Source organism: Aristolochia californica, unplaced genomic scaffold (assembly GCF_029961685.1).
Source record: "Aristolochia californica isolate CCGP_79_NKW_82.1479 unplaced genomic scaffold, dmAriCali1.0.hap1 SCAF_12, whole genome shotgun sequence".
NCBI classification, from domain to species: Eukaryota; Viridiplantae; Streptophyta; class Magnoliopsida; order Piperales; family Aristolochiaceae; genus Aristolochia; species Aristolochia californica.
In genome coordinates, this window is record NW_027181793.1 from 851530 (window position 1) to 923618 (window position 72089).

A 72089-nucleotide genomic window follows, 5' to 3' on the forward strand; every position below is an offset into this window, starting at 1 on the left:
GCTTGTTCTGCTAGATCACCATTTAAGACCTTTCCACGAATAAAATGTTGATCAAACTCTATATGCTTTTTATGAGCATGGAAAACAGGAGTAGTTACCAAATATATTCCAAAAATATTATCAAAGTAGACTGTTACTAGACTAGGTAGATGAAACCGTAGATTTTGAAGAAGCTTTTTGATTTAGATAGTCAGCAATAGAAGCAGCCACTGTTTCTTGCTTGTTTCTTGCACTGTTTCTTGCTTGACCAATTCAATAGATTAGAACCAAGAAAAATGCAAAAACCAGATATAGATTAATGAGTGCCCGAAATAGAGGCAGCCACTAAGGAAGAAAGAACAGGATAGGCGAGCCTTGCTTGTGAACAAGTAAAGCATAGGATGAAGTTGAGTAGAAGAAGAGATGGAATTGACCTTGTGGTTTGACTTGGGCCGACTGTGAACATCTTTGGCTGGACCAACCCCTTTCAAATACAACGAGCCTTGTGGTTTGACTTGGGCCGACTGTGAACATCTTTAGCTGGACCAACCCCTTTCAAATACAAAGAGCCTTGTTAGGTGGACAAGATAAAGATGACGGAACCAAATGTTGTTACTAAGAAGTTTCTGGCAGAGAGTTGCACAAGATCAGCAGAATGAACTTTTGAATTTGGAACAATAACCATCTCATCTTGGAAATTGATAGTTGCCTGATTCTCCTTGAAAGAAGGAGATAAAATAGTTGCTGCTGAACCTGGAATCAATTGACGAGATACGCCAAGATCTGGTTGTTGTTGATTCCCTCGCTGTAGTCATCGTTGTAGAGAAAACAATTTCAAGAATTTGTGGACAAAGTAACTGTTTTTTTAAATACTGGTACTTCATTAAAGAAAGGCTCAAATCCCTGAGGAGGTATATTTTTGCATCCAGGATCCATATTATGGATTTGGAGTTTCTGACTCGGCAATAAGGAGATTCTAAGAGAGGGACAAATAGAAGTTACATCGGCATGATATGGGCATTAAAAGTTATCAGAACAGGTAAAAAAATGAATTTCCAAACAGGATAATTGATGTGGTAGAGTTCCACTAGAACCTAAGATTTTATGTTGACTAGGAGATGGAAGAAAGAGAGGAAGAAGTAATTCTGGACATGACAATATGTGAGTATAATGTATTTATAACAGATTGAAGCTGGAGGTTACAATTATTTACACCAACAGAATTACTTCAACTACAGTTGCTGGACTTCAGTAACAGATTGAAGATAGGGTTACAAGTAGTTACACCAGCAGAATTGCAAGAAGTCGAATAGTTGAACTTCAGTACAACAGTAAAAATACAAAATAGTAAAACAGAAATATAAGACACTTGTGTATTCTACCTGTTTGGAATCGAAATGAGTGCAAAATTTGTGCTTTTGTAGTAGAATAAGCATATTTTAATAGGAGAAACGGGCCAATTCACATTTTCATCTGTCTGTGGAGTGTGAATTCACCTGTTGCAGAAACTAATAGCCTTAAAAATGGAATGTGAGCTGGATTGCCAAAGAATAAAAGAGAGAAAAATACAGAGATAAAAACCACTGGCGCTTTTTTGTTTATTTTATTTTCCTAAGGTTGTCGAGAATTTCATTAAGTGAACAGAAGAAAGTACTATCCCACTACCGGGAGAAACAAAATTACAGAAAGAATAAAATCCATGAACATCAAGGGGGAATTTGTTCCTCACTAACCTTTCATGCCAAAAAAAACCCTTGTCTAGATAATGAGTCTGGTACATAAGTAGCCTCTCACGCAAGTTGGATCCATTGAGCTTGAAAACTTCTGACAATCATATGAATGTCACCATATATGTGTAGTAGCTGCCAAGATGGATATTTTTTCCGGAAGAGAACCATGGAATAACAACCAAAACAATCCTCTTCAATCACTAGGGGGAAGTAAAGTTTCGACAATAAACTCAAAGTCCACAAAGAAGGGGGCATAGTTCAGCTTCAGAAGAGTTGCATTCTCCTCTCATAATCTGGCCTGAATGATCTGCAATAACTCCCTCCTCCAGCGTGTCCATGATGATTACCTCTCAAGCTTCCAATTTAAGCCAACCTTTTGGAAGTGGCATCCGTGGAAGATTTTTTTTTATGAAGGATGTAAAAACTTTTAAAAAGAGGGAGGCATCCATGAAAGATTTAGAACTCTAATAATCAAAAGAGGTTACTATATCCTTCCAATGCATCCATAGAATTGTTTTTGTGAAGTAATTAGATGATGAAAACTACCTAATCCAAAAATGAGTGAAATGGATAATTCTTTCAAAAATGCTTCCTCTAGTTCTATTTTTTCCATGAGAAGTTCTCCTATTCCTTTCTTCCAAGCCCAAATGATAGCTGAAAAATAGGGTTGCCATTGGAGTTTTCCATGTCTTGGCAAAGACTGGTGGAGAATTTTATTTTATTTTTTGATTTTTTTTATACACTTGCACTTAACCTCTTAAACCCTGTGAGACTTGAACCCAAGACCTCACACTATAAAACCCCCATGCGGCCACTGAGCCAAATCCGTAGTCACAACTAATAGAAATTTGAAACATCAAAGGAAACAAACCAAGAAATCTAAGTTAAAAAAATGAACATTGAACCAAATGCCCTAGTCACAACCAGTGGAGAATTTGAAGCATCAAATCTAGAAACATCAAAGGAAACAAATCGAGAAGGTAAGTGAAAAAAAAATCTTGGAAGGATGTACTAAACGGGCAATGGATGAAAAGATATTCTGTTTCTAAAGCAGAAGTGCAAAAGTTACAATTGAAATTATCTACAAGTTGGCCCCTTTCTGCAAGCTTGTCAGCTGTGAGAATTTTCATTTTGGAAGCACACCAAAGAAAAAACTTGACCTTAGGGGTGCAGGAATATGCCAGACTGGGTTTGATTACTTTTTTGCTGAATTAGGTTGTCCGACTTGTCTTGCTCATTGAAAGATCAATGCTTCCACATCTTTTCATCTGTCCCATTACTTGGATGAAATCAAAGTTGAATTATGTACAGTTGGACTAATCTACTTTTAAACCACATTGGTGAAGTTGTGAATTGTCTAGCATCAATTGGAACTAGAACTGAGACTTGGTATGGTGGAACTCACTAATTGAAAGTGGACAGGGAAAACTGTGAGGGCTTTTTTTTTTTTTTTTGTTGAGATTTTCATTTATTTCATCTTTTGTGTTTGAAGAACTTGGTTCACTGATGAAGTCTGTGCAGTTTGCATATGAAGCATTTATGCATTATTTCTTTGCTCTGGCTGGGGTGAAATTTCAGATGTCATTAGCCATATCAGTTGATGTTGTTGCATAAAAAGAATTTTTCTTAATCTTTGAATAGAATGCCTGTAGAAAATGAAATGTAAATTGAAAGATAGGAAATAACAAGAGAGAAGCCAATTAAAGTTTAAAATGTTAGAAAACTGCTCATCTTTGTCCTATAGCAGTTTTGAAATGACTTTCAGTTTCTACCCAATGATTTATTGACTGATAAGTTATTCTTGCAGCAAGTTTTGGTGGAGCTTGCAAATGACCCAAAGCTAGTCTATCACTGTGGGTTGACTCCACGAAAGCTGCCTGTATGTCCACTGAATAATCTGGCCCTTAGATTCATTGTGTGTCACTTAAAAATAATATTTTGTTTGCCTCCCAGCCTGATAAGTTAAGAGTTTTGATTTTGTTTTTCAGGAATTGGTGGAACACAATCCACTTATTGCAGTTGAGATTCTCATCAAGTTGATGAATTCTGCAGAAATTTCAGAGTCCGTTTGTCTCTCTCTCCCCCCTTTTTGTTGTGATGGTAAACCCTTATTTCAGTTACTAATCGATTGCTTTGGATGACAGATACTTAACAGTCCTCGTGAATATGGATATGAGCCTACACTCGATGGAAGTAGTTAACAGGCTTACGACAGCAGTTGATCTGCCAACGGAGTTTGTCCATATGTATATTACAAATTGCATATCATCTTGTGAAAATATTAAGGTGAATTGTCTCATGGAATTTCCATGCTCATTGTTCAGAGTTATTCTTAGAAGTCAATCAAACTATAAGTAATTACTTCACTTTCTTTTTCAGGATAAATACATGCAAAACCGGCTTGTCAGGCTTGTTTGTGTTTTCCTGCAGAGCCTTATCCGAAATAAAATCATCAATGGTATGTGTACTCTCCATTCTTAAGTACAGATAAGATATATCCCTCGTACTCTTTGAAAACATTGGGAGAAAAAATGAATGTGATGTCTTTGCTAGAAAGAATGAGTATATGGGTGTCATTCTATTGAAGCATTTTGGTTTGCAAAATGGGTTTCCTGTGTCATAAGCACATTGTTGCAATACTTTTTAACAATCAAGGGTGGATAAATTTGGCGACATGTCATTGACACATTTTGTTTGTATTTGGTAATTGCAGTTCATGATCTTTTCATAGAAGTCCAAGCATTTTGTATTGAATTCTCTCGAATTCGCGAAGCAGCTGGATTATTCAGGCTCCTCAAATCATTGGAACAACAATAAATATCCGAATATGGATGTGGTATCCCACAAATGGCTGCACATAGCTTCGAACTGTGGCACTCCAGGTAGGTCTAGCTGGAGCTGCAGAAATGTACACAAAAACAGGTCTTTGGGTCGTGTTCAATGTGGAGGAATTTAATCGCAGAAAACCAAAATAATTTCATTGCTAACCCCAGCAAGTAATTCTGAGGCGTTTATTTCTACATATTGGAATTCAGATACAGGGTTCATTCACATATTGACCGATGTTGCTTCATGGCCACTTAGTGCTTTGAAATTTGTCCCCGATATCATCCAACTCATCCCATGCTCTACGAACTGACTGGCTTAGGATCTTTAAGCTTTCCACGTATACTGATTTACATTTTATTTTCTTTATTGAACGTATCTGCTCATTTTGGAGTAAACATCTGAGTTTTAACAGAGTCGTTGCATTGGATGAACAAGAAACTGGCAAAAAGGTGAAATACGCCATTATTATTTGGGAACGTCCCACGGTTTAATTTGGTCAGACTCGGTCAAACTTGCCCGAGTTAACTAGGATCGTTTTGAGTATATTTTGGTTTTACACGGCAAGAGAGAAAAGAAAAGAAATGAAAAGTGGGGAGAATATTTTATTGGGGTGATTTGGGATCTTGGACATTTCGTTTGCCCCCTTTCTTTGTTGCCCAATATCCTCCACAGCTGAGTTCCTTCCTCCCCTCCGACGAGCGAGAGAAACCTCCGACGATCAAGAGAATGCTATTTCCTTTTCTTTGCTGTGTTAATACACTGGGCGATCTGCAGGTATCTACCTCTCCTTCTCTCCCCTTCTCTAGCCTCTCTTCTCTCATCTTTCGGAGCATATTTCATCAATCTATCGCTGTAACATCGACGAGAACACTCCATGTCACGGAAAAGCTCTTTCTATGACATTTCAAATCACCCTCCCAAATCAAACCAAATCGAGCAGATTTACTCCCTCGATCGTTGTAACTGTTTTTCCCAACGAATGTCCTATCCCCTTCAACGGTGTTCGCCGATCTGAAACAAAGCTTAAATTATAGTTTAGGGCTTAAACTAGTTAATTAAATTAATTGCAAACTCGAACGAAGCTTACCAGGTCGACGTTCCTTTCTCCTGGCTCGTTTGTTAACATGCCAGAAGAAAGGGCAAAGTTTGTAGAGTTTATGTAAGTACCAAATTAGCATTGCAGATAGAGACCTCGTCGCACCCATTTCTCATAATTTATGACCTTCCAGTAATTGTGAATGGCTTTTATGCAAGTCTCTGCAACTCTGAGAAACCGTCTCATGTTGTTGCCAACAAGTTTTTCTCCTTGGGGCTGTGTACCATTTTCTGTAATGCCTTTGACTACATTATTTTTGTGAAATGTTCTGTACTGTTTCTAGTATGAGCAATTTGAACCTACTGAAATTTGTTCTTATCTTTGTTATTGTTGTTCTTTTGGACAACGAAAATTTATTGAGAGTTGTAGGTTGTGTTCCAAACACAACCTAAGGGCATGTTTGGAAACCATATACAAGAAAAGAAAAAAAGGTTTCAGTGTTTTGTAGTATAGATTTTTGAAGAAAAAGAAAATATGAGAGAATCTTAATTTTTCTTTTAGTTAATTTAGGGTTTAGGGTTTAGGAATTTGGAAAGAAAAGAAAATAAAAAGACAGTAGAGATAAAATTTTATAGATAATAAACATTATTAAAATGAAAATAAAAGTATATGAATAATAATTTAATACTTATATATATTTTAGTTCTTGTAGTAAAAATTTTTAATTTTTTTTAAAATTATTAAATTTTATTTTCTTTTCATTTTCAACCCAAAAATTTTGAAGACATGAGCAACTTGACCATGAATACAAATTGCACAAAGCTTTATATGGGTTAGAGTAAGCTCTTAGAGCCTGGCATGAAAGACTGCGAATTCTTACAAAAACAAAAAAGATATAAGAGAGGTATTGTGGACAAAACTTTATTTACCATGAACCATGATGAAAATTTGTTAATTATCCAAATTTATGTGGATGATATCATTTTTGGTTCTACAAATCTCTCACTATGTCAAGAATCTACTAATGTAATGAAGATTGAATTTGAAATGAGTTGAAGGGGTGGATTCACATTTTTTTCCTTGGACTTCAATTTATGCAAACAGAAAATGGAACTTTCATAAATCAGGCCAGGTATACTAAAGGATTTCTCATACGATTCAACATTGAAAATTTTAAATCAATTACCACACCCATGAGTTCATTCTTAAAGCTTGATTCAGACAACTCAGGTAGGGCCATTGATCAAAAAACTTTATAGAAGTATGATTGGTTCCCTACTCTATTTATAGGCTAGTAGATTGGACATCATGTTTTTGGTATGCCTATGTGCTAGATTTCAAACCGATCCTAGATAATCTTACTTGATGGTTGTGAAAAAAAAAATTGATATCTACAGGGAACACAACCCTTGGAACATTGGTACTCCAACTCATCTATCATAGACATTGTAGGTTACTCTAATGTTGATTTCACCAAATGCAAAATCGATAGAAAGAGTACAAGCCATGACAGCCAATTACTTGGAACCATGTTTGTTTCTTGGTTATCCAGTTACATTATCTACCACCGAAGTTGAGTACATAGTTGTTGAAATTGTTTTGCACAACTTCTATGGATGAGACAACAACTTGAGAACTATTATTTAGAGCAAAATGAAATTCCAGTTCATTGTGACAATATGAGTGTCATGAGCCAAGATAAGAACTTGCTTCACCACTTTCAACCAAAACAAATCAAAATTAGACCACTTCATATGATAGTTGGTCAAAATTAAGGTAATTAAAGTTGAATTCGTTCCAACCAAAGACCAATTAGCAGATATTTTCACAAATTCGTTAGGACTTGATCTGTTCTCTAAGCTTCGAGGAGAGCTAGGCATGTGCTACCCACCATAGTCTAAATAGCTACATAAATATCATGCTATACATAACATTTCGTATAATTCATGTTGTGTTGAAGAAGAATAAGTGGTATCTTATTTTGTTCACAGTACATATGGCATGATCAATCATTACCTGGCAATAATTGATCAACTTAAATGACATGATTGATCAATGCACTAGCATGATTGATAAACCTAAAACAATTGATCAATCAATTGAATTAGATTGATCGATCAACCACAACAGACACTAAAACTATGAAGGGTTTAAGCAACTTTTTGTTGAATTTAGGATCACCTGGTTGAAAACTTAAGCAAGATGAGAGAGAGAGAATAAAAAGATCAAAGAGAGAGGGAGAGAGAGAGAGAGAGATGAGAGAGGAGAGAAGAGAAAAGAGAAAAAAAAACTTTAGGCTAGAGAGAGATTCTTCCACGAGTTGAGAAGTGGAGAGCTTGATTCAACCCTTCAACCAAGACCCCTATTTATACTATTTCCATTACATATTTAGGGAAAGTTCAGAGATAAGTTAGGATCCCTAGTATCCTTAATTACATCAATTATAATTATCCAAATCTACATAAATCAAGGGAAGATAAATTAATTACATTAGTCAAAGAAGATAGCCAAATCTTCCAACTCATGTGATAAGGATTCTAGCTCGTGTCATAACTCATCATGCCTCCTCACGTGGTGACTCATCATGCCAGCTCGTGTGGGCATGGTGGGTTTGGTCCCACCTTGTAACACTCCCCCTCAAGTTGGGGGTGAGAAACCATCATAAATGCCCGACTTGTTGTAGAAGGTGGACAAGATTTTATGAGTGATTGGTTTGGTGAGAATGTCTGCAACTTGCCCTTGTGAGGAGATATATTTGAGAGATAATATGCCGGCTTGGAATTTCTCTCATATGAAATGGCAGTCCACCATCTCTCAGAGAATTTTTTTCCTTGTATCATATTACATCAAGCTCCAAAATCATTCTCAATTGTGCTTCAAAATTGGATGCTTGGATATCTTTAAGGAGAATGTTTTCTCTCAATCAAATTCAAGGGTGTAAGATTTTCTTCTTTCGTATTTTTACTCTTTACGTCATAGGTTGATCTAGAACATTTAATTCTAGATAAAATAGCTTGCTAGAGGTAGAGTCTAGCCAATTAATCTTGAGGGAGATTTTTGTAAGTCATGTATTTTAGCACACACGTGGCTTAAAAGAGAATCAAAATCTCTTTTATAAAATTCCAATTAATAAAGCTAATTCGTGGAATTTCCCAAGAAAAGGTTCTTGGGTGGTGAATATTACTAGAGGAATATCAATAACAAAACATCATTGTGTTAAATTTGTGGTGTATGCGTTTTTTTTAGTTTATATCGGCTTTATTTTTAATTTGGCGCACTACGTTTTAATATTATATAACTCAACTCACCCCCTCTTGAGAAGCAACATGGGCCAATAGATCTCTCCTCGTAGTCCTCTTTATAAGTACTAACGTTGATTTAATGGATGGAGGCCCCAAACCAAAATGGGATGCTCTCGGAGTGTAGTCCAAGGGCAAAATAGGTATTTTTGGAGTCTCCAGGTGGAGGCATGAACAAATTTGAGTGAAACTGGAAAAAAATGGTTTGAATCGAATGGTGGATAGAAGTAGAGAAGTCTTGGGAGCTTTGGTAGCTAAAATGGGGTTTTGAAATGTTTTGAAATGATATGTGAATCCTATTTTAAAAAGGGTTTTTGTTGTGGTTGATCGATCAATCGAATCAAGTTGATTAATCAATTCATTTAAGTTGAGTGATTAATCTGTTTAAGTCGATGGATCATGCCTTATACATTAATCAATCATACAGTGTAAGTTGATCAATCATGCCTTCAATGGATGAATCATGTCATATGCAAAACGTTTGAAATGATTTCATCTTTTCAATTTTCTCTTCTACCATGAATCTTATGGGATATGATTCTTAGTTATATGATTTTCGGGCTTATTAGACACGAGTGGGTTGCACTTGCCTAATAATTTACACATGCAGTGAATGCGTACTGTTAATCAATCAAATTCTAATGGCTTTTTAAAAATATTCGCTAGTTGATTTTCTATATGAACAAATTTCACTTTTATCACTTTGGTTTGAACCAGCTCTCGTCTGAAATGATGCTTGATTTTAATATGATTTGATCAAGAGTGGTGAACTGACTTCATACTTAGTTTATAACACTCATGTTGTCACATAGACATGCACTTCATTTTACTCTAAATTCCAACCCTCTAATTGTTGTTTCATCCATAGAAGTTGTCAAAACAATTTGCAGTAACCATGTACTCAACTTCGGTTGTAGATAACACAACCAATATTGTTTCTTGGAAAACCAAGAAACAAGCATGTTTTGAAGTGATTAGCAGCTATCACTTATACTCTTCCTATCAATTTTGTAATTGGCAAAATCAGCATCAAAGTACCGAAGTACCGTACTAGATCAATTGTAGAGGAGTTTAAGTTCCAAAGTCCCAAGTTAGTTGTTCAAAGTGGATATTAGAAAATCCTTTTCATGGGCATACTAAAAAACATACTAGAAAATCCTTCTCTAGGGTCTGACTTAAATCTGGTGCATAGGCATACTAAAAACATAATGTTTGGTCTACTAGCTAAAAGGTAGCGTAGAAACCCTATCTTGTTTCTATACAATTTCTTATCTATGGGTCGACTCTAGTTGTCTACATCCAATTTGAAGGACAAATTCATAAGTGTGCTAATTGATTTGAGATTTTTTGTGTTGAACTATTTAGAAATCCATTTGTATACTTGGACTTATTTGTGAATGTTTCATTTTCAGTTTGCATGACTTAAAGTCCAAGGAAGAATATGAGTTCACCCATCAAACTCATTTCAAATTCATTCTTCATTACTTCTATGAATTCCTCGCATAGTGAGGTGTTGGTAGAACTTAAAATGATATCATTCACATAGATTTGGGCAACAACCAAATTTTGATCATGGCTCTTGGTGAATAAGGTCTTATCCAAATTTTGATCATTGTACCTCATTTATATGCATTTCTATGCAAGAATTCACTAAGTTTTTCATATCATGCTCTAGGACCTTGCTTCAACTCTTATATACTTTATGTAATTTATATAGATGGCTTTGCTCGTTCATATCTTCAAACCCTTCAGGTTGTTCTACATGTACTTTGTCTTGAATGTACCCATTTAGAAATACACTTTTAGGGGGGGTTAGTCCACAATGAAGTGGAATGAATTCCCCCCGCATTACTTAGTTCATCCTATTTATGGCGTTAGTCCAGAATGACTTGAATTGAAGTGAGATAACACCATTTCATTCGCTCAGGAAAAAACGGGGGAAAGCTGTTTCCTACCTATTTTGCGAATCATCAGCTTTCCGCGCGCGACGCGCGTTGTTTTCCTCCCCCCCCCCCGGGTATTCTGTTCTCCCTCTCGTCAGCCTCTCCAGACGCAGAGCCCCCTCGGCCTCCCTCTCTTCCCCCCTCCGCGCGATTTTTTTTCCTCCCTCTGCCCCCACCCCGGTCGGTCGTCCTCCCTCTGCCCCCACCTCCGTCGCAGAGCACGGGAGGCTCTGTCGCAGAGCCCCTTGGCCTCCCTCTCTTTCCGCCCCACAATCCCCCCCCCCCCTCGTCGGCCTCCCTATTTTCTCCCTCTCGGCGCACCGTCGGAGCGTCGCCTCCGTCGCCATCGTCGTTGCCCGCTGCTGTCGCCGTTGCCAAGATCGCCGCAGAGGAAGACGAAGACGATATTTAATTTTTCCTAAGTTAGGAAAAATTAAACATCGTCATTGGTTTAATTATCCAATTAATTAAACCATTAGTTTTTCTGTTAATATATTATTAATTAATAATATTTAAAATGTATATTATGTTATTGATAAATTAATATATTTATTTATTTATTATGTATTTATTTATTTTTATTAAAATAATGAGTTTTAATGTTAAACTATATCTTATGTTATTACAGAATAATTTATTTATTTATTATATTCACTTATGTTATATTTAACTTTTTTATTTATTTTAAATAATTTATTCTAGTCACACGTAATTAGTATATTAATTTATAATAAACTATAATCATTAATTGGTTTAATTATCCAATTGTTATAATTAATTAAACCATAATTATTGTTTTAATTTATAATAAATTATAATCATTAAGTAATATAATATATTTTTTTATTAATTAAGATATTAATATATTCTAATACTACACATTAAATCACTTATAAGTGTAGTAACCACGTTTATTTTTGTTAATTATATGTTTAGGTATATGTTCTATTTAAGTATATTATAAAATGTTACTTATTCTCTTTTTTATATCATATTTTTCATTTGGGGGCACTAACACTGGAATTTGTTTTCCAGCCACTTGAACTCGTCTATACTAACACCCAAACATGAGTTGAAGTGGAAGCAATTCATCTCACTTCAATTCAATTTTCCACTTCATTTCCACTTCATTGTGGACTAACCCCCCCTTAACATCCATTTGGTACTACTATTTGAATTTCTTGTGACAAGCATAGGCCTCTATTCTTGTCATGGGTACATATATTTCCTCAAATTATATTCCTTCTTGGTTTCATCCTTTGGCAACTAACCTAGTTTTGTTACTCGCAATCTTGTACTCTTCATTTACTTTTTCCTAAAACCCCATTTATTTCCTATCACTTATTGATCTTGGGATCAAGATACTAGAGTCTAAACTTAGTTTCTTTCAATTTGATGTAGTTCCTCTTGCACTGCCATTATCTAGAAATCATCTTTTTCAGCTTTGACAAAGCATTTGGCCTCTAATTGAGAAATGAATGCACTATTTTTCATAACTTCATGCAGTGTCCTTCTAGTTGTAATTTTTTCTTGGGGTCACAATTTTTTTATCTAAAGGGTGATCAGCCATGAACCTATAACTCTTTGGCTCGGTAGGAGGTTCCTCTTGATCATTCATTTTTTTTTGGGTGCACTTAGAGATTTTGGTATTGAGGCAGGGAACCCATTGATAGAGAAAGAGGGGGTTTCCTCTTCATCATTAGAAATTGGAGTTGGTGTTGTAATTGAGGATTTGACTTATCAAATTTAACGTGTATCAACTCCATGACTCTCATAAATTATATGTTATAAAATCTATAAGTTTTTCTATGAGATGAATAACCTAGGAATATTCCTATGTCAATTCTAAAGTCAAAATTCCTGAATTTCTCCTTTCGTTCTCTTAATACATATACTTTTGCATGCATAGGTTCTAAAGTGGGTTATCTTGGGCAAGGTACCCATATACAACTCATATGGAATTTTGTTGAGAATGGGTCTAATACTTGCACAATTTACAAAGTAGAGAGTCCTATTTACAGCTTTAGCCAAAAATTTATGAGGCAAGTCCTATGCATGTAACATAGATATTGCCATTTCAATTATTGTTCTATTCTTCCTCTCAACAACACCATTTTTCTAAGGAGTTCGATGAGCTGAAGATATATGGTAAGTACCATGTTGAGTACAATAGTCCTTGAAGTTAGAATTCTCAAATTCTCCTCCATTGTCACACCTAATTTTGACAAAGCTACAACCATGTTCCTTTTGGACTTTTTGACATAATATGAAAAAGGATAAAAATGCATTGTCCTTGTTTGCTAGGAAATATACCCATGTAAACCTAGTAGAGCCATCTCCAACCACTAGGGTGAGACTCTTTCTGTTTAAGCTTAAGGTATTGGTAGGTCCAACTAAATCCATGTGGATTAGTTGAAGAGATTGAGCAGTAGAGACTACATTTTTGGATTGAAATGAAGTTTTGTGTTACTTTCAAGTTTGCAAGTATCACAAGGTTTTTCCCTAATAAATGTCTAATTTGGTTGTCCCTTCATTAGATTTTTCTTTGCTAATTTGTTCAATAAATTTATTCCTATATGTCCCAACCTCTTAGGTCATAACCAAGATGCATCTATGTTTGCACCCAAACATATTGCACTAGTAGAGGTTAAATCAAAGATATTTACCACATTGAGATTTTTATTTCTATGACCTTCAAGTAGAATTTCATCATTTTCACCCTTAACTATGCATTTTTTCCTTTTCAAATTGATGGTACCTTTACTATTGTCTCCAAATGTGACATGACCTTCATCTTTCGGTGTAAACTCTAAAAATTTATTCTTATCACCAGTCATGGGTGGTGAGCACCCACTATCCAAAATCCATATGTTCTTTGTTGCTTTGGCTTGGAGATAAACTTATAAAAATAAAAGACCATCCCTTAGATATCCCAATTAAATTTTGTCCCTTTGAGAAATCATTTTCTCTTATTTCTTTGGGCATCCAAATTTGTTTGCTCAATGATTTTTGGGTTGTCACAACATTCTTAGATGATTTTGTCATCCAATCTTGTTTGATACCATTTGCATTCTTGATCTTACAAATGTAGGCATAGTGACCCAATTTGTTGTAATTGTGGTATCAAATATGAGGTATGGGAGAGAATTTTTCTTCTTGTTTCTTCTAGTTTCTCCCATATTTCATCCTTGTTGTGTTCTTGTGATAAGATGAAATTTTGAGCTTTTCTTCAACATGGATACATTTCTTTTCAAAATCTAACCTATCACAAGATAGTTTATCTATTAGACCATGTTGCCTTGAAGCATTTGCCATGAGGCTTTCATTTTCTTCCTTTAAGGCAGCCAACTCAATTTTTAGTTTGGCAATTTCGTACCTTTGGATATCACATTTTTCTTTATATCTAGTTAAGATGATAACAAAATTTTCAATTCATTTTCATAATCATAATCACTTACCTCTTACGAAGTGGTGGAGTCCTCATTTTCAATTGCCATAAGACCCGCATCACTTTGTTCTTCTTAAGAGTGGTTCCATTCTTCCTCAATTGCATCCCAAGTTGAGGTCAAGAGTTTCTTCTTCTCGTTCTTGGGATCCTTGCTTGAGGAAGAGGTTCTTCCTTCTAGATTTGGGCATTTGTTTCTTCTATACCTTACCTTTCCACACTTGGGATGCAATTGGACTTTTAATTGATTTTTCATTGTTAGCTTTGAATTGGCCTCTTCTAAAGTTTTTCTTCTTCCTATACATCTTTTGAAGATGTGATGAAGCCCACTTCACCAAAAGCTATCTTCACTAGTGCCATCAATCACACTAGATTTAGCCTTGAGAGCAATGTTTCTCTTCTAGGTTGATCTTATGCATTTTCTTCATGTTCCATCTCATAGATAAGGAGAACTGCAAATAGCTCTTCTGAGCTTATAGGTCTAAAGTTAGTATTCTCACAAGGTTGTCCTCTTGTCCCATGAGTTTGGAAGTGTCTTGAGAAGCTTGTCATCTCACCTATATAGGAAGATCTCCCCTCCAAGTATATTCAACTCATTTTATGATATGTGTGAACGTAGAGTTCATATCAACAATGGATTCACCCATTTTGATTTTGAATTCATCATATTGGGCAACCAAAAGGTTGACCCTATAGTCCTTGACTCATGTGGTTCCTACATGAATGACTTCCAACTTGTCTCAAATCTCTTTTGCGGTTTTAAAAGTTGAGACTTCATTAAACTCATTAGGACCTAAGGCACATAATAGAAGGTTAATTGCCTTAGTGAATTTGTTCTAAATTGCTTTTGTTTTCCCTAATAAGCTCATTATATTCCTTAATTGATCAACTGGCTATCAATATGTTTTTTCAGCCTCAAATGGCTCGTTTTGTATCATATGCCAAATGTCTCAATCAATGGTTTGGAGGAAGAATTTAATTCTTACCTTCCAATACACATAATTTACATTGTTAAGCATTGGGGGGCGGTTAGCGGACTGTCCTTTGGGAAGAAGCATTTTGTCTTGACACGCCATTGACATCTAATGAGTGAAATCAAATAAAATTTGGATTTCAAATGTTTTTAGCCTGCTCTGATACCAATTGTTGGATTAGGTGGCTTCTCAAGAGGGAGGAGATTTGAGATATAAATTAAAATTTTGATGCTTAATTAAAAAATTGAGTAATTATAAGAATAGACAAGCACACAAAGAATTTTCATTCTTGATGTTCCCCTATTGGTAATCACTGCCCAAAACCCTTGCTCAGGAAAATTCTACTACTAAGCTCTATAAACTGAAATCTAAAATTCCAAAGAGATTTTAACTCTCTTTAAGCTAAGTTTAATACTCAATTACACTATGACAAATCTCTCATATAGAGATTATACAACTAGATTATAGTTCTTTTGGGTCTTTCCTTTCTATATTGAGGTTCTAAAAAACTCTACAAGAAACCAATAAGAAATACTAAAGAAAAGGAAAAACTTACATCTTTGTAACTGGGAGAAACAATCTTCTCATAGTGACATCCAAGTCTTTAATTCTTTGAGCACAAGAGAATAAATTTGGGAGCTTGAGAAAGCTAGGATGTTGAATAACTTTGAGAGAGATTGAAGAAAATAGCTCTTTTTCTCTCAAAAGTGGGTTTGTATGGAAATTTCAAGTAAAAGCCTCTTCCATTGCTTGGGGTTTAAAATGAATGCTCAGTTAATGTTGTAAAGGACGTTTGGTACCTTACTGATAAGATTTTCAACCAAACTAGTCATTATATGCCCTACCAAAAAGCAGGCAGATATGTCGATCAATCACGAAAAGGTATGATCGATCAACCATGTGTAACCACAATACTTGTTTGGTTCCTTGAGCTTTTTTTTTTATATAAATCATAGCATTGATCAACATGTTTTCAAAGTTTCAAAAAACCTGATTAATCGACCAACCCTATTTGGTTGATTGATCATGCTTTATACTACAGGTTGTGCAAAATTCTTGATGATCGATCATACTTTATAAGCTTATCTGGTAGAATTATGTATGATTGATCATGCTTTATATTGTTTTTCCAATTGTATTTTCGATAATCGATCAATCACATTTTGATGATCAATCATCCCAACTACCAGTTTTTGAAATAGTTTCTAAACATGATGAAAACTATCCTATGGGAATGTAGCAAGGTCAAAATAAGGTTATGGATGAATTGGGCATGATTTTGAAAATATTTTTTCCCTAAAGCTCCAAAGCTCTTGTGTACCTTAGGATTTAAATTTGGGTGAATATCCTTGTATATTGCTAGAGTGCTTGAGATGAATCCAATTGACTCGACTCTAGTCTTCAAGTCTTCAATCTTCTTGTAGGTGCCTCTTCAAGATGACTTGAGACTTCTTGTGGCTTGAGGTCTTGTGATGGATTTCTCGATTCTTTTGCAAAGACCATGAATACGTGTCCATTAAATCTGAAATGTTTAATTTACAATCATTAGCACATTATTTTAAGTTTTGTTATCATCAAAATATGAATGAGGCTCAATACAAGACAATAAATTTAATCAGACAACATGACAAAAGGAGTCAAAAGTTGATACATCACACATAGAGGGTAAATTTGCATTAAAGTTTTTAAATGTTTGTCATCATAAAAAAATGGAGAGAATAAGGAAGTTGAGACTAGAGATTCCTCTAAGTACCTATATTTTTATGATAACAAAACCTAGGAATTTGATCATTTGCTTTTATGTGATTATTGTAGAGAGAACAAAATGCTTTTGTTAATTAATTTGAAAAAGGAGTCAAATCCATACCCTTTGTTAATTAATTTGAAAAAGGAGTCAAATCCATACCCTTAGAGTCGAGCACATATGCAAGAGGCAAAACAAGAATTCAAAACTTCATTGATGACAAGTTCTAAAAGAAGAAATAAAGGAATCAAGTACATGCGCATAGAGTTGAGTATAAAATCAAAGGAGTTGAGGCCTTCTTTTGAGAGTCAAGCCAAATTCCATAAGAAATCTTAGGAGTCAAGCCCTTTAGGAAAGATTTGACCCCATAGAGGAAGAACAATGAAGCAAGGAATTAAACCCTACTTATTATATGGTTTTTGAAATAAAAATGATACATCCCCTTCAAGAAAGACCAATGTATAAGAGTCGATCACGCAAGAAGGATTCAACCCCAACTAAATAAAAGGAATACATGGGATTCGACCCTAGAATTGTGGAGTCAACGCCTATTGAAAGCATAAAACAAAGGATCCGAGTTAGGAAATAAGGATTCAATTGAAAGAGCCATTACATACAGACAAGGATTCTACCCCATGCTGCACATATGGAAGCTTATGACTATCCATATGCCATTATAGAAGCTATAGGTCTTCAAATTTTGTAAGACCTTCCAAAATGTTCCTCAACACATAGAGAATTAAAAATAATAATTAATTTTTGGTATATTTTTAATGATGTTTTGCTGAGGCTGGGTTCATGGCTAATCTTATGCAATGGATAGTTTTTTGAAATGGGACTTTGTACTATCAATACCCAAGTCTTCTCCAGCTTAAAGAAGCAATTGTCTGCATGAATTTTCAAAGCTCTTTAGTCATTCTCATGCCCATCAAGTTTTTTTTTTTTCAAATTCCAAGAAGGTGGTTTATTTCCAATCTTTTTCCTCAAAGAGCTAAGTATTCTTGTTTCATATTTTCATATACTTATAATATTTGTCATCTGAAAGAAGTTTTTATATATTTTATATTCAACCTCTTGTTGTAAATTTCAAAACTTCTTTCAACTAGTTAAAATTTATAATCACAATTTAGTCCTACTAATATCTTGATAGTTACACCTTGGTATAAGGTGTAACTAAATTGTTTTGTAGGTATGTCTTTCAAGAGGTTTCTTTTGTGCTTAAAATTGTAAAGCAAGTAACCCTTGCAAAAACTATAGATTTTTTGAGTCTAGGTAGTTGTACCTAGAGCTATTGGCTATAAGTTCCAAAGTGTTAGAATAGGTATTGTAATTTGAACCTTTGTGGTTTTATACTGTGAATATTGTTTGGCAAACCATATTGGATATTTTAACTCCAGGGCAAGGGTTCCCTAGGAGTGGAGTAACAATCTGAAATAGTGATTGTAACTTACTATAAAATTTCTTCTATAGTAGATGTTCAAACTGAGTCTAAATTTTAGATAAACCTATCCAACCCCAACCCCCCTAGGTATATTCTTACAAAACCTTTCATCTTTGACTTCAAGTTCTATCATTGGACTTATTGAATCTCCTAAAGACACCTAATGACCTCAATTCTTCCTTTCTTTTGTCTACCTTTCTTGGCCAATATGGCTTCTCTCTAGGTACACTAGCTGGGGCTCTTAATAGTCATGTGATTTGGAGTGATCAAGGATGCCTTAGGAGTTGAAAAATATTTTTATTTAGGGTGAAAATAACTTAAATAGATGAGTTCTTAACATTGAAAAAATAGAGTCATTGATCTCAGAAAAGGGACCTTTTTTCTTTTGAAAATATTGGTGAAATTTCAACTAAAAATCCTGAATAAATGCTCCATATTTTAGTAATGAGCTGCTAATCACATAGATAAGTTACTTCTAAAATTTGGAGACCTATCTTGGTAAAATTGAAGCCTTCAATCTTGTTTTGTAACTTTTCTAGAACTCTTGTTTGGACAACTATGAACCAGTCGAATGGCTAATGGCTAAAATACACTTATATGAAATATAGAAATCCTAATATTGTAGAATATTTGTAACAAAAAATCTATTAGCCAAATTATCATGTGATTACTACTAAGAAATAACAGTATAAGTATGTACATCTAATTTTTAATAATTAACTATTATTTTTATAATCACATATTATCATAAATTTGTGAGTAATTTAAATTTAAAAACTTTTATTTGAAATGAGGTGAAACCTTAGATTATAGCTTATCTTTTTTTTAATCAAAGGTATTTAAATACCTAAGTATTTATTCGATATAAGAATTGTATAATTGTTTTTTAGATATTTTAATAAGGTCGGTATTTTCTGATCAAGCAAATGATGTCAGTGGATTTAGTTAAAGAAGGGGTTAAAATAAATAGTTTTCTCATATCGTGCATTTTATTGAAATGAAATTCAATCAATAGACTTGTTATATATAAAATTTTATAAATGTTCATTTCAAAAAAATTCTTATTCTAATATTAGAGAGTATAATGTAGGCAAATTCAACAATTGAGAAGAGAAGAATTTTCCTCTTGTCTCTTAATTAAGTATGTGGAGAAGAGAGAAACTAAGGAGAAGTTGTCTTTACACTAAATGAGTAAGTTGTCACTAATTATCCATGGGAGTCATATAATAGTGCTCCATATAGTCATAATAATGGGTGTTTCATACTAGGTAGAAATATGTGTCCATTTGGGAAAAACTAAGATGAGGTTGATATGCATGGGACTACATGAGGTTACATGAATGTGTCTTTTCTCTCTCTCCTTTTACATCTTTGACTTCTCTTTTTCAAGGAAGGTGAGGGGTTCTTAACTCTCCTTGACTCTCCAGTTCAAAATTTTGACTTTATTTTCATTTAATTACAATTTTTTAGTTTTTTTTAATTGAACCTGTCGACTTGATCGAGTCAATGAGCAGTTGGTCTTATCCATCATGCTCTTGGTTAAATCATATAACTAAATCGTTAGCAAGTGGGGAATGGAATATGAACATCTTACTTTTATAAAGGGCTCAATACCATTTAGAACTTATAAGATTATGGAGCAATACTTAGCCACTTGTCCTTAGAATATGTTCTAAACAAAAGGATAACAAGCTTTTTGGGAGAATGTTCTTAACTTTTCTTAGCTACCTTGTCCTCTTGTTTATTTAGAATTTTAATTAGAATATATCACCGTATTTCATCGAGCAAAAAACCATACAATATCCATGTTTCTAGGACGGATATCTTATGTTTAATCGAGGTATATTTGCCCAAATCGAGCATCCGCTCAAAAGTGAGTATATGCATTCAAAGTTAGATATATAAGCATAAAAATAAGGTAAGAACTACGATTTTAACGACGCTTTTGGAATTGTAATCGATCAACAACGCCTATATGTTTTGACAACTCAAAAGCATGGAGTGTATGATGAAACTAAATCTAAATTGAAGAAAATGAACTTAGGGCATGTTTAAATGAGAGGGAAGTAGTTCAATAGAAATGAAAGTTATAAGCAACTTCCAATTGGGATGGCTTCATATTGGGTTTTTAAAGACCTATCCTCACCCCATGAAACTATTTGTCCTAGGAACCTGATCTATGCTAAACTCGGGTCAGGTTCCCGGTTCAACTCAATCCGTGGCGACCATTTCATGCGGCCTACTCATCGGACCAGGGACACTCGATCCTCTCTATTTTTCAACATTTTGTTGTCGTTGATGTCTTTGGATATACGAATGACATGAGATGGTGTAGGATAATAAGTAACGCGCCTTTGCTCTCCTCCCTCAGTCTCTGCTCAGCCACCTCGTGTAGGGTTTCCTCGAAGCGCCTATACTCGACGATGCCGGGGCTTGAACCGGAGACGGTGGAGTGGCCCGCCAGCAAGGTAAGGGAGACCTTCATTCGCTTCTTCGAGGGAAAGGACCATGTCAATTGGAAGTCAAGTGCCGTCGTGCCAATCAATGATCCTACTCTTCTCTTTGCAAATGCTGGTAAGGTCTACCTGTTTACTCTGCTTCAGCTCTAATTCATTTGAGTGTTTGTTGTTATTATTACTATTATTATTATTAATTTTTTGTTTTTGTTTTTTTTATTGACTAAGCATAGAATTTTTGAAAGTTTGGTACTTAGTGGCTTGGTTTCGGATTCTAGTTACTTCGCTATTTCGTCACCACTTTTACTATTTATTGGTTGCATATGCTTTTTTCCGGCTTTTTTTTTTTTTTTGCCGACTTCGTAGAAATGTCGAGATTAGTAGTAATACGTTTGTTCTTTATTAAGGGCAATAAGGTTTGCTATCCATCATTTAGGTATTTGGTTGGGTTGGAACTCTCTCTTGTTGTTTCAAATTAGATTGTGCTGAATTTGGCTTCTGTTCTCTTTATTGGTTTGGGCCAACCGCCATATGGGGGGTTTTTAGTGTGAGGTCTCAGGTTTGAGTTTCACTGGGGTATTCAACATTAAAGAAAAACAAGTTTGAGTTCTGTTTTCCTCTATTCATGATAATGAATATCTAGTATTGCTATTGGATGGCTCTTTTGTTATTCGTGCTAGCAGAAACAGCAAATCAATTTTCGAAAGATTCATTGAGATAATCAGAGAGGGGCTACAAAGTGGATGTATGCTTTGGGTACAAGAAGAAAGATCTCAGAAGGCAATCAAGTTGGGAGGACATTTGAACTTTTAAAAAATAAATAAATCAAACCCTAGATAAAGGATGCATGATTCTGAAGCTTTGTGATGATGATACAGGGATTGATTAAGAACAGTCAATCCCCCAAAGAGAACAACAAAGAATAAATTGAGGGTGTGACCCAGCTCATTGTCGTTACTCAGAATGTGAAGGAACTCGTGCTGTAATGATCTTTTTTCTTTCGAATAGTTGCTGTGATGATCTTGAGTTAAGGTTCATCTCCATGGTGAATGAAAGTTCTTCTCCCTGCCAATTTTGAGAAAGATGCAAAATCCAGCTTTTGGTGCTCACATGCCAAGTGAGGATAAAGTAACTAGTTTTATTCACTTTTATGAGGAAACATCAGCTGATGCCCAGCCAATTTGATCTCTAGGTTAGGACTTGCATAATGGGTGTTGGCGTACATCAGCAGTAGTCAAAATCAAATTTGGACCTGAAACTCCTATGGGAAAAACTGCACTTTGATTTTGTATTTTTTCATGGACAACAAGAAATGTTTTTTTTTTATGAAGATGAGGCATTCATTAAGGGGAGAGAACGTTTAAAAGAAGTGGGACTAACCTCTAATATACAAATAAATAATGAAACCCAAGAAACTTTATTTTCATGGAAAAAAAACTAATGTACATCAAATGGAAAGGAACCTGCCACTCTCTATTTCTACATCCAAATTAACCTGCAAGTGCAGAAGCTTATTTCTGCATCCAGGGAGCAGTTTAAGGTCCTGACACTTTCTATTTGGCTGTTCATAAAAAAACTCTGCATTTTTTTGTTAAGAGTGTCCAAACAGCCCTTCAACTAAGAAGGAAGACTGAGTGGTCAAACAGCATAAAGCAATCCATCAAATATTTGGAAAATTGATTTGATTGGCCTCGGTAACTAGAAACTGTATCTATTTTTTCTCTTCTTCTCCTTGTGGGATCTGGCTATAAGCAGTTGTTGTGTTTGTAAAAGACCATTTTATCACTGAACATTTCAGTAACTGCCTAACTCAAAGAAACTAAAGATTTGTTGGGCTGTCAATAAACTAGTTATTTGTAGAAGATAAAGATAGCTAATTTTTTCTTTTATTTTCTTAATTTCGATGAAAAATAACTAAAAATTTATGACCTTAAATGTTATGAAGTAGAGAGACTGAAGAGATCACTAGAGGATCTGCAAATGCAGGTCTTGAATTTCAATGCTGGTACTGCTTTCATTGGCAAAATGGTCCTTGAGAATATTTTCATAGTAGACTTGGAGTTGTGAATCTTCTTTCAGCAGTTGCTTTTAACTTTTAACTCTTCATTCTTTCATTTTTCATATACTTCTATGCTTCTCCCTTAAAATACGATTTGTTGGAGGGCTGGTTACACTCTCTGCCCTTGAATGCACACAGTGCCTTGGTTTTAAAGTTTCGTTAAACTAGCTCCTCTCTATCTGTTTCTATTAGTTAATCAGTGTTTGGAAGAATGCAGCCTTCTATCTAATATGGGCCTTAGTGACGCTGAACCTAGTCCTCTTATTCTCATGGAGGACTAATCTTACAAGCCTATTTTTTAATATGAGCATGATAATTTCAATGGAAATTAGTGACCTCCCTCTCTCTTCAAGCTCCAGTTCAGCAGCATGTATGGACTATCCCTCAAGCTAACCTTCTTCTGACTTTTTGGGTCCCATTGACCCTTGCGATTCTGCTGAAACTCAAATCAGGGCCCTGCTCCTAGGATCAAAACTATATGTGCAGTATTTCTCAGCCTTGGTGGTGATTGATGGGGACTTTTTTGAGTGTGATAAGCTGGATAAAAAAAGAAGGCTCCACCTCTGCTTGTCAGTTCACTTATGTTTATGATGAAATTAAAGACTTATGCACCTTATTAGCTATATCCTGGCAGCACATTCCTGGGCTGCCAATAATGAGTCAGATGAATGGGCTAAGAAGGATGTCTTCTTGCCAGCACTAGTGGAGGGGAACTCTTTCCCCCTGGTCAGCTAATAGCCCTTTATGTGCCCTCTTGATGTAATCGATTTTATTCTCAGCAATACAAGCAACCACCCTCTCCAAAAAAAAAAAAAGTTCAATGTGGACATGTTAGGTGTTTCTCACATGTATGTTATCTGACCTGGAGTGAGCTCACTATTTTGATGTTTGCTGGGTCTGTCATCGCGTGTGGCTCATTGGACAGTGGGCCCACTACTTTAGTATGTTACCCATTAGGTGGCTTAGATGTAATATGTGCAGTCCCTTATTAGAGTTGTTGGCCCTTGAGCTCAAATACATATGACGTATAATAGCCTTTCTATAGGAGTATTTTTGTCATTTTTATGTCTTATGGGAGTTATATACAGATAATGAGTAGAGGGATGAATTCGGTGAAATTTGAAAACTTGGATGTGTATGAAAAAAAAATCATTATTTCCGGGGGTTCCTGTAATGTTTCAAGTTTTTCAAGGATAATTAATGTAATTCACACTTCATAGAAAGAATGGAGTGGTACTGCCTATCAGAAGTTGTGTCCTAAAAAAAGATACCTCAAATGCACATATTGGAACAAAAAGAAAAAAACAAAGCAGCTTACTAAAAGAATGACTCAGGATATGGTCCAAACCTCACAACAAGAGCATCACTATTGTCTAGGTGGCTAAGATCGTTTAAATGATGATTAATCTCTTTGTCTATTCTTGGTCTTGGTCTGTGTTGGAGATCTGGACTGGCAACATTCATTAACCAAGTCATTGATGTTCTTAGAGAAGTCATTGATATTCTTTAGCGAAGTTTTTCCAATAACAGTGCAAAATCCTCTTAATAAAGAAACTATATATTTGTACTTTTGTTTCCTTTCTTTCATGCTGCTCTTCCTTTCTATTTTTCTTATCATATTCATTATTTTTTACTATTATTAATTCTTTTCGGTTCTATATTTTATTGTTTTACTGGATTTGAATTTTTTAAATCGAGTGAATTTACATGACTTTAAAACATCCATATATTTTTTTAATGCAAATTCATCTATGATTTTCTTTTCTTTTCTAGGTATGAACCAGTTTAAGCCAATCTTTTTGGGAACTGTGGATCCAAACACTCCATTGAGTAAACTCACTCGTGCTTGCAACACCCAAAAGTGCATACGTGCTGGTGGAAAACACAATGACCTTGATGATGTGGGGAAAGATACTTACCACCACACCTTTTTTGAGATGCTTGGAAATTGGTCATTTGGAGATTACTTCAAAAGGGAAGCCATAACATGGGCATGGGAACTTCTCACTCAGGTGGACTTAGCAGATTAGAGTTTTTTTTTTCTCTTTTGCCACATGTTTTCTATTTTTGATGGTTTATGTTTTCACTTCTGTTTTTTATTTTTTTTTCAATTGTCAGGTCTACAAATTGCCAACTGGTCGGATTTATGTAACCTATTTTGGTGGTGATGAGAAGTTTGGTCTTGCTGCTGATAGTGAAGCAAGGGATATATGGCTTACCTTCTTGCCACCCGAACGCGTACTCCCATTTGGCTGTAAAGTAAGAATGCTTACATGATTACTTGTAGCTAGTAGGTGCTCGTAAATGGGAACAAATGTATAGTCTTTTGTTCACCTAAAATCATGTCTTGTATCAACAAGTGAGATTTAAATCTAGATGAGTTTTACAACGTTGTATGATGGTTGTCTTTCTCTTTTTCTTTAAGTTATGTGGGATTTCCTTTGCAGTCTGTAACTTAACTAGTTGAAAAGCTAAAAAAACTAGTTAACATTTTTTAAACTTTTTGTTTGACTTTTTTCAGGATAATTTTTGGGAGATGGGTGATACTGGTCCATGCGGGCCCTGTACTGAAATCCATTTTGATAGAATTGGCAACCGGGATGCTGCATCCTTGGTTAATAATGATGATCCTACATGCATTGAAATATGGAACCTTGTGTTTATTCAGGTAGATATGATTCGAACAATCCTTGACCCTCTTTTTTCTATTTTTCTTGGGTAGAACACCAAAAATAGTTGCTTAGTATTAGTTTTTTTTTTGTCATCGGTGTGTTTACTTGTGCTGCAGTTGCATTGACTCATAATTCATGTCTTCTTCTGCAGTTCAATAGGGAAAGTGATGGCTCTTTAAAACCTTTACCTGCAAAGCATGTTGACACTGGCATGGGTTTTGAGCGCCTTACTTCAATCCTCCAGAACAGAATGAGCAATTATGATACAGATGTATTCTTGCCCATATTTGATGCTATTCAACGAGTATGTAAGAGCATATAATATACAAAAGATTTACATGATCATTTTTTATTTTCTGTTTTTAGAATCTTCCATATATCGTTCTCCTTCTCAATTCATATCTGAGGTCCATGGTTGAAAGCTTAGTCACTCTAGTACTCTAATAACTAGTCTATCAGTTGGATGGAGCTTTTCTGAATTTGCCTTGACAAGGTGGTTGCGATTTTGTCATTCAGGACAAAAAGAGGCATATAAATTAAGTTGGATGCAGTTTGTTCATGTGTCGTCTTTCTTGTCAATACATTTGTAGGTTACAGGTGCTCGACCATATTCCGGCCATCTTGGAGCAGATGATGTTGACAAAGTTGATATGGCTTATAGAGTGGTTGCTGACCACATAAGAACTCTATCCTTTGCAATTACTGATGGTTCACGTCCTGGTAAAGCACGTCAACTTGAAATTGTTCACTTGCTCAGCTTACTTTTCTCTACTTTGTTCTCCTTCCTTGAGCTCTGCCTTCTTCTTTTTCCCTCTGTATGAATTGATTGCCTTTGCTGGAACATGTTTCATGAAAATGAAAATTCCCTACAATTTACAGTTTGTCTCTCACAGAAGTTTTAAGAGGAAAAAATGTGGAAGACACTGTAGGGACCTACTTAAAGGAATTATTTTGCTATAGATTAACGTTTCTTCTGTGGTTTTCATTTGTTTTTATTGTTGTTGTTGTGTTTCTGCTGTTTCTGCTGTTGCTTTTGTTAATTTTCTTTCTATCAAATGGTTCCAATACTTATTTGTGTGATTCTTTATGCCTGTATGCAGAATGACTAGGTGAGTCAAGAGCCTTGTTTTCAACGGACAAGCATTAGATCTTTCTAAGTCCAAACCAATGTAGGACTATTCTCCCTCAATAACTTGGACTATATACACTAACCTAACAAATGGATTATCAGTACAGCCCCATATGCGACTTCTTATTGAGCAATTGTCCTTCTTACATCTAAGGCTAAACAAACACCTTGGCTCAAAAAGTAGATTTCTCTCGCTCATGGGCAGTAGAGAACACGCTCAGAGGCTATTCAACAAAAAACATATGAGCTTGGATGTGCTCTATTATCTTATTAAACTTGGGCTTATTACTCTCTATTCAACAAAAATGTATGAGCCAAAGAAACTTGTTTCCAACTAATAAACCTAGGGTCTTTCTTAGCCCAAACAAATATGAGATTATCATTCGTTACAATTCTCATTTTCTAACTACTAGCTTGTGAAGATCAAAAAATAAAATAAAATCTTGGATAACATAGAGGGATCTCTAGAAGATGGCAACTCGGGCGACTGCGACTTGAGTGACGAGGACATTAGGGAAGACCACGTCCGCAATGGTCGCTGCGATCGTGGTGGCCAATGTTGACGGCGTTTGTCCCCCACTTGTCGACGGAGCAATCGCCAATCTACGACAAGGCAATCTTGCGTTTGCTGTGGAGCCAAGACCCCTGACTTCGACTAGCAGCAGATTAACTATCTATTTGATGACAAGGAGAACAATTTTTTCAACTGGGACCCCAAGGATAGAGGACAACGATGACACTCAAGGTAATTGGACCAAGATATCCAGAAGACGAAGATTACCACCCAAGACGGCGTGCTTCCGTTTCACTTTCAAAAAAACTTCCACTGTTTTGGAGAAGCTCAATTGTGCCTTTGGGGTCGTAATCCTCATCACAATTTCCAATGGCACAGACACTCCATTTGCATTGTGGTTGCCGCGATCAATGCCTTCTGTCGTAAATTTGAGAGGGCGACCTTAGACTCGGACACATTGAACAAGACACTGGAGTTATGGACTAGAAGTTTTGTAGTTTACATCTCTGTGGCTACCTTCCTTGGCCAGAGAGAATGCAAAATCGTTAAGCACCGTGGCAACCTCATGATGGCACGCATTTATGTCCCGAAGCTGACCCACACCGATTTCGGTTGGAAGATATTCCATGAATGCCTGCTATCAAAAAAAGTCTTTCACCAACACTGCCATTTCCTTAGGCAAACCTCCCAAAAGTAAGCTCACTCTCGCCCTTTCCGCCACTCCTGCCCCTACCTACCCACATTCAAAGCCCCATCCTACCCCTGCCATCAACTTCCTTGCCAGCATCATCCCTCCCGAATCCCGAGCCGCTACCTCCACTGAGTCAGCAAACAACACCCTGATCCTCCACCCCAACTAGCTGAGCCCGAACTTTTCCACAACATAATTTCCCTCCCCTTCAGTTTTCTTCTTGATGGCTGATCTGCTATAGGGTGATCCATCGTCATTACCACTGCTCCTCTAATCAGCAAACACACAATCACCAGCTGGTTCGCCTCCCAATTCCAGCTCAACTACACAAAACATATCTCCCACCTTGAACCTCACTAGTGGCTAGTTCACCTCTGCTCAACCTCTGACAATGCCTTTGCCCTTTCATTCAATGCTTGCCCCAATTCCGGCGTCATAGGCATCAACGAATGGTTTCCTTCACCCCCTTCCAGTTCTTTCGGACAATGGCTATCCATTCGTGGCCTTCCGGTGGAGCTTTGTCAATGCAGAGTCTGCACTTGCATCATCGCTGTGTTTGGAACACTCATCTCCTTGGACTAGGACACTGAACACTGGCATTGTCTAGATGTGGCTCGTCTCCTCGTCAACCCCCATCGCATTTGCCGGGGACTTCAGTTTCTTTGCCTTGCCACTTGGCTCTGAAGGTACCCAAAGTTCTTTGTAGCTTTAGTGAACCAATCCCATGCTTTAGGAGATTATTTAAGACCATAGAGTGACCTCATGAGTTTAGAGACTTAGTTTGCACCAAGTAAGCCTTCAAATCCTAGAGGTAGATGGATCACGTCCTTTTCCAATTTACCATTGAGGAAAACATTCTTCACATCCAACTGTTGCAATGCTAGTCCATAATAGCTGCAAGAGACAACAAGATTCTGACACTTCATTTTTGGAACAAGAGTAAATGACTCTTGATAATCTATGCATACGTCTAAGTATATCCCTTTGCTACCAGTCTTACTTTATACCTTTCTACTGACCCATCAATCTTATATTTCACCGTGAATACCCACTAACAACCAACTAGACTTTTTCCTTTGGGAAGACATACCAATTCCCAAGTTTGATTATTCTCCAATGCTTTCATCTCCTCAAGAACCTCTTTCCACTCAGGAATAACAACTTCCTATATAGACTTAGGAATTTTTATTTTTTACAAGTTAGAAACAAAGGCTCTAAAGCCCGAGGACAATCTAGGACACAAAATGAGATATAGGATGATTTGTGGACGACCATGCCTTTTCTATGAGCAACGGGGACATTAAGATCTTGAAAATCACAAGATTCTGGATATAAGAAAGAATTTGAATTACTTGATGTGTTTGGAATTGAATTTTGACAATCTATTTGTGGGGTTGCTTCACATTGTCGGTTATACCTCCTCGTATAGCAACTTTGTGTTTTTCTTAGGTAGTATTTCTCCTCCTAAGTTAGATTTTTCAATTTTTGGCACATAGACTTGTGTTCAAGAAGGGAATCTGTGGTCGGAAAAATCTGCGGTTGAGGAGACAAAGTGTTTATCTCTGGACAAGAGGTAACCTAAGAGATAGGCAAGGTTCTCCCCTTGAAGATAAGTGTGGAGGAAAAAAGATTTATCTTCAAAGAAAGTAACATCCATACTCACATAGACATGGTTGGTGGTAGGATCAAAACACTTATATCCCTTTTGAGTTGGTGAATATCCAAGAAAGAACACATTTATGAGCTCTCGGGTCACGTTTACTACGAGTATGATTGTGAATAGGAACAAACACAACAAAACCCTAACACCTTGGGAGATAGATCATTGAAGAATTGTGCATGGGGATAGGTCTCCAACAGAATGTTGAGAGGTTTTTGAAACTGACATACGTGGGATGGGCATTCCGTTGATGAGGTAAGATGTTGTTAGAATGGTTTCTCCTCAGAAGTGTTTATGAAAACAGTGGTAAACATAGTTGCCCGAGCTACCTTTAAAAGGTGTCCGTTCTTGCATTTAACAACACGATTTTATTGAGGTGTGTTGACACAAGTTGTTTGGTGGACAACACCATTTTTCATGAGAAATTGACCAAGAATGGAACTGAAGTACTCTTTACCATTATCCATTCTAAAGATTTGAATTTTGGTATGGAATTGGCTTTCAATCATAAGATAGAAGTTTTGAAACACCTTGGTGGCCTCAGTTTTTTTTCCAAAAGATATAGCTAACAAACCTGAGTATGATCATCTATAAATGTAATTAACCACTGTGTCCCCGTTATATTTTTCTCTCTCGATGGCCTCCAAATGTCACTTATGTATGAGAGAAAAAAGGTTGAGATTGTTGGTAGGCTGAGGATGAAAGCTGGTACGGTGATGTAATGCAAATTGACAAATTTCACATTGGAAAAGAGAAATGTTTTTATTTTTGAAAAGTGAAGGAAATACCTTACTCAAATATAAGAAATTTGAATGGCCTAGTCTATAGTGCCATACTATTATTTCATCTTTAACTGAAATAGAAAATAAACTTCTTGAAATTTGAACTTGTCTAACCATGAATGCACTTCTGTCAAAGTAATAGAGTTGATCAACCTCTCTAGCATTGCCAATCATCTTCCCTGAATACATATCCTGAGATTCACATCGAGATTGAGTGAACTTAGCAAGACAATTTGTCTTACATGTTCCTAACTTGTCTTGTATCTTTTGTCCATCAGCAAACTCACTAAAGAACAATAGAACTTTTCGCTGTAACAGGAGATAAAGATCCATCTGCAATACACACTTTTTGAGCAAGTGAACTAGTAGTAGAGGTATCGAGATTAGATTTGGACTGATTCATTAGTCCATACAGATGCTCTGACTGCTCCTTATTGAATAAAAGTGTCTCAGAGCTATTGGGATGAACGACTCCCTGACTATGTATTTGCTTGTGTACCTCAATGATTTTTGTTCTTCCTGTTGTGAGGTTTGCCATGTAACTTCCAGCATGATTCCCTGGTATGTCTGTGCTTATTACAATAGTCACACCGCCTTTTATCTTCCTGACTTTCTGCCCCTCGAACAAGAGTAATAACTTCAATAAGATCAGGAAAAGGTTCTTTACCAAGAACACAATCACATACCTGGTCGAATTTAGGATTGAGTCCCAACAAGAATTGGAACACTCTCTTCCTCTCCATCATGTCTTTTACTTTTTCCACATCTGCAATAGATTCCATTTCCACATGCTGATACATATCTATCTCTATAAACAACCCTCACAATTTGTTATAGTAGTCTATAACACTTGAGGATCTGGAAGTTTCATACACGGTGGTAGAGAAGCTTGCAAGGAAAGAGAAACCTGTCATTGCACCTTTCTACACATACAAGTTTGGTGATGAAGGCCGGTGAAAGGATTTTGACAAATATCGAGCCTAGTAAAGGGATAAAAAAAACTTTCTGGTAATGAAGACCTTAAACAATGGTGATTGATGACAATGAAGGCTGGTGAAATTTAAGAATTTAGATCCTAGACTCTGATACCTTGAAGAAAATGAAGAATAAAAACTTCTTTTTCAATTTTCATTTCATCACAACTACAATGTCTACAACATATACAATACAAGAGAATGAATCCGGACATACTTTAACATACAATGAATCTAGACAATAAGAGAATGAATCTTGACATATTTCAATAGACAATGTATTTGGACAATAAGAGAATAAATCTGGACATTTCAACATTTTCAAAAACGCTAGAGTTAATTATTGATTATTAGGGTGTAAAGGTAACTTTGGAGATATTGTAGGGGCATGTGGGCATTAGTTTGATGACCTGAAACGTCTAGGTTTTTATGCCATTTCTTGGAATTAATTATTGATTATTGAGATATAAAAGTAACTTTGGATAGATTGTAGGGGTATGTGGGCATTAGTTTGATGACCGTGAGTGTCTAGGTTTTTATGCCATGTCTTAGGGATACTCTAGTTGTATATCCTTGTTGAAAATAACACATATTTCTTAGACATGGAAACTTAGTTTGACTTCACTTTCTACCAATCCAAGTTAACTTGGAAATAGGTGAGTTTTGATTGAGTATCATAATGAAGGCTTCTACCATGGTTCGATTGCCTAAAAGGTCAGGATGGCTCAGCCCCATCTCCCCTGATCCTACACAAGACATTGCCCTCCTTCAATATGCGGACGACATCATCTTCTTCTGTGAAGGCTCTTTAAATCAAATTCACAACATTAAAGCCCTGCTTAACCTATTTGAAATCTCATCCGGCCAGAAAGTCAGTTGGTCAAAATCATCTATTACTGGATTTAACATTGAACCAAATTTGTTAAACTCCATTGCAAGCTATCTTGGATGCAAAATTGAGATGTCTGCATGCAACTATCTGGGGCTCCCCCTAACCCTTTGATTACCATCCAAATATTCTTGGCACCCAGTCATTGAGAGATTGGAAGGGCGCTTGGCTTCCTGGAGAGGGAAATTCCTTTCCAAAGCTAGAAAACTGGTTCTAATTAAATCTTGCCTACATGGAATACCCAACTACTATCTGTCCATGTTCCAATGTCCTGCTTCTATCAGAGGCAGAATCAAGCTACTTAAAAGAAGATTTTTGTGGGGAGGGCCAAATGGTGAAAAAAAAATATGACTTAGTAAAATGGGAAGAGGTTTGCAAACCAAAATTCTTTGGAGGACTTGGTACTTGTGATACTGCCACTACTAATTCTGCTTTTCTCCTTAAATGGATCTGGAAATTCAACCTCTACCTTGACCTAATCTAAAGAGCTTTAATAGCTACAAAAGCTAACAAGCATTTGGGTTGGTGGACGGAGGGGGGAAGGTACTCTTGTCTCTCCCCTGCTTGGAAAAACATTGTCCTACTTCTCCTTGATTTCAAGAAAGCAGTCAAATGCTATGTCGGCAATGGAACCTCAACAAAATTTTGGTCCGATTGGTGGACTGGCCATTCCAGCCTCAAAATCAGCAATGAATCTATCTCTATCCTTGCCAGAAATATTGATGCCTCTATCTCAGATATGTAGTCTGAAATTGGGGGATGGAATTTAAACCTCAGAAGACATCTTTCGGATTCTGAAACCATTCTGGCTTCCAATCTCCTATCAAGCCTACCCTCAATAAAATCCAGTAACAAACAAGATACTTTGATTTGGACACCTTGTACAAAAAGGGTCCTTCTCCACTGCTTCAGCATACAACTTCCTCTGTAACACATGAAATCACCCTGCGGCCACTGCTTGGAACCTCTTTGCCCCGCCGTATGCAAAAATTTTCATCTGGACCGCCTGCAGGAATGAAATCCTCACATCTGATTATTAAATCCGGCGGGGTACCCCAGTCTCAGACCCCATGTGCCCTTTTTGTAAAAATGCTCCAGAAACAACCAATCACATTCTCCTATCCGACCATACGCCCACTCTATTTGGACCTCTCTTTTAAACAAAATCAAGCTTCAGTACTGCATTGGATCAAATTTGTCATCCAATATCCTCTCACTCATTGACACTACACTCCCAAAGCTAGGAAAGATGATTCTCTCTTGTTGCATTGGGCATATCCTAACTATGGAAAGAAAGAAATAGGTGGAAATTCAAATTCAAATCTTCCTCCACTGAAATTCTGAATGATTATATTACGGGCCAAGTATCTATTTGGCTTCTAAACCGAAAAGAATTCAGAAACTTCAGCAGCTCGAACTTTAGAGGAAATTGGCAGTTGGTTGCTGGGCTGTCTCAGCCCTCTCGCCCCCGATCATGGCTATCTGTGCCCCCCCACAATTGAGCACTTCAAGCTTAACTTCAATGGGAGCACTCTTGGTTGCCATGGTTCTGCAGGATATGGAGGAGTTATCCATGATGGTAACGGTGATCACTTCTTCTCTTTCGCGGACCCTCTTGGTATCTCCGACTCCACAACAACAGAACTTTTGGGATTGCTGAACGGAAGTCAAATTTTTTCTATCCGGCTCACGGGCCTACTTTGCATCAAAGGCGACTCAAAGGTCGTCATTAACTGGTGTGCAAACTCCATCAGACCTCTATGTCGTCACTGAGACATGTACTTAAAAATTTGTAATTTAATTTCCCTTTTGAATTGTACTTGGAAGCACATTCCTCATTCTGCTAATCATTTGGCAGATATTCATGCTAAGGCGGGCATTTCACTCCAACACCTCGTTGTGGAGGAAGACCCTCTCTCCTAGGTTTGATTTGTACTTCTCTCTTCTTTTTAATAGTCTATACACACATTTAAAAAAATAATAATAATGAAGGCTTGTATAGACCTCCAAATTTATTGAAACTATTTTGATAGTATAAAAGTTAAATGACATTATATGGTATAAAAAAAGCAAAGTAATCATCAAAATTGTGGTTGGGCCTTTGGTTCAATGGCCACGTGGGAGGGAGATTTCTAGTGTGAGATTTTGGGTTCAAGTCTAGCTAGGAGAGGGGTGTAGTGTACATGAACCAATATGAAGAAAAGCAGAAATCTTAATATCAATAAGTATATTTATATAATAAGTCAAGGCCCTTTTGTCTTTTTATTTTAGAGAATTTTTTTGTTGGAAACTGAAGTTTTATATTTATTTTAATTTCTTAAATGGTATTCTGAAAAAAGAGAACAATTTAAGTTTAAATGATGCTAGGAATGTAATAAGGCCGTTTGGTCTAGTGGTATTCTCTTTATATCTTGTGCGTCAGGTCGCGAGTTCAAATCGTGCCACACCCCTCTCAATTTTTTTTTTTTTTTTTTTTTTTGTAACATCTGTAGAAATTAGAAATAGAATAATTAATTTGGTTTCTTCTTCATCTCTCATTCATAATACATATCATAAAAAAATAACATAAATATTTTATGACTTTGTGAAATAGGAATATTTATAATGATTTTTTGTTATAACAATTTAGTTTTAAATTAATATTGTTTGTTATAATGGAAGTGAAATAAGAAACAAAAGGTTATGGAATTTAGTATTAATGAAGTGGATAATGTAAGGAGAAATTTATAAAGTGTAAGATTAACTGTTAGATATTTATGTTATTTTTATGTTCCACAAAAGTCAGCTGTGACTTCAAAACTTTGTGGCTACCTATTAGAACAAATGGAAAGACTCACTGACCTGGTTAGTTTTACTTGGTTTGGCTGTGCTTTTACCCAAATTCAAGGTCATTGAGTGTGTACTTGCTGTACGGAGTTTTATATAATTCATTTGGTTTGTAACAATTTGAGTTAACTGATACGAATTTGACCAAGTTTGACTGAGTTTTGTCTTGATTCACTTTTTTTAATTTGACCAAGCTTGACTGAGTTCTAAAACAATCTTGATTCACTTTTATTCCTCTTTTTGTTGCCTCATTAGACATTTCTCTTGTAGCTACATACTAATCTATTCTTGACATCAACAGGCAATGAGGGACGGGAATATGTTCTTAGACGTATCCTTCGAAGAGCTGTCCGATATGGCAGGGAAGTTCTAAAAGCTCAAGAAGGCTTTTTCAGTGGGTAAGGCCAGTAGATTACAAACATGTTCAAAAAATAGAGTGAGCTATTGGATCTATAATTCTTGTTTCATTTGTTCCTCAAGGTTGGTGAGTGTTGTTGTGGAAGTGATGGGAGATATCTTTCCTGAGCTGAAACAACATGAGGAGAATATCAAGAACATCATAGCTGAGGAGGAAATTAGTTTTGGGAGGACATTAGTTAAGGTGACAATCTCAGTTCAATGTTATTAGATTTTTTTTTTTTTTTTGGAATGTTCTAAAAATATGGTCTTTTTGAGAGAACATCAGGTAAGGTTTTCAGATTTTTTTAATGTTGAGTTAAAATTATATTTCCTTCTCATCAGTATATGTATTGTCTTTTTTTTTTAATCTGTTTAGTTTTTTGTCTTCGTTGTGTCTTGTATTCTTTTCTCTCTGTAATGAAATCTAGCGCATTGTTGTAAAAACTGCACCTGGCTGGCTGTTGAACTGGGTCGAGCTAAACGAGTCCTCTTTGGCTCTTAGAAAATTGAAACATGTTTTCTATAGGAAAACTAAGCCTGTTTTCATGATTAAACAGCCCAACCAGCTGGCCTGTTAGAAGTGAAGAAACAGGTCTTGTCATAACTTTTTGGTGGGTGACTTCAACATTTATCACAAAAAAGAGTTTCTTCTTCATTCTTGTAAAGCATCTTTTTTTACTGATATATATTGCCATCAGCACTCTCTGTTACTGCATATAATCAAGAAGTCGAGGGTTTCCTTACTGAGACCCTAAAGGACAAGTATAAAAGAGGCAAGAGCTAAGACAGCTGTTGGAATTCTTATTCTTTTGCCAAGGACCATTCCCTCGTTGTAAGGGAGGCCTCTTCGTAGTGTTTTGTTGCTGTTTTGCCTTTGGTCTTTAATGAATCACACCTTTTCTCAAAAAAAAAAAAAAAAAAGTTGTTGTACACCTTCATACACTGCATTTTTCTTCTTCTTCAAGTCATACTCTGCTGGTTCTTGACTTTAGGTTTTATAACATTGGCTTTTTCTGAATCCATCATATTACATTGAAGGCAATTTCTATTATGCAAGTTTTCCTGCGGGTGCTGTGTTTTTCTATTTTGATGTTGAAGTTGTCTATCTGTGAACTTATCTCCAGGGACTTGAAAGGTTTAAGAAGGCTGCTCAGGAGGTCAAGGGAAACATATTTAGTGGACAGGCAATTTTCGTTCTTTCTTTATATATATTATTTATATACCTCTGTTCATTTATGCCTGCATTGCTTGCTATTTCATTGAATCAACATTTGCTATTGGATTTTTCTGGGACTGTTAATGTTGCTTGATTTTTTGCTATTAGATCTTGTTTGAGATGATTCTTGTGAACTGAATTATAATTGCAGGATGCATTTGTGCTGTGGGACACTTTTGGCTTTCCTGTAGATCTGACTCAGGTTTGCTGATCATGGCACTCTTTGGTTTTATCTTTCATTAAAGTCCAAATTTTCCGTGTGAGGCTTCTGAACCTGTAATTCTTAACGGTGTATTGGCTATCAGTTGATGGCAGAAGAAAGAGGTCTAACTGTTGACTTGGAAGGATTCAATGTTGCTATGAACGAAGCAAGGGAAAAATCCAGAAATGCTGGAAATAAGGTATTCAGTTGTTTTCTTTGCTTGTTATTCTTTTCACATTCTCTATTTGTGGAAAATTTATTTTGATCTATTCCTGGTTTCAGGATGATAAAGAAAGTATTGAGTTGAAAGCTGAGGAAACATCTGAGCTGCACAAGAGGGGAGTAGTTCCCACGGATGATGCAAGCAAGTTTATTTGGTATCAGGTTATTTTCTTTTCTTTCCTTCCTTGTTCACATTGGGTTGCTGAATTAAACTTTCGGAATTCTTTTCAGGAATGCATTTGAGATTATTATGGTGTTGGCTTATTAAATTTGTGACATAAATGATAAGTGATAATTGGAAGAGGAAATTGGTTAGAGAAGATTTCACAATTATTATTAAGGGTTATTTGTGAAAGCTTCCATATTAGTAGCAAGGAATTAACATTACGTGAGTCTCAAATAATAATTATTTTACTTTATTTTTTTCCAGGTTTTTTCAACTTTTTATCTTTGTGAAGTTGGGTCCAAAACCTATCCCAAAATCACTAGCTAACTTAGGAAACTTCTTTTCCAACTAATAAACTCAAGATCTTTGTTCTCACTAATCTATGTGGGACTATTCCTTAACACTCCCCCTCATGTGTAGGCCCTTTTCTGTGGCTTTATATGTGAATAGTTTGGGTGGAGGCCCACATATGAGTACCTGCTCTGATACCATGTAAAGTTGGGTCCAACGCCCATCCCAAAATGACTTGCCAACTTAGGAAGCCTTTTTCCCAACATAACAATCTTCAAACATACTTCCCTCTCACGTTGAGTTTCTGATTTCTCAATGGCATTGTTTACTTGTGCTCCACCTCATCCTTCCCCCCATGGCGTTATTGGCAGATTTTTCTTGATATTTTGGACGTTGTATCCACCATTTCTTGTACTTGGTCTCATGTACTTAGGTCAGCCAATTCGGCTGCTGATTGGTGCGCTAAATAAACCTCCCCCTCTTCTGTCTCTTGTTGTTAGGGGTGTATCTTCTCTCTTTCAAATAAAATTATCAACATTTAAAAAAAAATGGCATTGTTTAATGTACCTCTTTTGTTCCTTGGAATGCAATAATTAAATTTTCTCATTTAATTTAAATAAAATGATTCTTTGTTCTAACTTTATGATTCCTAATTTTATTTGTTATGTTTGCTAATTTTCTTAATATTTGCTAGGATCATGAGAGCACAATAAAAGCAATTTACTCTGGACATGAGTTCTTGGAGAGTGCCCCATCTGGTGTAGAAGTTGGGCTTGTTTTAGAAAGTACAAGCTTCTATGCTGAACAGGGTGGTCAGGTACCGACTGATCGTGAACCCTTGACTAAAAAAGGCATTAATATGTAAATTGTTCTGACTTTCTGTGTATTTGGCTGATTTGACTCATTGTCCTTGTTCTAGATCTATGATACTGGGTGCATTGAAGGCCCAACTGGAATCTTTCAGGTCAATGATGTTCAAATATACGGTGGCTTTGTTCTCCATATAGGTCATTTTCCTGAGAAGCTTGGTAAACTTTCTATTGGTGATAAAATAATCTGCAAGGTTTGAAAACCTTCTATCTCAGATAATCACGCTCTGGTCTACCTATAAATGTAAATTTTATTTATTTGTTATTTTTACAAACGATCAGGTTGACTACGATCGGCGTACATTGATTGCTCCAAATCATACTTGCACTCACATGCTAAACTTTGCTCTCAGGGTAAGCAGCGATTTACTTTTTTTTTTTTTCTCGAGTAGTTTTTGATATAGCCTTCTTAGATAGTGTAATTCCTGTAAAACAGAAAAAACTCAAGCTTGAAGACAACCGAGAGAGAGAAGTTGAGGGATGAAGTCAGATTTTTTCATTCAATACACAAAAAATCACTTAATATAAACAGCAGATAAGAGAAATTGTTTAAACTACCCATAAGTGTGTTTGACTAAAGCATTCACTTTAATTACAAGAATACCCTTAATCTTGCTATTCCTCAACACTCCCTGTCAAGCTGGAGGAAATTTATCTAGTAGGTTCAGCCTGCTGAACATGACATTGAAGCCTTTCTTCAGTAAGGGCTTTGTTAATACAACACCAATTTGTTTGAAAGATTGAATGTGGAGTAGAAATCTCTCTAGCTAGCATTGCTTCAAGAATAAAGTGACACTCTATTTTTATATGTGTGGTTCTTTCATGAAATACAAGATTACTAGCAATAAAGATAACAACTTTGTTATCATAGTACATTTCCATAGGTTTTTGATACTGAAAACTAAAAACCTTTTTGTTCACATCAACTTACAGACTCCATGTACTTTTCCCTACTGTTCAGCCTCTACACTAGACTTGGCCATAACTGTTTGCCTTTCACTCTTCCAAGTTGCAAGGTTACCACCAATGAAAGTATAGTAAGCACTTGTGGATCATTTTTCAATTTTCTTGCCTACATAATTTGCTTCAAAATAACCAACAACCTTTAAATGCTCTTATGAAACCAAAAATTCAACCATTTTCCCGAAATTTTAAGGTTCTTTAAAGTCCTTAAAACTATTTTTTCTGGAACTTTAAGGTACTTTAAAGAACAACCAAATAACAACTCCCACAGTAGAGCATATGCCAGGACGGCAGTGTACAGTAGCATATAATAACTTCCCAACTAGCCTTCTAAATTCAGTCTTATCCTTCAATTTTATACCTTCATCATAATTTAATTTTGAACTACCTTGATCATGTGAATCATGGTTGCAATCCATTGCTGTGTTTGCTGGTTTTGCTCCCACAATCCTGTCTGTTTCATCAAATCTAAAATGTATTTCCTCTAAGAAAGGACTACAACATCTTTACTATAAACCACTTCAGTGCCTAAAAAATATTTAGTTTGTCTCATGTTCTTTGTTTGAGACTTGGCTTCTTCAATTCCTGTCCTATCACTCTAGATATAACTATGTCATCCACATAGGCAATCAAGATGACAACTCCATTGGGCTTTTTAATGCAGAAATACTGAATGGTCTTAATATCTTCTCTAATAACCAAATCCCAACACAATTCTGCTGAATTTCTCAAACAAGGAGCGTGGACTCTAGTTTAAACCATAAACGGTCTTCTTCTAGACTTCCTTGACACCTCTTTGGGCAAAGGCTCAACTAGAATAGGAGCAAGAATCAACATGAGAAGCTCTAGTGGATCATCACTTTGCACAAAAAAATATGGTTGCTGCTAAGAAACATAGGATATGTGGAAACATATATTTTTGCTTTCAATGACCATGACATTTATACCCTTTTTGAGTTCAGAAGGCCCCTCTAGTAAGGTTGTGTTTTCCTTTTTTCTTTTGCAATAACTTTCACCTTTCTCAAAAAAAAGTTACCATCCCTTAAATAACAACGACAAAAATTAAAATGCTAATAGAGTTCATTCGAGCAATTGAGAAAATGTTTAAAAAAATTCTACACCGTAGCGGGAGGGAATGCTAATGGAGTTCATTCTTCAGCCAACTGGTGTAATACCTGACGGGAGCTCACACAAACCTCAAGTTTTGCTTGGACTATAAGGCTTGCATCTCCTTTTGTATGACATTTTGTGTCACTTTGTACCTGTCTTGAGAATAACAGTATAGATAACAAGCATACAAATTTTGCATATGAAGGGGACAAAGAGTCGTAAGTGACAAAATCAGAGATGGATGCTGAGTACAAGATTTGATTCCTATTTTGATGGCAATTGGCAGATTTAAATCAAATGTTGAATCTTGTGGCGGATCTTTAGACAAATTAGGTGATGACGAGGGCTTCGTAGGAAATGATGGACTGCATGAAGGAGATATGTAGCTAATTGCTATTTAATGTAGGTAAACCCGCAATGGTTTATGAGGTTGTGGCTGGTCTTTAAGTGGCACCGAATCAAACACCATGGGAAGTGGTGTAGGAAGCGGAGGCTCCCCTAGTAGATTAACCTGATCAGAAATGTGTGCTAAAAATGTGATAGCAGCTGAGACATACATCTTCATATTGGCTGGATCATAGCACTGGTATTCTATTTGGATCCATGAATAACCTACACAAATACACTTCGCAACACGTGGAGATAGTTTATCTCGAGTTGGAGAAAAAGAAAGAACAGAACATACACAACCAAAGATTAGGAAGGTACAAAAAATAAGACACAATACTTTTAAAGTGATGTCACCTTTCAACACATCATATAGAAGACGATTAATTAGATAACAGGTAGAAAAAATTGCATCTCTCCAATAAATTTTGGGCATTCATCTGAACATTAGGTTCAAGCAGCATCAAGTAAATGTCTGTTTTTTATTTTTGCATGAAGTAGAAACACGAAAATTTTGATGTATTATACCATTCAATGCATAGAAAGATTGATAAAAAATACTCAAATATCGTTTGGCATTGTCTGAGTGCAACTCACATATATGAGAAGAAAACTAAACTTATGTTTTTGCATAATTTTTTTTTATCCAAAATTTCAGATTTGTCCTTTAAATAAAAATAACCATGTGACTCCACTAAAATTATCTAAAATTGATAGAAGAGAGAGAAGAAATAGAGGAAAGAAGAAAAGACTGATGCAATGAGAGAGAGAGAAAGCTGCAACGTGCAATAGCCTCATTAGGGAAATATATTGACCCCTAACAATTTTTATTAAGTCATTAAGCTAGACATTATAAAAGACAAATATACCCCTCATCACTTATGCATATACACCAATTTGTATAATGAGTAGGCAATTACAATTTTATCCCATCGAAAGCATTGCTTTTCCTTTTTTTTTTTTTTTTTGATAAAGATGTATTTATATTAACAAGAGAAAAGCATTGCTTTTCCTTTAATAATCACTACTTTCTAAATCGTTGCTTTTCCTTAATAAGGCTTTTTACTTGATATATATGTTTAACTATTAGTATTTTTCCCTAAACATTCCTCAAGTTGGGGCATATATATCAAGTAACCCCCAACTTATTACATAAATTACTGAACTCTCGTCTTCCAAGGCAACATGTCTCCAATCTGGTACGTGGCAACAAACGCTAATGATAGCATCACATACAAAGTGAAGATTAACTCTATATGCTTCATCTTCTTGTGTAGAATTGGGTTGCTAGCAATAAAGATTGGTGGCTGTTATCACACTTTAGTACCGTTGGATCATCAGATTTAAATCTGAATCCTTTAAAATTGATTTCACCTACATAAGTTCACTCCCCATGTGAACCATAGCACGATACTCATTATCAACACTTGGATGAACTATAGCAATTTGTTTTTTGTTCTCCCAAGTTTATGAGATTGCCTCCAACAAATATACAAAAACATATAGTTGTTTTTCTATCCACCTTGGAACATGCATAATATGCATCTATTACCTCTCAACATTCAAGTCTCAATGGGGTTTATAGAATCACTCTTTATTGGGAGCTCCTTTCAAATAACGTAGAATTCTGTGAGCTACTTCAAAATGAAGCTTGCAAAGGTTCTCCATATATAGACTCACTACAGTGACTCAAAATGAAATATTTGGCTTGGCCACTGTCACATAAATCAACTGACCTACTTGTCTCTAGTACATTTTCTTGAGGGACTCTTCATAAAAAAATTATAACCAACTTCTATAGGTATCTCTTATGGTTTATCTCCTAGTGCTCCATACTCATGCAACATGTTAGTTACATACTTCTTTGAGACATTATTAAACCTTCCTTGCACTTAGCAACCTCAATTCCCATAAAATATTTCAATGCTCCAAGTTCCTTAGTTTAAAAATGTATTTTGAGATACTCGTTTACTTCAATTTCCTTAGTGTCACTTCCAAATAACACAACGTCTTCGCCATATACTACATGTACCTCAACTCCAAAAGATTGATGCAAAACAAATAGGGAAATGATCATAATGATTCTTTGTAAAGCTAAAAGATGTCACAACTGTACTAAATTTGTCAAACCATGCCCTTAGATTTTGCTTCAAAACATGGATGAATTTATGCAATTTACATACCTTTCTAGTCTCTGTTAAGTTGTGGAGCCTAGTTTATATTGATTGTTGTGTCATTAAGTGTAGTTTGGGGATTTCACACTTGTAATCCGGTTGCCCAATTCTCTTAATATATGGGGGTGCCGTTGTTAGGGTTTTATCACCTTGACGATCATCATCACCGAGAAGGAGCTGGAGTTGTAGCCCGAGAGAGGTTAGAGAAAACGCTTGTAAGTGTGTGCGATCTCTCTTGTAAACTATTTCATCTTCATAGTGGATTACTATAGCGGCGGAAGGCAGGACATAGTCTCACCTCAAGGCAAACCTGTATAAATCTTGTGTGTGTTTGTTTGCTTTTTTTCCTTCTTCCTCGATTATTATTATTGCTCTCATTAGTTTGGAATTAGGGCGCTTAATTCCTAAAAAGTGGTATCAAAACTTTGGTTCGTGTTTGAAAGCAATGATTGGCGGAGAAGGATCGACACTTGGAATCAACAAGTTCGATTGTACGGATTTTGCGTTTTGGAGGATGCAGATAGAAGATTATCTGTACAATAAAAAGCTGCACGCACCACTTCTGGATATGGAACCAGAAGGTATGAAAGACGATGAGTGGAATCTCATCGATAGACAAGTGTTGGGAGTAGTCTGGTTAACACTGTCGAAGAATGTTGCTCACAACGTGGCGTCGGTTAAAACTACAGTGGGGATGATGAAGATTTTGTCCGACATGTGAAAAGACTTCTACAAATAATAAGGTACATCTCATGAAAAAACTCTTCAATTTAAAGATGACAGAAAATACATCAGTGGCATCACATTTGAATGAGTTTAGCATAATTATCAACCAATTGACCTCCGTTCAAATTAAATTTGATGATGAGGTTCGTTCTTTAATTCTTTTGGCGTCTCTGCCAAATTGTTGGGAGCCTATGAGGGCTACGGTCAACAACTCTTTAGGCAACGGGAAGTTAATCTTTAATGATGTTCGAGATACCATTCTCGTGGAGGAAGTTTGTAGAAAGGACTCTGGAGAATCGTCAACATCTAATTTTGCCCTAAGTGTCGATACTAGGGGCAAGAATTTCGAGAGGAATTCCAACAAGGACAACAGTAGAGGGAAGAAAGGAATGGAAGAAATGTGGAGTGTTGGAATTGTGGTAAGTCTGGTCACATAAAGAAGAACTGCAGAGCACCGAAAACGGATGAAAAGAAAAACAATGTTGAAAATGCGGTTACTGAAGAGGTATAAGATGCTTCACTCTTGTCGGTTGATAACTCTATTGATTCTTAGGTGTTAGATTCAAGAGCTTCTTTTCACACCACCGCACATCGTGAGCTCATGAAGAATTATATTGCTAGAGATCACGGGAAGGTGTATCTTGTTGATGGAGACCCTTTGGATATTGTCGGTAATCCATGTGGGACTATTCCTTAACAAAGTTAATAGGGTGAGATTTGCCCTAATTTTCAGTGACTAGAATAAGAAGTAATGTGGGCAGTTTTTCATTTTTTGCTGCTGCACTTTTCATCTTCTCCTATTCTTGACTTCTTCATGTGTTGAAGTGGTTGAAGGTGACTTAACAATGGTACTAGGATTAGAAACTTGTAAACGTGGTTTAAGCCCTACAGGTGAGCTTCAAGAAGTGGTTGAATGTTAAAGCCTCCTTCCTGCTGAGTCACCTCCTTAGAATGTAAAACAAGTTGATTCTTTATGCAAGTTCTGCAGGAATGTTGAGGGAGAGGTGGATCAATTACGATTGCATTGGTCTTTTAGCTTTGAAATTTTGGAGTGCTACTCTATGGAAGTTTGGTTTTAGCTGGTGTTTTCTCGGCCTCATACAAATTTTATAGGGTCAAAACTGGCGCCAAAGGATGCCTTTTGATGTCTCAGATATATGGAAATCTGCAATAGCAGATAAAGTGGTTTGCAATTATGAAGTCCTTTTGCTCTTTCAAGGGCACCTCTATCTGTGATAGTTGGAGCAATCTGGCAATCTGGCAATCATGCAATTTGGGACGAAGGTTCAAGTAATGAAGAAGTGGACTCCCCCGGAGGTTGGTTACCTTAAGTTGAATTTTGATAGCTCTTCTCTTGGCAATTCGGGGATCGCTAGATTTGGGGGAGTGATTTCGGATCCATCTGGCAATCAGTGTTTCTCTTATGCTGGCCCGTTAGGCATCTCCGATTCAACGTCGGCGGAGCTATATGGCCTCCTTAATGGGCTCCGCGTGTTCAGAGACAATTGCAGTGGTCCAATTCACACTGAAGGGGACTCCAAGGTGGTCATTGGATGGTGCGAGCGTGCTTCCCTTCTGTCGTAGCGGCATTGGGACATCTTTTAGGAGATTTTAGATATTACCTCACTCTTTTCTTGTATTTGGTCTCACATTCCGAGATCTACAAATTCGGCAGCAGATGTGCTTGCCAAACAGGGAGTGTCTTGTTAGGGATCTACTCCCTCTTCCTTTGTAATTTTTCTCTTGTTAATATAATACATCTTTATCAAAAAAAAAAAAAAAAAAGGATGAGGGAAAGGGTAGGACAGTCTACAACTCAGCAATTTCAAAAGGGGAAGAGGGGGTTGTGGGAATATTGCAAACTTCTTTATCTTGAGATAAGGCATATAAAGACCTTCCTCCGATCGCACTCTCTTTGATCAGAATGCATTGGAAGATTGGGGCTTTGTTTTCAAATCCCCATGGGTCCACGTACGTAGCTTGGTCCCCTCCCCCTGCTAATTAAAAAATGAGGAGTTTTGATGGGAGCTCCATCGGCAACCCAGGTCTGGAAGAGATGAGCTTAGTATAATATTGATGACATATTCTGGTCCTCCTGGTTGTAAAGACGCAGCTGAAGTAGAGATTACTTTTTTATAGCATCCCGAAGATCTATTTACAACACTTTTCATGCCAGGTAGTGGTTGAAGGTGACTCGGCAATGGCGATAAGTTGGATGAATGGTGATGCATAAGCCACCACAGTCTGTGGTACATTTACTTGGAAATTAAAGATTTGTGCGGCCCATTGCTGGTTGCACGATTGCATACTCCTAGAGAAGTGAATAATAGCTGACAGCTTGGCAAAAGAGGGCTCTTCTCGCTCAATCTACTGTAATTGGGAGCTTTTTCTCTATTGCATAGGGAGGCTCCTTTGTTGTATTCTCTATTAGCACTAAATAAAGCTTCACCATTTCAAAATAAAAATGCTTGAGGAGGGGCGAATCCCTCCTTTTCTAGCATTGCCAGAGGTGGACACCTCTCCCATTCAGAAACAGAGGGAAGACTGCCCTTTTTCCCTTAGCTGCTCTTTGCTGTTGAACGCAGAGTAGAAGAGGGGAGAGAGGCACCCCACTCCCCTTATAAAACCCTCTCCGTGTGTAAAGAGGAGAGGGGTGCCTCCATCCCTCTTCTTCTCTCACTGCCTTTCCCGCCATGAGTGAATGAGGGGGAGCCACTCCCCTCTTCCTCCATTCTCTCATGCTGGAGAGTGAAAATAGAGAAGAGGGGAAAGAAGCCTACTTGTGGTCAAAGAAAATGGATTAGCCCTTTTTATTTGATCTTGATTTCGATGAAATTTATGAATGCCTGTTTTACTCTTAATTTTAATTGATCCTGTCCACTATATTCAAAATTTAGCCATATTGGAAAAAAACGGCAATTAGATGGCTGTAATTGGAATTATGCTAAGGAGGTTGTATTTGAAAATTACCTTTTCTTAAGGCATTGTTCCAATGAATGTGCCTTCCATGCATGTCATGCCTCTTGAAATATTTAGCATTCTTGGTGAAGATGCATCATCTAGTGGAGCATTGCACTGTTATGGGGATCTCAGCTCCATGATAGATGGCACTTGCTTAAATTTTTCCTCAACTTAATTCTTTTTCTAATTTTCCTCACTTTTTTGAATTACACAGGAAGTACTTGGTGATCATGTAGATCAAAAGGGTTCCTATGTGGGTCCTGAAAAGTTGCGCTTTGATTTCTCTCATGGTAGTATTTATGTGTTGTTCTTTCTTATGTTCAATATATATATATATATATATTGTTCTTTCTGTTTTGCTGTTCAAAACTCAAAGCAAGGCCTTCTTTGAAGCTCTTGCAATTTAAACAGGAAAGCCCGTTGATCCTAATGATTTGAGAAGAATTGAGGCAATTGTGAATCAACAAATTAAGGATGAGTTGGATGTATTTGCAAGTGAGACTAACCTTGCTGATGCCAAGCGCATTACAGGCTTACGTGCTGTCTTTGGTGAAGTACGTTGTCTTTACCTTTTATGTTCAGTTAGAAAGTCAGCTCCCTGCCTTATGACCATAGAATTGCTCACTTATTATTGAATACAGCAATTGTATATATATTTTGTTGTCATTTATTAGAGTCCTATATATTCGGTTGACTATCCTTATCCAATTTGGAAAGGGTCTGGATTACATGGGCTACCATGTATGTTAAAGGTCTCCATTTCTGTTCTATAAACTGGTGCTGTCATATACAAGGAAAATATGTAGTTGCTAAAAAGAAAATTGGTTATATTGATTTATCTGATATTTGTTTTTGGTTTTAGGTGTATCCTGATCCTGTCAGGGTTGTCTCAATTGGAAGAAAGGTGCAAGAAATCCTTGCTGATCCTGATAACAAAGAATGGTTGTCAATTTCAACGGAACTCTGTGGAGGTTAATTAATAAAATGTGCTATTTTCTATGTTCAATATTTCCTATGGATGTTTCTTTTGTCGGCTGATTATGTTAAAATTTTCACAGGGACTCACATTTCAAATACTCGGGAAGCTAAAGCATTTGCTCTGATGTCTGAGGTTAATATTGGTGAAGGGAAGAGAAGAATTATTGCTGTCACAATGGACTGTGCTTTTGGGGCATTTGAATTGGCACATTCTATTGAGAGAGAAATTAGTGATGCAAGTAAAGCAGAAAGAAGTTCCCTCGCAGAGGTACCCTCCTTTAGTTTTCTTCATATTTTTTATGCTTCATAGTTGTCTTTCATTTTTCTTGAGTCATTGTACATGTCGTTTGGAATGTTGAGTGGATACATTACTAGTAACATTAACTGTTGGTTGAAACAACACTAACGGGTGTACCTGAGGTAAACATATCACTCTGCTTTTTTAATTAGGATGATTACACCTTCAGTGTCTAGTGCATTCACCAAAAGTCTTTTGTAATAAATTTTATACTGGCATTCTTTATTTTTTTCAGTAACTATTGAGCTATCTGTGCGTTTGTAACTTCTTATAATTTTCTGAGCAGGTTGTACCTTCTCTAAAAAACCAGATAGAGCAAGCAGATATTCCTGCAGCGATCAAAGCAAATCTAAAGGAAAAAGTTGCAAAGTTAGATGTGAGTAGCAGGATCTACTTAATATCTATTTTTATCTCTCAAAGCTGAATCTTCTTGTCACTTCATTTAATAGGCTGAACTGAGGAAGGCACAGAAGCAACTTGGCCAAGGGAACACTGAGAAAGCGATGAAAGAAGCAACTGAAATTGCAGAGGCTGCAATTAGAGAAGGCAAAGCTTTCTGTGTTGTTCAGGTAGATGTAGGTGCTGATGCCACTGCTGTACGTGAAGCTGTTCTCAAAGTTGTGCAGCAAAAGGTTACTAACTTCTTCTCCAAATCTCAAGTCTTTCTTCATTACATCCTGCAATGATCCATGAGGCTTAGAGGCTTCCAGTATAAGCACCATTGGCTTGCACTATTAGCTAAAATTGCATCTAACAGTTAGTAGAAACTAGGTCCAGCGAAACTTTTGTTGCACACTTTGTTGTATTTTATGGTTGCCCTTGGTCTCCTCTCATCATGTCTCTACTATTTGGTCATAGATGAGATTACTACATCCATAAACACTACTCATGGATGAAATTATTACATCCATAAACACTAATGCATCTTAATTTTTTATATTTGTTGTATAAAGGCTTATATGTTATTTAGATTGAAAGGGTAGTTTTTTTTGTAGTGAAGATAATATATTTTAAACCTCTTTTTTCGAAGAAGTGATTTTATTAAGCCTGGAGAAGGCAAGAGATACTACAAACTGAGAATTAAAATCAACTAGCACACTTACAAATAGGTTAGCTTTCTTGCATTTGCAAGAGTTAGATTCTCCCCTGTATAATTTTTCATTAATAAATCCTGAGTAGCTGGTATTACTAATTTATTTGCAAGTCTATACTCTGCAAGAGAGCAACTGACCCACTATGAGGATCCGTCTGGAGCCCATTTAGGCTTTCTAAGCTCTTCCTTATGCAACCTGGCCAGGTCAGCCAAGTAATTGTCAAAACTTGGTCAACCAGGTTTGACTAGTTCCCAGTTCAGTGATTTCTTAGACACCATAATGGGACCAGGAATCTCTCCCCTATATGACCTAGCCAGGTCAGCCTAGTAATTGTCAACACTTAGTCAGCCAAGTTTTGACTAGTTCCTGGCTTAGTGCTTTCTTAGGCTCTGTAGAGGGACCGGGTCCTGTCGGCAGAGTTCAACTAACCAGTCTGATTCGAGTCTGATAACTGTCTGAAATGTCTGAAATGGTTTTTGTGATACCGCCTGGCTTTGGCATACATTTTATGTAAACTCGTTATGGTAGCATCTGGCACTGTACTTGTAAACTAGCAAATATGATATTTCATTGTAGTATTTATTTTCAACCCTTCTGTTTATCATTTGCTTGCCATTATTAGTGAAATAGTTGGTCACAGAATTCAAGATGATTGTCTCCTGTTATTTAATATTTCCAAATCCACTGGGCTTCTAAGAGTCATCCCTAGTTTAGCATTTACAGTAGCAGAAGATGCTGTGTTTTTATTTTTATTTTTTATTTTTTATTTTTTTGAATGGTACAAGATGTTGTCTGTCGTTCAATACAACTACAATTTAATTATGCTTCCAGTGTTCAACTCTTAACCTAGATTTGCTTGTTCTTCAAATTTACAGGGGATATCAATCATGGTTTTCAGTAAGGACAAGGCAACAAACAGGGCTGTAGCATGTGCTGGTGTACCTTCTGAAGGCGAAAGGAGAGTTTCAGATGCCTCTTCCTGGTTGAAGGCGGCCCTTGCTCCTGTCAAAGGCAAGGGTGGAGGAAAGCCTGCATTTGCACAAGGCCAGGTAACCAACTCAATTATTTGCTTTAATCAGATTTCTTGACAAAAAAACATCAGCTTAACATAGAAAGTGCAAAGAACACCTGAAAAAATAAGTTTTTTGGGTACCTCATTTTACTTAAATTATGGAAATGGAATGAGACTGCTGACGTGCTGGAAGAAATGTTTGTTGTACTTTAAGATTTTTGACATGCATAGGTAACAACAGTAAGTCTCCTTGGGTTGTCTTTCAGGCGACGAATGCATCACATATGGAAGAAGCAATCACTGTGGCGACACAATTCGCTTCAATGAATTTGAAATAAGAACAAAACGACACTGGTAAACTAGTCGACTGTTTTGCTATCCATATTGGATATCATGTAACATGATTAATTTTAGGTAAGTTAAAGGAGATAAAGTGTAGAATTCCAAAAATAAGACAGATTTTATGAAGAGCAAATGACCCCAAAGAAATTAAAGTGACAACTGCTTTGTTTTTGTTTTGCTTTTGAAATTTATACTTTGTTACTACGTTAATGTTGTTCTGTTGCAAGTATATATATCTGTTGCGATTCAGCTCTTCACAAATGAAATATAAGCCAGTGAAGTTGAATGCTGTGAAATCTTAGAAAGTGAAGATATAAACTGTAAATAAGATGATGTTTAATATTTATGGCACATTGGACTGGTGGTTTCGTTCAAAAAGATTGATTACTTGCAGTCACTCTTACATAGCAATTGTTTACTCTTTTGAGAAGAGTTGTGTTAAGTAGTTGAGAAATTAGGCGAGTAAGAGAGGGACTACCTCTTGGTGAAAAAGAATTGTTTACTATCAGCATTCAAAACATACGACCAAGAGTTCAGAAGCTATTTGTGGCAGAGGGTGTTTGTGCCAATTTGAAGGTTTAAGAAAATTCTATTAATGGAAATTTTTTGGGTATTTGTGCCAATTTGGGGAATGCGAGTGTGAAAGATTGTAAGGACAATGACTAGGTGAGGTCAATTTACAATATTACCTCTACTTTAAGTGAAAACCTTAATTGTCTCTATCTCCTATTCTGTCCCTTTTAAATGAAATTTGGTCTGTAGATAAAGTTTGGCATGTAGAATAAGATTATATCAAGAAATATAAATAATAATAATATATAATGACTAAAATATCCTTATTCTCGTTTTACAACATTCTCCCTCGAGTTGGAGAGTATATCTCAATTTGTAGCAAAAATTCAGGAATTCACGTTTTCCTAGTGTTTTAGTTAGGATATCATCGAGTCGATTACTAGATTGAACATAAGGAGCTCGTTTGTGTTAACAAGCTGAGCTCGATCGAGTTATGATTCGGTTCAAAAGCTCGTGAGCCGGCTTTTTAATGGGCTCGGGGGGGGGGGGGGGGGGGGGGGGGGATTCTTCCTCCTCTCGTCACCGCCGAGCCCCTCTATCTGTTGTTGTCGCCGTCGACAGTTGCTTGCCGGCTGCTTGGTTCCATTTTTTCCTTCAATTTCTTCCTCCCCTCGTCTACCTTTGCCTTTATTTTCGTTGTCGTCGTCATCCCCGACGACAGGTTTTGCACCGCTAAAGCCCTTCCCTCAACATCGTCTCGGCGGAGAAAACCAAAAACCAAACCAGAGATCATAAGCAAGTGGAAAAAAAACAGTCGGCGGTGACGAGTAGTGGCTCTTGAAGAAATTAAAAAAATATTTTAGTAAAAATACATTTTTAGGGACTATTAGTGATTTTTTTTTGTTAAAAATACATTTTTAGTAAAAATACGTTTCTAGGGACTATTAGTGCATCATGTTTTTTGGGAACATTTTTCTAATTGAAAATTCTTATTAAAAAAATCATATAATTTTCTAACTAAGATTTTCCTGCCAATAAGGGCAAGAAAATCGTATAAAAAAATTTTAAATAAATATTTGACAATTGATGTTGTAATACTTTTATCATGAGGCAATTTTTATAACAATTTTGTGTTTGGCATTTTATTTGATTAAAAAATTATCAATAAGTATAGTAATATATTAGATTGATTATAAATTTTTATTTATTTTCCTTGAAGAGGCAATAAGAGGTCCATTTAACTTTCTTAAGAAAATTTTAAAATATTTCTTGTAATTTTCTAGTAAGTCACTAATAGTAATATGATTTTATTTAAAGGACTTTTTGGTAATATGTAACATAGAAAATATTTTAAATTTTTCCTAGAATATAAATTTTCAACTAGGGCACTAAGGTGGTCATAGTAAATTTATGGCCAAATTTAAAAATTACAAAATAAGCTAAACAACATTTGAGGTAAAAAAGATTAATATTGGTGCGTTCTAATCCATTATTGAGATTCAATCCAGAACCTCCTTATCATTCTTTTTTTAAAATGTATGCATAATTTTATATATAATTTATTTGACATATATTTAATTTAGAGTATTAAATGTAGGTTAAGCTCGAACTCGGCTAGAGCTCGAGCTCGAACTCAGTTAAAATTATTATGCTCGGGATTGATAACAATTTTAGGTTTGAGGTTAAGGTCGGCTCGAGCTCGAGTTCGAAATATTTAAATCAAGCTTGACTCGAACATAGGAAGGTTCAGACTCAGTTGGATTTGATGTCACCCTTATGCCCAAATTTAAGTAGAGGTCATGCCCAATTTTATGTAGAGGTCATGCCTAATTTTATGTAAAATGTATGCCCAATTTTATGTAAAATGTATGCATAATTTTATATACAATTTATTTGACATGTATTTTTTAAAAAGTTTTAAATGTATGTTGGAGCTCGAACTCGAGACATGTATTTTTTGAAAAGTTTTAAATGAATGTCTCGACTCGAGCTCAGCTCGAACTCGGTTAACATTATTGGGCTCAAGGTCGATAGCAATTTTAGGCTCGAGCCTAGGCTCGGCTCGAGCTTGAGTTCGAAATATGTAAATCAAACTCGGACTCGGCTCGGCTTGATGCCACCCCTACTTTTTTCCTTATTACTGCATCTCGAATGAAGTGACAATTTACCTCTATTTGTTTTGTTCTTTCATAAAAGACTGAATTATTTGCAATGAAGATTGTTGCTTGGTTATCATAATAAGTCATAAGATCCTACTGATCAAGGCCAAAATCTTGGACAACAAATTTTATCTACATTAGCTCACTGACAGTGTGGGCCGTTACTCTATATGCTGCTTCTGCACTAGACCAAGCAACAATATTTTGCTTTTTACTTTTCCAGTTGACTATATTTCCTCCAAACAATACATAGTATCCATTGGTTGATTTCTTATCAAGCTTGGAGCCTGCTTAATCAACATCAGAGAAAGCTTCAATCTTCAAGTGATTATTAGGTTTGAAAAGGAGACATTTTCCTGGTGCTCCCTTCAAATATCTCTACATTCTTTGTGTAGCCTCTAGGTGAATTTTTCGTGGATGCTTCATGAATTGACTCACTACACTCACTACAAATAAAATATCTGGTCTAGTAATTGTAACATAGATGAATTTGTCTACTAAGTTTTTGATACATTGTTTTATCTTTTAGTTCTGGACTCTGATCATCATGAAGATCAAATCCTACTTTCATAGGTGTATTCACAAGTTTAGCCCCTAGAAGGTCATGTTCTTGAAGCATATTAGTAATATACTAAGGATCTGAGTTAGTGTTGGTCCTTCTTTGCTTCTCGTTTCCTCAATACTTAGAAAATATTTCAACTGACCCAGATCCTTAGTCTGAAAGTGATTCGCTAACTGGGATTTAACTGTTTCAATACCTGATTTGTCACTCCTAGATAGAATGATATCATCTATATATACCACTAAGATAATAATTCCAGATGATCGTTTCTAAATAACTAATGAGTGATCACAATGGGTTCTATGAAATCCCATGGATATAACCATTTGGTTAAAATTTTCAAACCAAGTTCGTGGATTCTGTTTTAAGCTATAAAAAACCTTCTTTAGTCGACATACCTTATGTGTCTCCCCCTAAGCCACATACCCTAGAGGTTACTCCATATAGACTTCTTCCGCAAAGTCACCATATAAGAAGACATTTTTATTATCTAGTTGGAGTAGAGACCACCTATGATGGACAACAACAACAATAGGTATACAAATAGAGGACAAACGAGCAACAGGAGAAAATTTTTCATAAACATCCACCCCAAATTTTTGTGTATACCCATTTGCAACAAGACGAGCCTTATATCGTTCAATTGATCCATCTGAATTATATTTAATTGTATAGACCTATCGACATCCAACTACAGTAGCACCTGGAGGTAAGTCACATAATTCCCAAATCCTATTTGTCAATGCTTCCATCTTAACATCTATGACATTCTTCCAATGAGGTTGCAGCAAGGCCTCTTGCACTGAAGAAGGAATAGTGTAAGTGAAGATGGACAAAATAAACTTACAATAGTTATCGGTCAAGGAATCGAAGGAAACAAAATGAGATAAAAGATGGTGGGTACCTTTAGGAACACCCATCTAAAGGGCAATAGGAATGTGCAATTCACTTACCTCAAGATCAAGAGACGATCAAGAATCATGGTCGAGACACCAAAAGAATTAAAGCACAAACCTTATCATCATATTTAATATGAACAGATATCAATTGATTGGCAATCATGCTAAACTCATTCAAATCCATTGCCACTGATGTATTTTTTGTCATCTTTAAATTGAAGAGTTTTTTCATGAGATATACCTTATTATTTGTAGAAGGTTTCTCATACATATTTGACAGAATCTTCAACATCCCCCTGTGGTTTTCTCAAACGCCACGCTATGACCAACGTTCTTTGATAGTGTTAATCGGACTACTCCAATACCTATCTATCAAGGAGATTTCACTCATCATCTTTCATACCTTCTAATTTCATATCCAGAAGTGGTGAGTGCAGTTTTTTACTATATAGATAATTTTTTATCTGCATCCTCCAAAACGGAAAATCCATACATCAAACTTGTTGATTCCTAGTGTCGATATTTCTTCGTAAGTTATTGCTCTCAATCACAAACCAAAACTCTAATACTACTTGTTAGGAATTAGACGTCATAATTCCAAACTAACGAGAGCAATAATAATATTCACAGAAGAAAGGAAAATCAAGCATGAAAAAATACAACAAGATTTATAAAGGTTCGCCACAAGGTAAGACTACGTCCTGTCTTCCACTATTGCAGTAATCCACCATGAAGATGAAATAGTTTACAAAGAGAAATCGTACACACTTACAAGTGTTTTTCTCTAACTTTTCTCAGGTTGCAACTCAAAGTCCTTCTCCGTGATGATAATCTAACCCTAATAGCGGCGCCCCAAATATAAAGAGAAAATTAGGGCAACCGCAATACATGAGTGAAATCACCAAATTTCTATTAATGAAACAACAATCAATATATCGTGGACCCACTCGGGAGGGGAACCCTCCCGACAACCTTATCACGAAGGTCAATCCGCGTACCGACTCAGCGTAAGACATTGATTAGGCTCCACAACTTAACACGGTATACCTGCAATGATTTTTCAATAGGAGCATCTTGTGAACCTGGAGCACATTCATCAACTAGAAGAGGAATAACCGGAGTAGGTATAGAGGGTTCAGGTGGAACCGATTCAAATGTAGAAGATGCAAAAAAGGTAACATTAGCAGAAACACATGTTTTTCTCATAGACGGACAATAGCATTTATAACCTTTCTGTGTTCGAGAATGCCACAAAAAGATACACTTGATAAACCATGGAGACAACTTATCCATTGACTGATCAAAAACATGTGTGAAACATACACACCCAAAGACCTGAGGTGTCACTGGAAACGAAGGTGCAATAGGTAAAACAATCTGAATAGGGATCTGGCCATCAAGAACAGAAGACGACATTCTATCTATCATAAAGCATGCAGTAAGAACAAACGTCTTCTACATTTAAACAGCATAGTACGAGCTACCTCAGATAAATGACGATTCTTGCATTCAACAACTCCATTTTGTTGTGGAGCAAGCACACAAAAAATCTGATGAATGGTTCCTTGTGACTAATAGAAAAAGCCAAATTTACAATTCATAAACTCAAGACTATTGTATGTATGAAATATATAGATAGAAGTTGCAAAGTGGTTCTTTATTTCATTAAAAAATACCTGAAAGACATCAAAAACTTCATATTTTTATCGCATTAGAAAAATCCAAGTACATCTACTGAAATCATCAATAAAGGAAATAAAATACTTATGACCAACCAACTAGTCACAGAACAAGGACCTCAGACATGTAAGTGGACAAGCTCAAAAGGTTTACTATTGTTATGAGATGAAACAGGAAAGGAGCTCCGGTGATGCTTGCCCAGTTGGCATGACTCGCATTGGAAAGTAATACTAGAAGGAAGATCAGGAACTACTTGAATTAGTTTTGTTGGAGATGGATGACCAAGTGTGAGATGCTACTAAAGAGGTGAATCATCTGTGTATAAGGCATGTAAAGTACTGTTTGGATTGTGGCTATCCAGATAGTATAATCCCCCTCTCTCACGAGCAGAACTAATCATCTTCCTCGTCACGAGATCCTGAAACACACAATGAGTAGGGTAAAACGTGAAAAAAAAAAATCATAGACTTAGCGACTTGACTGACAGACAACAACTTTAAAGGCAATTTTGGAACTAATAGTGCAAATTGAGGTGAAAGAAAAAGATGCAGGGGTAACATTTCCCACTACACGTATTGGTGAAACTGACTCATCAACAAGATTAACATGTTTAACGAGAACATACTCTTTTAAATAAGAAAATAGTGAGGACATACTTGATATGTATTCTATTACACCGGAGTCAAGAACCCAAGATGGGAAATATAACATTAAGAGTGTAGATATACTTGTAGTAGGACTCGTATGTGCCAAGGATGCAGAGGGAATAGATAGTTGCGTCATACGCTGGGAAATTTGTTGTTATTGTTGTGAGATATGTTGTTGTTGTTTGGTCAATTTATGTAATTCATCTAGAGCACCAGATGTGATTGTAGTTTCAAACCTTGATGTAGTACCTTCATTATACTAGCATTTGCCCATGCAGGTATGACTTAGCTTGAATTTTCATAAAAGATATTTTGGCTCTCTTTAAACCACATGTAGCTAAAATACAAGATTTACAAATAAATCTCCCCAAGAGATTGGCTAGATTCAAGCTCTAGCTAATCAGGTTCTAGATGAACTTATCTCAAAACAAAAATACTATACCCTTATCAATTGGAGAGAAACTTTCTCCTATGGGAGATCCAAACCTCCAACCTTTGTAGTTGGAGCTTATGAGAAAAATAATTTTTCCAGATTTTGGCTCACTCTTTCTCATAAATGCACTTTAGGAAGATTTGCAAAGAATTGAGAGCAAATGCTTGTGGATATACTAATAAAAGCTCATTAACTTCTTAATAGGGGGTTTGGTGAAGTATTTATAAATTTTCCAAACCAAACTAGTCATTTTTTGCCTGCTTACAAAAAGTTGAGTATATATTGATCGATTAGTGTAAAGTGGATGATCGATCAATCAAGTGTAACGATTATTTTCTATCAAAATCTGACTTATTGATTGATTCTATGATCGATTAATATCTTTCCATTGCATTTGACATTTTAAGTTGACAAATCAATCATAATTTCCTCTAGTAGTGCATTACAAGTATGATCGATCAATGGTTTTCCTATGATCAATCATGCTTGATGTAGATTGGCAAAGCATTGTATGATTGATTAGTCTCAGAAGTTGATCTATCAATGAGCATGTGAATTTGCTTTGCCTAGACAGTATTTATCAATCAGCCCAAATGGGTTGATGGATCAAGCTTTATAACATAGATTGGCACTTCTGATTGATCGATCATGTGTAGATATGAATTATCCCTAGTGATTCTAACATGCATGAAATATATGTTTGTAATTGTGAAAACATGTTTGAATGCAAAATATATCCTAAAACTCCAAATTTGTATTATACCTCAAATTTTGGAAAGATTGGACTCCTTACATAGGCTGACTTTTTTACATTTCTTAGTAATTGCTAAAACTTTAGTCTTCAATTTTTCTTCATCTTCTAGGGTTATTCTTCAAGAAATCTTGACTTTTAATAATGCTTGAGGTCGTTGAGAAGTTTGTGTCAATTCAATGCTTTAAACCTTGAAATTGATGTCTCATGGAGGAAAAATATCTGAATTACTATATTTAAAATTGTCAGGTTTTATTAAGTTTTGTTATCATAAAAATCAAGAAGGGAGTGACCACTTGGCCAATAGAGTGTAAACATGAGATGTTTGATGAATAATGCCCTGTTGATCACAAAATTTCAGAAATTTACAAGACATATATTCCAATATGATTATATGAAGATTTTTCTAAGGGGGAACCACATTGAGTAGAAATCATAGCATGAAAGGACTTAAATATCAACAAAAAATTGTTGAATTTCAGGAAAATAAAAACTTCATTGACTTGATGTAATTTGAGTTCAATGAACTTCCATTTCTAATAGAGGAAACAATTAGAATCCAATTACAATTAAACTACCCTTACCCCAGTTATACCCAAAGTTAAACACTCAAAGAAGAGTCCTAGAACAAGTAAATAAGTAAACATAAATAGAAAACTAACATAACTAAAATACTTTAAATTGAGACTCGTCTATGAAACCTCTTTCCATGAGACTATTCTTAGACTCTAACATATTAATTATTGCTCTATGAGATTTTTTACTATGAGAGTCATGTAAGATTATTTCATATATGCTCTTTAACACGCCCCCTCAAGGTAGAGTTTATAACTTCAGCTTGCAATGAAAATGATTTTTGGTCTTAAATCTTCACTGGCTAGAATTTTTTCATAAGTGTAAAATCTTCATCATTTTTTCTCCCCCTTTCTTGAATATTTTAGTCTCACAAGACAATGTGGAACAAAATACCTCTTTTGAGTACTTTTTCTTTTACTTCTCCCAAGCGGGGGATGAAAAGGACATAGAGACCCAACTTGGACAAAACACAATTTGGGAGAAGAACTAGCTATACAACAAAGCTTCATACACCAGTCAAAATAGTCAAAGTCTGAAACACACTTCACTTAATTTTAAAGGCAAAAAAATGGCCCAAATTAAGGGTACAACAAATAGTACTCACTTTTTAAGGGTAGCTCAAACATAAATCACCTATGGGTGAAGAACAAAAGACTTGACTCAAGATGGATGTTGGGCACACTCCTATACTTTTTAGGTAATGGGTCTAGGCATTAATCTGAAGTGATAAAAACACAAGATGATAAATTGAAGAAATACTAGGGAAAAATAATTTTTACCTGAAAGAGGTCTACATTTAATATGAAATAATCTCTCAAAATAGTTGCGGCCAACCATCCAAAGTCTTTTTGAGAATAATTCTTCAATAAGTTTGTGTTTGGAAATCATACAATAGAAAAAAAAGAAAAAAAAGAAAAGAAAACACATTTCTTTTCTCTTAATTAGATGGCTGAGAAAAATTAGAAAAAAAATAGAAGAAAAATATAATTTCTCTTGTTTGGATATACGTGAAAAATAAAAAATTAATAAATTTTAAAATTTTGATTATTAAAATTTCTCTTGAGTTTCTATTTCTTTTTTTCTCTCCTAATTTCATCATTTTGTGAGAGAAAATTTATTAATTAACAAAGAAAGTGATTTTCTCTTTTTTTTTCTTTTCTCTCCATAATTCTTTGCTGCCAAACAACTGAAAAATAACCTTCTCTCCATTTTTCTTTAAGGGTTTGTTTGGAACCCCTGGAAAATAAAATTAAATTAAATTAAATTTTGACCATTATTATTCCCAAAAATAGTTAATGAAAATGAGATAATGATCAAATTCTCTTTTTTATTAAATATTTTTGAGAATATTAAAAATCAAATTCTCATTTTCTTATCTTTTCTTTTCCATGGTTCCAAACATACCTTAAAGGTCTTCTCGATAATGGAGTTTGACAATTCAAACTATCTTAAAATAACAGTATTTTTCTTCTTCCATGTTAAAGAATTTACACTAATATACCCCCAGCCAAAGATCCAATCCACTTAATGAATTGATTTTCATAATTCAAATTCATGAGAAACAAAAAATGAACTCCAAGAAAAGTTCCAAGGCAAACTTATGTTCAATATGACTAAAGTTACTTTACATTTCCAAGAGAAATGTTAACCAATTCAGTTTCACAATCTCATCAAAATATGGTGAATCTGGGTTAAGACTGATGCCAGAATACATGATTGATGCCTGTGTGCGGAACATTAAATCTAAAATCTATATTCATCAAGCAAATGGCTGAAAATGGAGCAGTGAAGTTTGTGTCCTACTCACCATTAATTTCTATCATTTTTCAGTGCTGTCCAGAACCCGGATGGATAAACTGCTGCTCTTCATTCCCCACAAACCTATGGAGTTGCAAATACAGATTTTGATATATTAATGAGAAATAAAAGCAGCTTTTAGAATAACAGGTCGTCTGCTACACAGAAAATAAACAAACAAAAAAAGTAGTAAAGAACAAACTTTTCTCTCTCAAATTAAAAGCAGGATGCCCTCAGTTGTCACTCTCTCAATTCAAGAGCCTGCACAAGATCTTCCAGGCGATTTGAAGCTGCCTCATATTCCCTTCTTTTCTTCTCAATGGCTAAAGTAGCAAGGGTTTTATCCTGCAGACAATTTCTTATGATAACTCGATTTTCACCAGAGTTGAAAAAAACATAAACAAGAACTGCAACAAGTGAACTTGGATTTGAATGATGAACTTGAAAAATTTAGTGAGAACACCAATTAGCATTTTGTTGTAAATTAGAAAAGAGTCAAATAAAATAGAGTGAAAAATACAGTTTTGTATTAACTTCTAAAAAGAATTGACAACTAATAAGCTGAACCAAGTACAAACTCTAAAACTACAGATTACTTGATGTATTGATCTACTGGTTTTAAAAATAAAGTTACTGTATTTTAAGAAAATTAATGTAACTTTATTATTTCTGGTTTGATTTTTTAGGCAAAAAATATAAATTCACCAGAATTGAGAGTTTAAATTGATACAGGAGGCAAGTTCTGATAGCATCTTAATGTTTCCAGTACAGGCTTTGTCTTCCTCTCCAGTCGAGTTTTGTGCTGTAACAAATCTATCAGCACACGGTGGTTGATGTCAGGGGAATAGGCAACCCGTGAAAGCAGTTCCTGCCTCAAAAAGTGTTTCCTTATCAATGAACTGTCATATTTTAATAATTGAATTTCCAAAACAATTGATCTAGTTAATATCTAACCTTGTAATTTTCACTTTCTATAGAGTACTGTCGCTGTTTGAATTCCATGACTTCCAAGTTCGTCTGCCACTTTGTGTAGGACTTTTGGGTCTCAATGCCAGCTATCTCTTCTTCCAACAGCAAAAGAATTCTGTAATAGAAACAGAAACTGATAAGCACATAAATATTTGAGGTGATTGCTTTTTTAACAAATGATGCAACAATTTGGTATAGCTTTTGATGAAGTGGGCAGTTGTTCTGCACACACTTCATAAAAGTTTAGTTTTCCAACTACAGGAAAGGAAAGAAGATTCATTTTTTTCTGTCTGTTAACAACTTTGCAGAGTGTTGATTGAGGATTCAGCTCAATAACTATCAGAGTCTTTTATTGAGAATCTCAAATTTTTTTTGCATATGTTCTAATTTGACATGTAACTTTCAGCTTAGGACTTTCAGGACTACAAAGGCTTCAATCTGAGTAGACACAAGAAACTATAGGCTATCAACGAGTGTAGTTGCTTGTCAATCGAGGAGATTAGTCTATGAGTGCACAAGTTCAAAAGAATAAGAGGTACCTAGTGTTTCCACTTTGCTTAGATGCTCTGCAGGATAAATCTGTCAAATGGTAAAACCAAAGACCACTAGGAGGGCAATCTTTTCATTTTCTTAACCATGGTCAAAGCAAACAAAACACCAACCATTTCAAAGAACACTGACCCCTTCAGATCTACCAGCCTGGTTATGGCCTTTCGTGTGAGATGTAGGAGAAGTTTTGATTCGTTCTCTACCTGTCTTCTGTTATCCTCAATATCAGCCTTCTTCAATGAGATATCTCCCATTGCTATGAGAAAGCTAAAAAAGTTTCACTTGATGTTAGAATCATCAATCTGTAGTATCTGATCGAGAATTATGGATGTAAGTAAAAGTTTAGATGGAGAAACTTGCCTACTCAGTTCTGTGTCCCTCAACTCCAACATGTTTGAGACAGCAGCAAGATCCCGGGCTGATGTGGTAATGTTATGTGATAAGCTCTCATAAGCCAACCCTATAAAATCTAAAACTTCCCTGACTCTCACAGCTGAAATTAGAAAAGCTTGTTAGCAATCATCATAGCCTTGAGCATGTTAGGTTCAGCCTTAACTAATCAAGATTTTGACACTTCCTTCAGCAAATACTCTTCTACGCTTTCCAAGATATGATAATAATTTCACTATTATAACTATGACACATTATCACAGAAAGAATCATGAAAAATCAGATTATGAAAAGAAGAAAAAACAACGATAACAAAACAAAATACGCAGAAAGTAGAGGATTCATGATTAAATTGGGCGAACCTAGCTGATCTGTTCACGACATAATTGAATAAAAACTATAGATAACCGTAGGACGAAAAAATTATCAGTTCAATAATCCTAAATAAGCCAAAGGTATGAACCGGCAAAGTACAAGCATTCTTTAATCAAAGTAACTTTCTTTTCTGAGAGCAATAAAACTGAAAGAGTTCATTGTTTGAAACCGCGATGAGGAGTTCATATCAACTCAATAAACAAAATCATCTGCATAAAAAGACGAAAGCAAAACTAAATCAAACTAGCTTATAATTTCAAACATACAATAGGATGCGGAAATTTAATTAAATTTAACATAGAACGAGACTCAGATTAATTTTAAGTACTATATAAAATCATCTGTATAAAAAGACGAAAGAAAAACTAAATCAAACTAGCTCATAATTTGAAACATACAATAGGATTTGAAAATTTAATTAAATCTAACATAGAACGAGACTCGGATTAAGTTAAGTGCTTTGAGCGACCAAGAAGCCTGCGGACTCACCTTGTACAGGGTACTCGCGGGCCTTGCGTTGGCTATCCGACGCGAGGATCTCAGCAGCGCGAGTGCGCGACCGAGAGACGCAGGCGAGGGCGTGCAAGTGGGCGATGGATTGCGGCGTGTACTCGAAGTCCGGAACCGGAACACCGGCGGCGTCGAAGAGTGACGACAGCCATGAATTTATTTCGACGATTTGAGCAACGTCCGTTGCCTCCATTTTTCTCTTCTCGATCAGACTTTCGAAAAATTTTAAGACTTTTTTGCATTGTTTTTAATTATCCAGGGAGTCAACGACGCAGGGCAGTTAGAGATCCGGCTTGCCTACACTAAAATGCCATATAAGAAAGATATATTAAAATAAATATTTGATAAATTATTTTGGTTTAATTATCCTATTGCTATAATTAATTAAACCAATGATTTTAAATTTTGTGATAATATATTATTAATTAATAATACATAAAAATATATATTATTAATTAATAATACATAAAAATATATATTATTAATTAATAATACATAAAAATATATATTATGTTATTGATAAATATATATATATATATATATATATATTTATTTATTTATTTATTAAATCTTTTTATTATTGTATTAAATTAGTGGTTTTTAATGTTAAAACATATCTTATGTTATTAAAAAAATAATTTATTTATTTATTATATTCGTTTATGTTATTTTTTAATTTTATTTATTTATTTTTAATAATTTATTCTAGTCACACGTAATTATTGTATTAATTTAAAATAAATTATAATCATTAATTAATATAATATAGTTTTTCATTAATTAGGATATTAATATATTCTAATACTATACGTTAAATCACTTATAAGTGTAGTAACCATGTTTATTTTGGTTAATTATTTGTTTAGGTATATATTATATTTAAGTATATTATAAAAGGTTACTCATTCTCTTGTTTATATCATATTTTTCATTTAGGGGCACTAACACTGGAATCTGTTTTCCAGTGCACTTGAACTCGTCTACCTTAAGGGGGGGTTAGTCAACAAACTGAAAATTTGATCTTGATCTTCATCTTCATCTTATGTATCTACATGATCTTCATCTTCGAAATGGGTGTGAGTATGGACAAGTTCATCTTCAAAATCTTTGAAATGGGTGTTAGTGTAAACAAGTTCATCTTCGTCTTCATCTTCAAAATTTAAAACAATTGATTTTATTAATTATAAAAATGAGTCAATTAAACCAAGTGTTTGAGTTAACAATATTTTAATTACCACTATTAAATCAATAATACAATAGAGTAAATAAAAAATAAATATGATTAATGAATAAAAAATATTATATTAATAACATAAGATAGATTTTTTACATGGTATTAATTAATAATATATTTTCACAAAATTAAAAGTAACTAATTAATTAATTGCATACTTTAATTATATTCTATTTACCAGAGACTTAAAATAACCCCAAAATCCCAAAATAATACACAAATAACCCCCAATTACGCACTGAAAATAAATTTAAATCAAATAAAACACTAATTTAATGAAAACAATTAGGGTTTAGGCATACCTAGGGGAGGCATCGAGCCGAGCCGAGCCTAGCCTAAACCTGCCTATGTTTGAGCCGAGCTTTGAGCCGAGCTTCGAGCCGAGCCTCGTCTGGAGCCTAAAATTGTTATCGAGCTCGAGCCCAAAAATTTTAACCGAGCTCGAGCAGAGCTTCGAGCTGAACTCGAACCTCAACATACATTTAAAAATTTTCAAAAAATATATATCAAATAAATTATATATAAAATTATACATACATTTTACATAAAATTGGACATGACCTCTACATAAAATTAGGCATAACCTATATATATCATACATGTATAAGATTGCGGCATAACCTCTTCTTAAAATTGAGTATAATTTATATATATAATACCTGTATACAATTAAGCATGACCGCTACTTAAAATTGGGCATAATCAATATACATAATACCTGCATAAACACTCCATAAACACTCTATAAATACTCCATAAACACTACATAAAACTATCTATACATTCCATAAACACTCCATAAAATAGTCTAAACACTTCATACACTGCATAATATTATAAATAAACTTCATACAATAATCAAACACAACAAAATGAAATGAAATATCACTATCAATTTACAATCACCCAAATAAAAACTATAAATCCATTATAAAATTACAAACTAGAGTTGTTTCTCTTATTGCTAGAAAATAATATACGTCCCTGCATGAGCAAAATCTCCACCTATGAAAAAAACAAAAAAATAAAATTAGTTGTTGTCAGATAAAAAAATACTCTTCCACTACTAGTTACTTAATGTCGTTAAAAATATTAAAATTACCATGATGAGAGAATGAAAATCATATAGCTAGTAGCATTATCTCTACACTCTTCTTCTCAGGTTGTAATCATAAAACAAAATTTTAATAAATAAAACTAAAAAATATACTAAAAAATATCATAATAAAGAATTGATAAAAGAAATTCACCTTTTGATTTTTCTTTACACCGTGAAGAACTCGAACCCAATCACTGCCACAAATCAAAGCTTGAACTGTACTTGGTGCCAAGGAAGAACGATATGAGTCTATTACTCTACCACCAGCACTAAATATAGACTCTGAAGCTACTGTGGATATGGGAATTACAAGGATGTCTGCTGCCATCTTAGATAATACCCGAAATTTCATATGATTGACTTTCCACCATTCTAAAACATCAAAATCATATTGTGAAGTTTCCTCACAATTATATACACCTTCTTCAAGATAAATTTCCAATTCTGACCTTGGTGAATTAACTACATCCTTTTGTTTCATATAACTCATTAACTTTGACCAACCTGAACTTGATGAAGGCCTACGACTTGTGGAAACACCCATATAACTAGTACTTGAAACAATCTCTTCATTTCTAATATCCACATTATATAATAATACATATTCATCGTAGATCTCATATAAGGTGCGTCGAACTAAATTTATATTCATTGTAGCTTCCTCTTTAGAATATATCACTGAAAAACACATTTCGATCAACTTTAATTTGACCCTTATATCCAAAATTGAAGCAACATCCATCAATAAATTGCATTCACCCCAATACTTCTCAAATTTCTCTTTCATTCTACTAACCATTGTCCTAATGAAAACATTTTCATTTGTAGAATGAAAATCCACAACTTCTTTTACCCTATATACCTCACTAAGGTACAAATTAGAAGTAGGGTAGTCACTCTCAGAAATTATATTAGTAACTGCATTAAAAACTTCTAAAATCTCACACACCATGTCAACCTTTTCCCATTCATCAAAACTTGGCAAACAATCATATGTTGGTTCTCTAACTTTAAATCTAGAGAATGCATCTTTGAATTTTAATGCAGAAGACAACATGTCATAAGTGGAGTTCCAACGAGTTGGACAATCAATAACCAACCTCTTTTCACCAAGTTCTAATTGTTGTACAATTTCAGAAAAAGTGCGAAGTCTAGCCTCAGACAGATTTATGAATTTGACACTTTCACGCACATTATCAATAATATCCTTAATCTGAACAAGACCATCTTGGACTAACAAGTTCAAAATATGAGCACAACAATGCTCATGAAACAACTTTCCACCACACACCAAATTTTTTTTCCTTGAAAAATCTTGTTTCAAAACTCTAATACAAACATCATTATATGCAGCATTATCAACTGAAATACTAAAAACTTTATTTTCGATCTCCCACTCTTTCAAACACTTGTAAATAGCATCTGCTATATCAACGCCACGACGAGGAGGAGGAACATGCACAAAACTTAAGACTCATTTTTGTAGCTTCCAATTACTGTCAATAAAATGCCCAGTAATAACCATGTATTCAATTTTTTTATTTTGAGACTTCCAAAGATCCGTGGTAAGACTAATCTTGTTAATCTCTTTTAACAAAATTTTTAATTTCTTTTTCTCTGCCTCATACACCTCCATGCACTCTTTCTTAATGGTCTTACGGGATATTTTCTCATAATTCATATTTGCCATCTTCATTACAAAATTAAATCTCTCCTCTTCTACTATCATGAATGGATGCTAATGCTTAAGAATCCAATGAGCAATGAGTACTCTCATTTTAGGTTGATCATATTTTCCTCCAAAATCCATAAAAGGAAGTCCAGATAGACTCTGATCAACATTAGACCCCGCTCCCATTGGTTGAAAGTTTAAGGTTTTTTGTTTTCTCATTGCCACTTTTCTACTAGTGCAACGTTTCAAATGTCGACTCATATGTGTGGTCACTCCACTACTAATAACACTCAAATTTATTTTACAATGAACACATTGAGCCTTTTTTGTACCATTAAATGATACTTCTTTGAATTCCAACCACACATGAGACTTTTTTTGTCTTTTTGAAGTATGAGTAGAATCACCTTCATCCTCATTTATGGTAATTTCATTTGGGCCCGCTTCTATGACAGAAGGTAGTGACTCTGGTGGAGTTGAGTCACTATTTATAGCCACACTAGAACTAGTGTTAATTATTGATGTCAATTGAGGAGGTGTCGACATTCTTACTTCTACAAAAAAATAAAATTACAAATTAAAAACATAAAGAAAAGAAAGTTATCCGAACAACAAAGATCCTACACATAATTTAAGATACTTGTCTATTCTTAGAGGAAGGTACGTGACATTGTGACAATCGGGAACGCCCTTGTCTTTCAATGCAGCGGGGTCTCTTTGAGCCAGTAGCCCTGCACCCAATAGTTTCCAGTCCAATATACCGATCCTTTTTTTATATATAAATTTAGAAACTTCTAAGAGAAGGAAATAAGCACACCAACATTCTCTTCTAATATTCTGATGAAATTCAACCTCAATACCAATAAATTAATGATAAAAATGAAAAAAAAAATCAACACTTATAGAACCCGAAAGTGTGTTCGTCGTTCAGGGATATCTCCAAAAGCCTTTCCAAGAATGAAGGAGCACTGCTGAAACGAAGTGAGAGTTAGAAATTTTGTAGGGTTAGGTTGGCGACGAAAAAAAAACAGAACATTAAATAAAAATCTTACCTCCCGTCGGACCGTCGCTTTCGTCTCATCGACAAGGAAGAACTTCGGATGAAGAAATCGAAGAGGAAGGATAAAAATCGATTGTAAAAAAGAGAGATAATTTACATCCGTCTATATCTAACGAATCAATTCAACGAAATATGAACATTTGACAAGGTTTAGGCATCATATATCATCCATTGAGTAAATTTAAGACATCAAAGGTTCACACACAAGATTTCAATTTCCAAAAGATAGAAAAGGAACTACCAAATCACTTTTGCTAATACATCAAACCATATAACATTTTAGAACAGCAGCAGATATAAGTTCAATGAGAATTAAGAAAGAAGGACAAAAACTAACATTTTTTATTCTTTTTTATAATAAAGAGAAGTTGGATGCAATTAAGAAAGTTCCTGATTCCATTAACTATAATAGAGTATTATTGAACAGAATATGTTATCAACACTCAAAATCATGAAATAAAATTCCATTGCTAAAATATATCAAGTAACAATTTGAATACCATTGTTGTTTATTGCTGAAATGTATGATAAACGTACAAAATTTTATAAGAGGTCAGACACCTAAAAATAAGAAGGCAAAAAAGAAACAAGATCCCACAACATAAAAATTTTTGAAAGTCTAGAATAATAACTTCATTTATGAAGAACAGTGGAATTTGAGCAAAAAAATCATTGATAACCAACTATTTTCCAAACATTATATCCCTTGAGCTTAGTAAGTCATTCTGAGATATACAAAAACATAACAAATGAGAAGGTGAGGGATTTTTCTCCCCCACCCTTCCTTTCCTTCTTGAATGTCATAACTTAGTATGAAGTTTCCTGGCTCTCAGCCAGGTAGAATGCAATTGATGGCACACTTAAGCAAAAAATAAAACAAAATGAAAAAAAATTTAAGAGAATAAAAAAGGTCAACCTCTAGTAAGAACAAGTGTCACTGAAGCACCATTGAACTATTTGAGATGCAAACAATTGCAAGAAAAAGAGAGTATACCAAAAACTCATCTAGTGGAGGAACCTATATTACAATACCAACTGCCAGAATTTGAATGCCCCTCACCCACCAAAATCACTTAAAACTAACTTTAACATTAACATTAGGATTGGAATTGTAAAGGAGATTTCCTTAAAACAGTGGAGGTTGTGCATATGAGACTTGAAATAAGACATGAGAACAAAGAGAATAATTATGACCATCTCTGTTGGAAAATTCATCCCCCAAAGCTCTTTTTCTTTAAGTTATAGAGGAAAAAGAAACATCCTTATACAATATGTATAAAAGGATCTTCTCAGTACGTTGTGACAGTGCATTATCTTCTACCCTTAAATAAAGAACTCACCGTTTCAAAAAATCAAATAGCAACAACACTCAAAATCATGAAATAAAATTCATACCGGCAGTTTTCTTCCAAGGATTTCTTCCCGAGTGTACTTTGAACTGTCAGCTGCAAATATCTGCAAAAAAAAAAAAAAACAGAGCTGAGAAAAAGAACATTTGCTTACAGAAACAAGGTGTTTGCCGTTCGGATATCTAAAAAGACTTTCCAAGAATGAAGGAGCACTGCTGAGAAACGAATCGAGAGTTAGAGATTTTTTAGGTTAGCTCGGCGATGAAAGAAAACAGAAAGATTAAATAAAAATCTTACCTCCTTTCGTCGGACTGTCGATTTCGTCTCGTCGGCGAGGAAAAACTTTGGATGGAGAAATTGAAGAGGAAGAAGAGAAAGAAATTGTAGAGGAAGAAGAGACAGAAATCGCAGAGGAAGAAGAGACAAAAATCGAGGAATCGAAGAGGGAGAGGGAGAATGAGGGATTTGAAGACCAAATCCCCCATTTCCCCTGAATACCTGCCGACAGACAGTGATTTCCTCAAGAAATCATGCTGAAAGGGCATGAAAATGGCAGAGTGAGGTATGGGTTTCACAGGCGAAACGAAGAGAGGTTTCCCGAAACGAAGAGAAGTCTCCCGATCCCCGAATCGCTCATTATATTAACGAGTCGGCTCGCGAGCCGACGAGTCGAACCGGGCTCTGCTCGAGCTCGTCTCGTTAATGTAAACGAGCCCATTTCTGAGTTCGAGCTCGAAATATAACGTTTCGGCTCGTGAGCCGGCTCAGTTCGAAGCCACCCTTAGGCATACCTTCTGAAATTTGGGAAAATCCGAAGGCAAAGGGTGAAATCGATGCCTATTCGAAGTAGATATTAAGCAATCGATGCCCAAATGTCCAAAATAGAAGAAAATCAAAGTGGAAATGGGGAAATTGAACGAAATCGAAAGGGATTTTCGGAGGAAAGGAGTCTAGCCAGAGAGAGAAGGGAGTGGGAGGCCAAAAGGGAGAAGAGAGGGAAAAGACAGAGAAGAAAGGGAGGTCGGGAGGGAATAGAGAAAGAGAAGAGAGAGAGAGCGAGTTTGAGAGGAGAGGGAGTCACGGAGACGAGAGAGGGGGTGCAAGAGAGAGGGCGAGGCCGAGAGAAGACCGGGAGATGAGGCCGGAGATGAGAGGGAACTGAGACGGTGGCCAGAGATGAAGGACGAGATCGATTTTATGGCAGCAGCGACTTCGGGGGCACATGGAGATGAGAGAGGGAGTGCGGGAGAGAGGAAGAAAAAATGAGAAATGATGACGCGCGAGGGGGGGGGGGGGGGGGGGTGCGAGGAGAGAGAGGGGAAAAAGCCAACGTCCCCCGTCCTTCAATTCAAATAAGATCAAACAAGGCCTACTTCCAGATGATCGAAATTAAACCGCGGAGATGAAGGACCCCTTCATCCCCTGCATCAAGATGAAGCTTCATCTGCTCTCCACTAACGACTTCAAGTGTTGAAGGGCGTTATGCGGTTGAAGATCATCTCGTCCTTCAAGTTGACAAACCCCCCATAGTAATAAAATTGAACAAAAATAATAAATAAATACATATACAACTTTATTAATAACCTAAAAGAAAGATTATTCAAATAACGAGTTCATGCCTTTAATATTTAAATCATCAAGTTACAAGTTTAGTACATATGAATGACACATGTTCAAAAGTAATAAGATACTCATACAACCATCATTTATCATTCCACATGGAAGTCAATATGGCATCTCGAAATTGTGCGGCTCTTGTGGATTGTCATGCACTCTGCCTCTGAAAGCTAGTTACTTGGCTACCCTCATCCTCAAGACCATCACAATCTTCGCTGTCTGTATCATCCATTGCACCTAATTGGACCGCAACACCTCCTCCACCGAGCTCGCCACCCGAATCATCATCTTCATCTTCAAATATATCAGCATAATCCTCTCCACGTATATAATTGTGCAATATGCAACAAGCATATACAATTTTCACCTGGATCTTAAAAGAAAATGGAGGAGCGCCTTTTAACATTTGAAATCGAGCTTTTAAAGCACCAAAAGTTCGTTCAATAATATTCTGTAAAGATGAGTTGAAGTTGAATAAATTCATTTGAGATGAATTGAATTCTTCACTTCATTTCAAGTTTATTGTGGACTAACACCCCCCCCCCCCCCCTAAGAAAAAAAATTATCCTTATTGAAAATGAAATTTAGAAGAACCAAAAGTAAAATTTGGTATAAATTTTGGGTTTTATTAAAAAAATGAAAATTTTGAATTGAGCTCTTCATATTCAATTTGGCTCCACCAAATAGAATCTTTGATTCAGGTTTGATTTGTTTTCAGTGATGACAATTTTTTCTCATACTTTTTTTCTATGAATGAAAACAACAA

General features: G+C 35.6%; 3 protein-coding genes across 6 annotated transcripts in view; 2 read left to right on the forward strand and 1 right to left on the reverse strand.

The window, feature by feature from the left end:
* LOC137945581 (uncharacterized) overlaps positions 1 to 4949 on the forward strand; it is a 24954-nt gene extending 20005 nt beyond the window's left edge. For both annotated transcript variants that reach the window (XM_068791518.1, XM_068791517.1), the window contains exons 8-12: positions 3517 to 3588; positions 3698 to 3771; positions 3854 to 3995; positions 4089 to 4167; positions 4423 to 4949. In XM_068791518.1, coding sequence (XP_068647619.1) covers positions 3517 to 3588; positions 3698 to 3771; positions 3854 to 3995; positions 4089 to 4167; positions 4423 to 4526 — 471 coding nt within the window. In that variant the 3' untranslated portion in view covers positions 4527 to 4949. The remainder of the gene's footprint in view (positions 1 to 3516; positions 3589 to 3697; positions 3772 to 3853; positions 3996 to 4088; positions 4168 to 4422) is intronic.
* A 15787-nt stretch (positions 4950 to 20736) lies between these two features.
* LOC137945481 (alanine--tRNA ligase) lies at positions 20737 to 50840 on the forward strand. Its single transcript, XM_068791378.1, has 23 exons — positions 20737 to 20994; positions 24709 to 24947; positions 25054 to 25194; positions 25457 to 25603; positions 25759 to 25911; positions 26198 to 26327; positions 35374 to 35470; positions 35553 to 35673; positions 36596 to 36655; positions 36839 to 36889; positions 36993 to 37088; positions 37172 to 37273; positions 38263 to 38385; positions 38488 to 38631; positions 38720 to 38791; positions 46973 to 47048; positions 47170 to 47312; positions 47621 to 47729; positions 47817 to 48004; positions 48321 to 48410; positions 48484 to 48666; positions 50004 to 50177; positions 50407 to 50840. The coding sequence occupies exons 1-23, from the start codon at positions 20742 to 20744 to the stop codon at positions 50476 to 50478; spliced, it is 2964 nt and encodes a 987-aa protein (XP_068647479.1). The 5' UTR covers positions 20737 to 20741; the 3' UTR covers positions 50479 to 50840.
* A 9570-nt stretch (positions 50841 to 60410) lies between these two features.
* Positions 60411 to 62502, reverse strand: LOC137947016 (AUGMIN subunit 1-like). Of its 3 annotated transcripts, XM_068793308.1 has the most exons (6): positions 62378 to 62502; positions 62150 to 62284; positions 61454 to 61583; positions 61230 to 61367; positions 60702 to 60844; positions 60411 to 60583 (listed from the first exon to the last, which is right to left on the reverse strand). In XM_068793308.1, the coding sequence occupies exons 1-5, from the start codon at positions 62407 to 62409 to the stop codon at positions 60740 to 60742; spliced, it is 540 nt and encodes a 179-aa protein (XP_068649409.1). In that variant the 5' UTR covers positions 62410 to 62502; the 3' UTR covers positions 60411 to 60583; positions 60702 to 60739. The 3 variants fall into 3 exon arrangements, with proteins under 3 accessions (XP_068649409.1, XP_068649411.1, XP_068649410.1); XM_068793310.1 differs by lacking the exon at positions 62378 to 62502 and having other exon boundaries at positions 62221 to 62245; XM_068793309.1 differs by lacking the exons at positions 62150 to 62284; positions 62378 to 62502 and adding an exon at positions 62008 to 62015.
* Between the last annotated feature and the right edge of the window lie 9587 nt (positions 62503 to 72089).

What these genes read in the sequence shown, in the direction of transcription:
- LOC137945481 (XM_068791378.1), top strand. Translation starts at nt 20,742, where the DNA reads ATGAGATGGTGTAGGATAATAAGTAACGCGCCTTTGCTCTCCTCCCTC. An exon ending in TACTGATGGTTCACGTCCTG is followed by an intron (nt 26,328 to 35,373) that starts GTAAAGCACGTC and finishes TGACATCAACAG; the next exon opens with GCAATGAGGGACGGGAATAT. An exon ending in CAAGAAGGCTTTTTCAGTGG is followed by an intron (nt 35,471 to 35,552) that starts GTAAGGCCAGTA and finishes TTGTTCCTCAAG; the next exon opens with GTTGGTGAGTGTTGTTGTGG.
- LOC137947016 (XM_068793308.1), bottom strand. Translation starts at nt 62,409, where the DNA reads ATGTTGGAGTTGAGGGACACAGAACTGAGTAG. An exon ending in AGGCTGGTAGATCTGAAGGG is followed by an intron (nt 61,584 to 62,149) that starts GTCAGTGTTCTT and finishes TTTCTATTACAG; the next exon opens with AATTCTTTTGCTGTTGGAAG. An exon ending in GCTATCAGAACTTGCCTCCT is followed by an intron (nt 60,845 to 61,229) that starts GTATCAATTTAA and finishes AATTGTCTGCAG; the next exon opens with GATAAAACCCTTGCTACTTT.